Consider the following 72,089-nt stretch of genomic DNA (forward strand, 5'->3'; position numbering starts at 1 on the left):
ACCTTCCTCAGGTTGAATGCTCTCGTTGATCAAATCCTCCAGTTTGCGTAGGTTCACCAGTAAAAATGCCTTTGCCAGGTGTTCTCCTTTGTTTCCCTTAGTGTTCTGGCAGTCGGTGACTCTCTTCCTCACTTTCCCTTCTAATTCCAGCAGATTGTATTCCAGATATTCCAACTTTTCGCTAGCTCTGGTGGCCCTGTCTTTCCACTCATTGATTTGGTCATCTGATGGAAGACTCCTCCACCAGTCTAGCAAGAGTGGGGCATACTAACCATACCGAAACTGGGGACCTTGCTCTTCATTTTCTGTAAGATAAAAAAGGTTGGGCCCTTACCCCTGCCAGACTAGACTATTTAACATCAACAATTGGCATAAAAAGATTTAGTCCTCCAAATTAATGCACAGAACGTGGTAGTGCCCATTTGGATTTTGGGGAAACCCAGTGGACTTAAGACAAGGCTATCTTAAAGAGTTATTATGCGGATAACATAACTGACTCGGCTAGGTTTGACCATGATGCATACACAGTTAAATAGAGTAAGGTTTCTATGGGGTTGTAGACTGGTACCCTTGAGCGGACAACTCAAGGGGGAAAGGCACAGAACCGTCGACTACACCGTTGATCGACTGGTTTTACCACAAATACGCCTTTTCCAGATTTAGGGGGTGATAATATCGGAAGAGCGCAACCACTCATTATAAGCGTTACTATGGTATTTTGTTTGGCACGAGTGGAATATGATGTTGAGCATGATTATGCAACAATTAAAGCAGGTTGTCACGTATTTGCACGTTAGGAAAGCAGTAAATACAACTGTTTTTCATAACTTAAAGCGGTAGTAAAGTAAAGCAGTAAAGGAAAGCAATAAAGGAAAGAAACAAAAGACAAGTCAGTTTTGCAATTGAAAAGAAAATTGAATGCTTGAAAGAAAACACGTATTGCAAGTTGGGGAAAGCACATAACAAGCAGAGGCCCAGATATACCTCCTTGAACAAAGAAGCACGTAATCAGGATGACTTACACATACTGTTTAGGTCTGATTATTATAGATGAAGAAGGACGGTTACTAAGGCGATTTTAGTTTATTACATAACTCATATAAGAAGTCCGAATCAGGCCTGTCTGCTGGCTGTAATTATTAACAGAAGCGGATTCAATTTATGATTATTACCCTAAGGCTTGCCTAAGTGTTGGACAAAGATCCTATAGGTATAATATCTACTGGATTCAAAAAAGCAATGAAATAGTAGGGTTTAAAACATACTGGTTAAACTCGCTAAATAAGGGTAATTAGATTGCAAAAAGAGAGGCAAGTCTTAATGAATTGGTTACAAGTTCTGCAACTGACAGTACCCGTTATTGCCAATTTTGCCTCTATACGTGAAGTGACTCAGATTCGATTAAGAATTCCTATAGGCATATTTTCTACGCGTATTTGAATATGAAGATTTCAAAATACCTATAGACATGAATTCTATATGAGAATTGGATACGCAGAATTCAAAACGACCTATAGGCATGATGTCTATATGTGTTTCAGTATGCAAAATTCGAAATACCTATAGACATGGTATCTATGTGAGATTTGAATATGCAGAATTCAAAATGACATATAGGCATGATTTCTCGAAGCATTTGAATATGCAGAATTCAAAATACCTATAAACATGGTATCTATGTGAGATTAGGATATACAGAATTCAAAATGACCTATAGGCATGATTTGTATATGCATTTGAGTATGCAAAATTCAAGATACTTATAGACATGGTATCTACCCTTTGCATGCATAGTTACCCACCCTTTTCCTCTAACCATCCCCAAGAGTTTATTACAAATTATTACAGCCTGGAATAAATAAAATTACATCAGAAACTATAAAGGAAAAATACAACCAGAGGAAGCCTGATTTTTGACTTCCTCTCTGAGTTATGAGATAGACCAACTCAAAGAGACCATGATCCAAAGCCTTTCTCCCATTTGAGTGTGTCAAAGTTCCCTAAGAGCCTCAATGGGACTCCAAGCAATGTTCACACCCGAATTGCATTATCAGAATGGGGGTCAGTGCAGTGTGGAAGAGCCAGCCCTCAAGTGTCCAAGTTTAGAGGGAGCTCAATGGATCCCAAGGCAAGGCTTACAAGAGGGGGCAGAACTTAAAGGCTAAGAGAGAGTGCAAGTGCAGAAACAGAACTTGAAGAACTAGGGGAGTAAAGGGAAAAGGGAAAGGAGCGCTACAGGAATAATAACTTCACACAAAAGGGATTCAGGGGTTGGGAACTGATTGCAGAGGGCCCTTGTGCCTGGGCATTAATTGATTCAGGGCATACAGAGCAATAGGGAATGTTGTTATGCTAACAGAATATACAACATACGATGGTAGCATGAGGTTATGATCCGAGGGGATCAAGTTTGAGTCATACACAGCAATATTTTAATGTTGTCATGCCTCAAACAACCAGCATTGTCAAACACACTTAGAATACACAATAGAAGCAGAACAGGCAGAAATAGAATGCTAAATAAGTATTGAACTAAACACAAGCAGTAGGCAGACAGGAGGAAAAAATGTTAAACAAACACATTGTTGTGGTGGTGAATCTTAATTAGAACATACTAGTTCAAAGAAAACAAAATAGAGAGAGAAGCAAGCAGCACGATTTGCAAACAGGCCACAAGTTACAAGAGAGGATACTATTAAGTGTGAGTATGAGTTCAGAAAACTACGAGTGTTCGATGTTGTGTTAATGAAAGAGTCATGTATTTATAGTGTGAAAAACAGGCATAAATAAGGTAAGAAAAATAATTATGAAACTGGGTATCAATTAAAACAATCAGTATAAGATTTCCTTTAATTAAGAAATTCAGACTTAAACGGTAATGAGCAAAAGTTATTTAAGGAAAGAAATCAAATAAGCATCTTGTGCAAAGTAGGCAATTAGGGGTAAATACGTAGGAGTTTAATTAAAGGTATAGTTTTGAGATACACGGTTAAAACAAATATGGTAAGAATCAATTAGTACATAGTAAATCAAGAAATCAGAGATTTATAACTACTGGTCCATGAATAAACCAAGTCAGAAAGGTTAAGGAAAACTTTCGACTCAAACCAAGTAACATGGCAATCACCAAACAAGGAAAGAAAATCTATCAGACTTACACAAAAGTAAGTCTGAAATCATTCAAAAAATTGAAAGCCATTTAGAGGGGAAGTTCAGCACATATAAAGAGTACACAAGTATTAGGCATGCAAGACTGAATTTAGGACGAAGAAAAAGTGTCATGCAATTGCACAATCAGTAAGTAGTAGACTATAGGAACATGGTAATCACAGGGTAACTCACCAATGGAGAAGAGAGAGTATCAAATAGCATACAAAGGGTCCAGTAGAAGGACCTCAGAAAAGTTTAGCAGGGAATCAGAATCATATAAAGAAACCAAGGTTTAAACAAAGAATTTAAGACTCAGTTGAGCAACAGATCAATCTTCAGGAACTCGAAATAAGTCCAAAGAAAGTTAGAGTTTTTGAAATCAAACAAGTTCAGAGATGAAGAACAAGCAAATCACATAGCCAATGGTCTCAAAACTCGGATGAACCCCCAAATTCTAGGGGTTTTACCATTAATCGAGTGTAGAGATGAAAACAAGTAAATCAGGCAGAAATACTAATGAAATAAGTTCATAAATCTCAGAAAGGAACTGAGACCTTTAACATGCATCTTCCAGTAAAAGAAACTCATGAGAAACATAGCAAAAGAACAACATGTGAAACACAGTAGAAGAACTCATAAGAACATGGTAGAAGAAACACATAGGAAACACAGTAGAAGAACTCGTAAGAACACCTAAGAGAGAAACATAGTAGAAGAAACTAATAGTAGAAGAAACACACAAGAAACTTAACGAAAATCAGAGAAGCATCTCGACAAAACCCTAAATCGGAAAGATAAAGGTTTGAAAGCATAGTTTTTGAAAGAAATCTCGAGAAACCGTTTAAAAGCTCAGGGAAAACACGGATCTAGAATAAATCTAAAGAAATCAGAAGAACCTCAAAAGCTAGGGTTTTAGAGGAACCCAAATGGTGAGAAAGACTTGGAAAGTCATTGATCTGAGCAGGAGAAGCTGAGATCAGGTTCGAACAGCCATGGCTTGCCGGAGCAAGGCTAGAGACGGCCATAGAACTCGAATCAAACGAAGCCTGAACCAAGATTCTTCGTGGTAAGGCCTTGAATCTTCAATAACCCTGCGTGTAGAAGTTATAGGAGGTTAGTATAAGACTTCAGTTGCCTTGGAAGCCATAGATTCCGGTGGTTTTAGGGTGGAAATAGAGGGAGGCAGCTAGAGTTTCTGAGAGAGAATTTGGGAGAGGGGGAATTCAGGGGAGGCTACCGGTGATAAATGAATAGGGTTTGGGGGTATAGGGGAATTAAAAAGGAAAGGAAAAGTGTGAGCCGTTGATCTGTTAGATCAACGGCTGGGATAAAAAAAGAGGGGTCGGGTGGGTTATTTTAAAGGGTCGTGGGTCGGGTAATTTTAGGAATTGGGCTGGTTAATGAGATCTAAAATTGGGTTTAATTGGGGTGCCAAATCCGGCCAGAATTGAATGAAATGGGCTAACATTTAAATAGCCACTTTTTTCTTGTTTAATTTATAAAAAATAGTAAAATAATTTTTGGGAGTAAATTAAAGGTACTAAAATGATTAATAATATATACTTATGAAAAATAAAAATACTGGAGTCAATTTTATAAATATAAATACAATTAAATCTTAAAGGAGGCCAATATTGCAATTATATGCAATTTAGCTTTAAAATGCCAAATAAATTTGTAAAAACATGCAAAATTTATGTTAGCTATATTTTAGTATAAATATGGAAATCCCATAAATGAATGACCAAAATTATAATTTTGGGAATAATTATTGGATTTTTCTTGATAAGATAGGGCAATAAATTGATTTACAAATTAAGAGAAAAATATTAAAACCTTGGGACATACTTATATATGCATATATACATGCTATTTTGAAAGTATTTTGCATATTAAATATATACAGGGAAAAATTGGGTATCAAAATATTTTTGTAAATAAAGACATATTTTTGCTCAAATATTGTTTGAGTTTTATTTTCGTTTGAATATCCATGCAAGTCTTTAATCTTTGCATTTGGTTAAGAATTTTTCGCACGTTTTCATTTTGTGCTTTGCTATGCGTATTTTCGGATGCACTTTCTTTGAAGTACTTTGATTCCTAGCATTATCTCTTTTACATGAGGGTTTCTATAAGTGTTTGTGAAAGTTTACTTTTTTCGTCTTTTCATATACATCTTTTGGTGCATTATTTCCCCAAAGACATTTTGATTTCGGGAATAAATTCTTCCGAAACTAACCCTTTAACGTGAGGGTTTTCATAAGTATTTGCGCAAGTTTACTTTTTTTATCTTTTCCTATAAGTCTTCGGGTGCATTCTTTCTCGAAGGCATTTCGATTTCGGGCATAAATTCTTCTGAAACCAACCCTTTAATGTGAGAGTCTTCATAAAAGAGGGCTCTCTTATGTTTACGGTGCTCTTGAAGAGGATGTCTTATGTTCATTACTGCACTAGCATTTGAAGTACTTGTTTAACTTTCAAATGACAAAGTTACTTCATCGTTCAGACAAGAAACAAGTAATTTCGTTTAATTTCTTCTATATTCAAAAAGTACAAAACCATTTGTTATGATGAAAAAAGAAATTGCCATTGTTTGTGGCTATCTTGTATAACTTGTTTCTACGGGGCTGACTGTGCAGTCCCCGGTCCCGATGACACGTTTGTATTTTCGAATTTCGTTCCTGGTCGACGTAGCAGTTATTGAAACTATATCCTCATATCATCCCCCCCCCCCAATGTTCGAATGTGAAGAATGCGAATTGGAACTCTAGAAGTCTTGACCCTTTAAAGATTCCACCAATGGATTTCCAGATAATCCTTCACTTGGTAACACATTTTACTTTCCCTCGGGAATCTATGCTATCAAGGAATAGATTATCTAACAATCCTCTAGTGATTTATGCTCGTGAACAGTCGGATAATCTTTGCTCAATAGCAAACTTAACATCCCAGTAGAAATTTGCTATAGAGCCAGAGACTATTTAACCATCCCTGAGTAAATATTTGTTGATTTGCCTTGATATTTGAAGTCTTATTGTTGCTATCTTCATAGTATGTTTTCTATCGCTGCCTCGTTAAAAACCTTGCCAGAAAAACCCAATTGGGATAAAAATTGAACGAAGGGAAAAAGAGTACAACACATACTTTCATATTGGATATTGTTCATCAGCAATAATATCTTTTTAGGAGTGCCACGTTCTAATTGTTGTGCAATTTGTCTCCATTTTGGTTCTCCAACTCGTATGAACCTTTCCCAGTGATAGCTGAGATCCGGTAGGGACCTTCCCACGTTGGCCCCAACTTCCCCGCATTGAGTTCCTAGGTATTTTGGGTTACTTTTCTTAATACCAAATCTCCTACTTTGAAATAATGGAAATTGCCTCTTCGATTATAATATCGCTCCATTCTCTGTGTTTGAGCTTCCATTCTTACACGCGCCAAATCTCTGCATTTCTCAAACAACTCCAAGTTGATAAACATTGCTTCGTTGTTCGATTCTTCATCTGCCTGGAAATATCTCAAAGTGGGTTCTCCCACTTCCACCGAGATTAGAGCTGTTGCGCCGTACACAAGGGAAAAGGAGTCTTTCCTATGCTTGACTTGGCCATTGTTCGGTAGTCCCATAACACTCCAAGTAATTCTTTAGCTAATTACTTTTTGCCACTTCCAATCTTTTCTTAAGGTTTTGAATAATCACGTTGTTTGTTGACTCCGCTTGACCATTTGCGCTCAGATGATAAGGTGAAGAGGTGATCCTCTTTATCTTCAAATCTTCAAGAAACTTTGTAATTTTTCCGCCGATCGGAGAAACTTTGCATTCTCCGATCTTTTGATAAGGACCTACTTCCACCCATTTAGAAAAATAGTCAGTCAAAACTAAAAGAAATCTTACCTTTTCGGGAGCCGGTGGCAGCGGTCCGATGTTGTCCATCCCCCATTTTATAAACGGCCATAGGGACAGACCTGAATGTAAGGGTTCTACCGGGTGATATACTAGTGGTGTGTATTGTTGGCACTTATCGCATTTTCAGACGAAATCTTTGGTGTCTTGTTCCATGCGCGGCCAGTAATATCCTGCTCGAACAAATTTCAGCACCAAAGAATTTTCTCCCGAGTGGTTACCACATATCCTTTCATGGACATCTCTTATGACATAATTTGCCTCTCATGCTCCTAAGCATCGGGCTAACGGGCCTTGGAAGGATTTTCTATACAATTGGACTTTCTTGACGCTATAACGTGTAGCTTTTGTGCATAGCACTCGTGGCGCTTTGGGATATTCGGGCAACTTCCCATGATCGATATATTCAATTATTTCATTTCTCTGGTCCCAGACCAAACCAGCCGAATTCACCTATAGCAACCATTTGTGTCCAAGACTGAATTCATCAGTTGTATTTCGATCCCTTGATTTCTGTCGACAAGCCCAAGTTTCGCAAAGCATCTGCGTCCATGTTTTACTCCCTCAGGATATGAGTAATTGATCACTCCTGGAATCGTGCCAATAGAGCCTGATCCTTTACCATGTATTGTTGCATACATTCCTCTTTGGTGTCAAAGATCTCGAACACCTGATTTACCACCAACTGTGAATTGCATTTGATTTCAATGACCTCAGAGTCAAGTCCCCAGGCCAGTTCGAGCCCTGCAATCAAAGTTTCATACTTTGCTTCATTGTTAGTTAAAGGGATCATTCTAATGTCTTGCCTTAGGGTTTCCCCCGACGGTGTGATTAAGACTATTCCGAGCTCGGACCCTTTTACATTGGAAGCTCCATCCGTAAATAAGGTCCAACTCTCTGATGCCAATCCGACACCATTACTGCCTCCTTGGTTGCCAGGGGCAATAGTCCTGGACTGAAATCGGCCACAAAGTCAGCCAAGACTTGTGACTTAATTGCATTCCTTGGTTTGCATCCAATATCAAATTCACTCATTTCAACGGCCTATTTGGCTAATTTGCCCGAGAGCTCAGGCTTATGAAGAATGCTTCGCAAAGGGAAAGTAGTCACCACAACTATCGGGTGACATTGGAAATAGTGCCTTAGCTTCCGAGCAGTGACTACGAGAGCTAAGGCTAATTTTTCCAATATGGGTAGCGAGTTTCCTCTCCCGTTAGAATTTTGCTAATATAATAAATGGGAGATTGAGTACCTTCGTCCTCTCGGACTGAAACTGCACTTACCGCAACTTCTGAAACCGCGAGGTAGACTAGCAATGCTTCGCCTTCTTTTGGTTTCGAGAGCAATGGAGGGCTTGAAAAGTACTTCTTTAAGTCCATCAAGGCTATTCCAATGTCCATCGAATTCTTCTTCTTTTTGAGCAGTGCAAAGAAGCAATGACATTTTTCCGATGATCGGGAAATGAACCTTCTTAATGCTTTTAATCCCTCTGTGAGACTCTGGACTTTTTTTATGTTTAAAAATTGATCCGATATATATTCTATGGCCTTGATTTTATTGGGGTTTACCTCAATTCCCTTTTGTGGGACCAAAAATCCCAGGAACTTACCAGAGCTGACCCCGAATGCGCACTTCTCAGGGTTATGTTTCGAGCTATGCTCGCTCGGGATGTCAAATATTTCTTGCAAATTCTTAAGGTGGTCACCTGCATTCAAAGACTTAACGAGCATATCGTCTATATATTGTCGTGCCCCGTATTCTCATGAAAGCAGGGTTTTGACATGTGACAATGCTTTTAGATGGGTATAAAATAGAAAAGTCGCCACCTAACAATTTTAAGGTGTGTTAGGGAACCTATTATGCAAATAACTCTGTTTGACTAGTCAAAACCACCAAAGATTGGGTAAGGGCTTAAATTACTTCAAAAAGAAGGTGTTAGGAACTCTTCGAGGTCCACAACTGTGGGTCCCGACCGAACATTAGACTATGTGGATTACATAATTAAGCTAGGTGATCAAATAAATAGAAGAAATATTCAGAAGTTGTAGAGTCTTATTAAAACTTATGAGAATCGGTACAAGTCTTAATAACTACGAGGGTACAAACTATATTGATCTATGTTAAATGACTAAGTGTGAATAACATACACATAAACAAAGGGGGGTCCAACGTTTTTTAGCCTAAAGGATCACCCCATGCAACATAAATAATACTTCGCAACTCCCTTTAGGTAGGGGTTTCTTATATTATTCAACAGGCACAGACTATCATCTCCTGCTACCCGATTACTATGTTAAAATTGTTTACTTAAAGGTGTTCTAAATCAATTCTAAGTAGTACCCTATGCGTGTACTACTCGCCCTATGTCTATGGTCCATGAGGCTTTGGACCTACTATTAGGTAGTTCTAGACTCAACTCAGGTACTCAAAATGATAAAACTAGACGACAATCAAAAACAGATAGGACTTCATATAATTACAATAAAAGGCTCAAGTAACCTCCACACATAAGCAAAAAGCACGCAAATAGATTTCTGGTTAGGTAGTAGACGGCATTGGGCGTGTTGGAATCGTTAAGTCCTATAGGCATGATTTCTATGTGATTCAAGTACAAGAAGTGTTGTAATTTCTGTATTGACAGATCAGAACGTCACGAATCTTATAGACATGATATCTAATCGTTTGCGTAATGAGATGATGAAAACAATCCCATAATTCTGAATTACTAATGCTGATTTTAAGGTATGCATCATAGGCAGATGAGAGTACTCCGTAGATATAATCTCTAATAGTCATATAATTAGGTAGTGAGGACCTTTGAAAACACATGATTAGTAGCGTCAATAAACACCCTAAAGACAGGATTTCTAATAATTGACAATTACACTTGATTTTATAACACTTTATCCCTATGGGCATGTTATCTAAGTGAGGTGATACAAAAGCAGCATGAAGCAGTTGATTAATTAGTTAAGACCCCATGGTCATGGTATCTAGATAAGCAAAGGTATTGCATTGTTGTATCCTATAGGCATGTTATCTAAGAGTATTCAATAGTAGACATGGAAACAAGTGTAGCATATTTGAGAAGTGAAGTGAAGTATGTGCATGATTCCTATAGGCATGCTTTTTATTAGTGTACAACACATGAGTAAATAGCATATAAGGCATGTTGAACGAAATAGCAAATAGACCACATAGACCCTATATGCATGTTTTCTACCCTTTTATGCAGGCATTAGAATGTACCCGTTTCCCCCAATTTCACTAATTTCCCCCATTATTCAGTTTTGCAAGTTATTACAGACCACATTGAACAAAGCCTCAAACCAATTACAAATATAGAATAACCCAGTAACACATCTAGGCCTTCCAATATGCTCAGAACTTTACACGGACAGCAGACCCAAACTTCAAATGAGAACATTGCATTTTAGACCTCCAGTACCAAAACAGGCCCAACATACTAAGCCCAAATTAATAACTTACTTACCCAAAGGGATGCCCAATTTAGCCTTACATGTGACAAAATACTCATGGAATTTATTAACAATTTTCACAGTTAACTCCTAAGGCTAACAACAATTCTAGCCAAAACACATAGTCAAGAATACATGAAATACAGACAAGTTCACAAGGTAGATTCATGCTTGTATTTTCAGAAAACAAAGCTAAAGTAAAAGAATTGACGATCATAGGATAGTGAAGTATTCCAGAAAGAGTTTCAAAAGTAAACTGATTCAGAATTAGCCTTATGAGCTTTAGACACAAAATTTAAACATGAAAATCTAATAGAGTCATAGACAAGAACAAGTAGAGCATAAGTTTCACATGAAAATTTAACATAACAGCTTAGTGAAGACAACATAATAGAATAGATTCATGATCGAGAAATCAGTTAAATGAGAAACTTTAACATGTTGAGTATCAATTACAATACCAGAAGACTTATAGTAAACAAAAACATGTCAACTTCACATTAATCGAACAGATAGGCATCAAACCTTATGCTAGTTGATCACATATAGGAGAAAATGTTAGTTATGATATTTACTCTAAAGGTCTCAATTGATACTGAGAATATAAGATTGATCACGTTAGAAACACAATAGAGTTACAAATAGCATAGGAACAGGTCATAGCTGACAATGGAACTCCAAAAGATAACAGGTTGGGCATGAATGTCCAACGGGGATTAGAACACATTCTAGGTATGGGTTGGTTATTCATAATAGTGCAAGACAAAGTAAGAAACCAAATTTAGAATAAGCAACAGTAATAAGCATTCGAGCATATACATTAGCAGGTAGGCTTAAGAAGGCAGAATCAAGGTAATAAATAGGCCAGCTAAACTACTAGAAGGCATAGAGCCTTAAGCAGAGCTTCAAAACATATAATGGCATGTTGATTCATACAAATTCTTAGAGATATAGATATGCAAAATGGGAATACAAACAGAAAGAAAATGAAAGTGTAGGAGTCATAGATACATTACTAGTTACAGAAGAACAAGTAAATAAGAGGAGTAATTTTAGCAACACTTTAGTGTTAATAGCAAACAAATAGTAGAACCCAGGAATCTTAGTATGTCAGAATTCCCAAGGGTTTCGAATGAACCGCGGGCAGTGCTCACATTGAGAAAAGTTCGAGAATTGAATTCCGACGGCCTTGGATTTCAGCCGGCCAAAAGATTAAGACTCAAAATAGTATAAGACCAGAAAGAATAAGTGAACAGTAGTAGTTTTTTAGCAATTAGAGTCTGTCTAAAGGGGAAAGAAAATCAATCATACAGAATAAGAAAAATAAAATCAATCATATAGAATAAGGAAAAGGAAATCAATCATACAGAATAAGGAAAAAATTACATGCAAACTAATTTCAAATCAAAACTAGGGCAACGAGTAAGGCAAACCCTAATTAAGCCGGATTCGATGGAAATATGCCCAAATTGGAGAGATGCTCTGCATTCTTTGAGGTATCTAGCAAGAATCCCTTAATATCTTCAAGATCGAGCCCATTTGGACCCAATTTACACAAGATACACCTTCCATATAAGGAGCGATACTCAGTATTACCATATTAGAGTGGTGAGCATTCAGAAAAGGCAAGAAAACCTCTCGTTCGAAGGAAATATATAGAGAAAGGGTGAGACGCTTCTAATCGCTAGGGTTTAGGTTTGAGATATGAATGGAAGTGTTTGAAGGCGGCGGAGATAGGAAATAGGGTCTAGCGTTTGAGTTATGGGATATAAGGGGAAGTGGGGGTTTATTATAGGATGTTGATCATCTGAGATCAATGGCCATAATCAAAGGTAAAATGGGGTGGGTTAGGAGAACGGGTCTCGACTTGGTTAGAGAATTAGAGGGGATCTGGTTTGGGCTGGGACATTTATTGGGCTAAGATGGGGTGTCTGGGCTGCCAAATTGGTTCAAAAAAATGGTCTGATTTAGGCCAGCTTTAAAAATAATGAAATTAAAAGAAATAAATAAATAAAAATATCTAAATAGGTGTAAAAATTAAAACAAATAAGAATTTTAAAATAATAGTTGAAGGTTGTAAACATATAAAAAGTTATTTTCACCCTAATAAAATAATAAACGCAATTTATTGTAGAGTTTAGGCTATTACTGCAAACAATGCGTAAAATAGTTAAAAAAATAAAAATAAAATTATATGAAATAAAATAAAATATTTTTTAGTATATATGTGGTCGTATATAATAAATTTGGGTGATTAAATCATCACAAAATGATTTAAAGGGGTAGTTAATACATATTCAAGTAATTTAAATGCAAGAAAATCAATTTTAAAGCTTTAAAAATCATGAAAGATTATAAAAAATACTTGTATAACTCTTAATGATGCAAAAATAATATTTTGAAAGTATATATACTATTTGATAAATATGAGGGCAAAATTGGGTATTAATAGCTGTCATTTTTACCCAGGAATGATGGAAGAGTTGCGGGTAAAGAAAATGATGACCAATTTTTTCCGAAGTGAGTGAGGAATGACGTGTTTTGAAAAAATCGGGGCCGAACTCTTGTTCTTGACTTTCGTACATATCCATGGTGTTACGTGAATTAGGTCGTGTGTAGTTCTAGATCCAACGGCGAATGAAACCAATGAAGTTATTATAAGAGTGGTCATACATTTCAAAAAGGATCTTTTGGGTAGGATATTGTCATAAGTAACGGATAATTTTAGGTGGAGACATGAATGCAAAATGAACATTACAGATGTACGAGGCAAATATTCGAAGGGTTATAGAACAAAAGGTAATCAATTGCTGATCATCGGTTATATTTGAGGTGATCAAAGGATGTGAACGTTGTGAACGGAACCCGGAGTGAGAGCTGCTCCTGTTTGTAGAAAGGCTTCCTCCTAAGTTACCTATAAAACTTAAAATGCGGTGCATGCGAATATATATGGGTTATTGCGAAAATTTAAACATGATACAAATTCCCTTTGGACAATGAGAGTTGTCTTTGGACGATGAGGATGATGTCTTGGGCCATGAAATGTATGATAACGGATTCGCCGTCCATGGAATAGTATCCTCGGGCCATAAGGATGGTGCCTCTGGACTATGACGCCTTTGAATAATGATATGCAACTTCGAGGGATCCTCCGGCCATGGCATGATATCTTTGGGATATGAGGATGATGCCCTCAGAATATGACGCCTTCGAACATTATGGCAATGTTTTAGCCCATGAAATGCAAGTACATGGTAATGGATTGCTTGATAAGGGAAACAGGTGATTCTTAGTCATATGCGAGAACGAGACAAGACAAGGCTTGGTCTTGTGTGAGAAGAGGGAAGTGCTTAGCCCGATGCGTGGAAGGGAGACAATGCTTAGTCTCATGCAGGGAAAGGATATGCTTAGCCTTACGCACTGTAGAGGTTGTGCTTAGCCTCGTACAAGGAATGGATACAGTGTTTAGTCTCATGCAAAGAAAGGCAGTGCTTACCCTTATGCAATGATGGAGGCATTGCTTAGCCTCATTCAAGGAATGGAGACAGTGTTTAGTCTTGTGCAAAGAAAGGCAATTCTTAGCCTTATGCGGTGTGGAGGCAATGCTTATCCTCATGTAAGTAATGGAGCAGTGTTTAGTCTCATCCAAAGAAAGGCACTGCTTAGCCTTATACAATGTGGAGACAGTGCTTAGTCTCATGCAACGAATGGAGAAAATGTTTAGCCTCATGCAAAGAAGGGCAATGCTTAGCATTATGTGGTGTGTGTTACATCCCGCATTTTCGTATGTTAAAGTTTCGTCGTAAGCTAATCAACGTAAGTTCGAGATTATTTTGAGATTATAAGCATTATGCTATTTCAAATAAGTGATAAAAAAATTCGTGAAGGTGAGAGGGAAGCAAGTCAAAGAAACTGAATTTTCGTCCAAGCTTGACATGTTGGGATAAAATATGGCCCGAGCTAAAATACTCGGTATTTATGGACTAGTGTCGTACAAGGTACCACATGACCATGAAAAGGTGTATAAGGTATGTGAAAAGTGAATAGTATTTTAAGTAAGTGGAAATAATTATTAATTATGTGAGTAATTGGTTAATTATTGGGTAATGGGACATTACCTAGTTAATTAATAATTAGTGGTGAATTAATTGAAGTCTTTGGATAAAGACTAAAGTAAAAACGTGGCGGCCCCTTTGAAATACATTAAGTGACTCATAACTTGGCATGAAAGGTGGCCATTTAAGTGTCATACACATGACACTTCCGTAAGCATATTTAAAGTTTGGCCTTGAGATAACCAAAGGGATCATATAGCTTTCTTTCAAAATTTCAAGTTAATCTCAAATCCAACAAGAACAATTCCCATAATTATTTTGGCTTCAACGGACATTACTCTCGAAAAAAAATAATTCCAACAAGATTTCTTAGCACCGTAGCAATTCGAGATTTTGCGATTCTAAAGGAATACGGTGCAACCTTTTCCAAGGATATCATACGGATTTTTCCCTACTCCAGGTATGTTAAGGCTATCCCTTCTTTCCTTTTGGCATGAACCATACGATACAAACGAAACAAGAAAATGCACAACTTCCATAAATGACTCTATTCATAGAAATGCTAGAGATGCTTATGTTCTTGATTCCCTATGTGTCCTATTATTCCATCATCTATTCATGGGTCTCAGAAAATACATAAGTTTATAAAGTTTACTTCATGATATTAATCAAAGGCATAATGGTCTTACGACATTCTGGAAGATTTTATTGACGTACTTCTCATGCATTGCATTCATATATACATGTACATTGACCCATGACCAGATGGCGTTATTGTCATGACCCTAAACCCGAACCCTATCGTGATGGCGCCTCTCATGAAGACAAGGTCAGCCGACACAACTACCAATTAAATTAACAGATAATAATTCATAATTAAGTCATTAATAATGATAAATCCCATAATAGAGTGAAATACATCAACTACGGAAAACCAAACACAACCCGACATCGGGGTGCCATCAGTCATGAGCATCTAACATAGTCTAAGTGTATGAAAGAGTTTATACAATCTATTACATAACTAGAGTAGGGGAGATAAAATAGGAGGAAGAAACACTAGGCTGCGAACGTCGAGCAACTACCTAGTAAATATCCTAATCTACCTGAGCTGGAAGAAATCAACACTCGCTAGTGGGACCCGAAGCACCTAAATTTGTACACAGGGTGTAGGGAGTAAAGTGATTACTCCAACTTAGTGAGTAATAATAATAATTGAAGACTGAGCGATAAGAAATCACGTAAAGCACAACAACATGCTATAAAGAAGCAGTTCAAAGATAGTAAAAGGCAAGGAAATAGTGAAATCTAATGAAAACACCTTAGTTCAGAATAAGCTTCTTTTTAAACACCTTTTTAACAGATAAACAAGTAAATGAGAAGCAGCTAGAAAAGATAAACACATAAAATCCGCCCCTCGGGCACAATATCATTAGAATCAACCCCTCGGGCAATAACACAGAACAACACCAACCCCTCAGGCTATATCTGATATCACAATGGGTACCCGCGCTAACTGGGGGTGTACAGACTCCGGGAGGGACCAGTTACTGCTCAAGCGCAATATCAAGCCATCTCGTAGCATAATCAATAGACTCTTGGCCTCATATTAAGCCATCTTGTGGCGTACAATCTCAGACCCTCGACCTCATAATCATAAATCAGGGTATCACTACTGTGGTGTGCAGCCCGACCCAAAAATATCCTCACAACAAAGGCCCCCGTCCTTACTCTGTCAGAATCTCATAAGCCACGCGGGCAATAGTAAAACATGATGCTCAGCCCAAACTATCATTTAACATATCATTTAATGTGGTAAAACAGAGTAAACGTCGCTGAGTTATGAAAACAGTAGAATGTAGCATGACCGAGTACATATATACAATTGAAATAGTGAGGAAATAGCAGTAAAAATCCCTTAAGGGCCCAAATAGTTGGAACGAGGCCCAAATATGGCATTCAGCCCAAAACATGATGATAGCAAACAGTTTTCAATCAAATACGCGGTAAAACAGTTATTCGGGATGGACTAAGTCACAATCCGCAACGGTGCACGACCACACGCTCGTCATCTAGCGTGTGTGTCACCTCAATATAGCACCACGAGGTGAAATCCGGGGTTTCATACCCTTAGGACAACATTTACAATCATTACTCACCTCAATCTGGTCCAAACTCTAGCCCGCGATGTCTTTGCCCCTCGAATTGGCCTCCATTCACATCGAATCTATCCAAAATCAAATCATAACGTCAAAATATGCTAAGGGAACGAGCCCACCCGAAAATAATCAATTTACCACATAACTCCTGAAATTAACCAAAACCCGACCCCCAGGCCTACGTCTCGGAATTCAATAAAATTTACATCAATAGAATCCTTATCTCCCCACGAGTTCGAACATATCAAAAGTCCCAAAATCCGACCACAAATGGCTCCCTCAAATCCTCAAGTCAAGATCTCCAATATCATGCCCTAGTTTCCCAATTTTTTTAACCCTTAATTTCCATAATTACAGCTATAATCAGTGATGTAATACCATAGAAACGAGTTTTAGGTTCAACAATCTTACCTCCAGACGTCATCCCTTGAATCCCTCTTCAAAGTCTCCCAAAATGCTCCAAAACCAACTTGAAATGGTGAGGAACAACTCAAAAATCACTAAGGAATTCTTTTATACCTTCTGGCTCAAGCTTTTTACACCTGCGGTCCAGCACTCGCTCCTGCGATACCGCTTTTGCGGTCCCAAGCGCCGCGTCTACGGTCATCAATTAAACCTTCAATTTTCGCACTGCGATTCACAACCCGCACTTGCGCCATCACAGGTGCAGTTCCTCAACCGCTTCTGCGGTTTCCGCCTTCCTTAGCTCCTTCCGCTTCTGCGACTGTTCTTCCGCATCTGCGGGGGTCGCACCTGCGGCCTCCCAACCACATATGCGGTTATGACAGCAGACTTAGCTTCAGCTGCTACCTCCATCTTCCAAACTTTCCGCCAACCATCCAAAATCAGCCCGAGGCCCCCGAGACCTCAACAACAAGCACAACCAAGTCACATATCACCATCCAAACTTATACCAAACTTCGAAACACCTCAAACAATATCGAATCAACCAAAACACATCGGATTCAAGCCTAAGATTCTCAAAATTTTCTGAATTACGCTTTTGATTAAAAATCTACCAAACCACGTCTAAATGACCTGCAATTTTGCACACACCTCCCAAATGACACAACAAACCTACTGCAACTTCCAGAATTCCATTCCGACCACTATATCATAATCTCACCTATCAACCGGAAAACGCCAAACTTCCAATTTTGCCAGTTCAAGCCTAAACCTACTTCGGACCTCCAAAACACATTTCGATCACGCTCCTAATACCCAAATCACCTAACGGAGCTAACCAAATCACAAAAATTTCAATTTGAGATCATATACTAACAAATAAAAACTTGGTCAAACCTTTTAAATTTTAAGCTTCAAATTGAGAACTGTTCTTCCAAATCCATTTAGATTACCCTGAAAACTAAAACCAATGATTTACATAAGTTGTAATACATCACACAGGGCTAGTCATGCTCGAGAACTGGCGAGTGAAGTGTAAAAGCTCAAAACGACCGGTCGGGTCGTTACATCTTTCCCCACTTAAACATACGTTCGTCCTCGAACGTGTCTAAAGTTGTTCCAAAAGCCAACCAATCACTGAATAACCTTACCATGCTCATACCTGGGGGTGATCCTACATCACCCTATCTCATATAGGTCCGATAACACAATGTAACTGAAATCTCACAATCCAACCTAGCCCATAAACCTTAGAACAACATTTCCATTTTTGAAACCATCTACAAGAGCAGAACCTCACATCTATACTCTGAATAATCCCGAACAAGCTGTAACAAACCATAACTGTAGACCCAAATTCCATTACATAATATACCACATAACTCCAACACTTGTAGCAATAACTTCTGATCACAACCATTGCTCAGAACATCCGAATTTCGATAATAAGCCTCTTATCAAATAAAGCCTCATTCCAACACTTCTATATATTGCCAATGATAAAAGAAACACACAGATTCGCAATCATTTCGCAGAACAACCATTTATGAAGCTCCCTCTCCTTTGGCAAGAACCATAGTAAATTTTTAAGCCGAACCTCGATATTATCCTTCAAACATGCTGAAACCGAATTCGTCTGTAGTCATTCTAGATCCCCAACGATCTCATCTAATCCAACACAACTACACTGGTGACATGACATATCAATATCATCTAAAACCATAACTCCTGCAATCCGCGCACCGATAAGAAACTACCTGAACATACTCAAATCATGAGGATGACTCAAATGAGAGAGTTGTACTGCAAGCTCGACAGTACCACCACAACACAATGTTGAGAGCTCATCACACATCATAGAAATAGAACAAACGAATCTAACTCGAAGGATCATACCTCCACATAATTCGTTGTAATGCGCGACCCTTTCCAAACACTGGTCCACATGAAACACCTCAAGTCAATATGCTCAAAATCGACAACCATACGGAATCTGATGTCTAGAACCAAAGCAATCATCATAACCACGGCGAAGCAATTGACATAACACCATACAAACCCGAAAGGAGACAACCGATATGCCATCCGCCGAGCAATACCCAATGCTTTTTCCGCTTGAATTCCACTGAGGGACCCCAATAAGACCGCACCACATATGCCTATAATCAACAAATCCCAATGCCTCACAACACGGAAAGGTAACTCATAGATCTCCCCATATCACTAATAAGCTCAATAACAATCGAATCAACATATCCCTCAACAATACGACTCGGAGTCAACCAAGCCAACTCGATGTAGAACACACATCCATTTTGGTCTACCAATGCACCCCTTACCAAGAGTTCCTGAAGATGCTCCTTCAACTCCTTTAACTCCGTCGGTGCCATACGATACGGTGCCCGTGCAATCAACTAGGCAATAGCAGACTCCCCCACTTGGCTTGAAGCGATATATCAAAACACACACAATAACTCATAATGCATATGCCCTATTACTACCATAATACCATAGTGAGATTAAACTCAACCCTTTATAAGCTCGTGAAACACAGACCATCTAGTACTTTAAATTTTCTACAAATCTCGCATTCACCCTCATAACAGTCAAGCCCACTCTCTTAGGCGACCCAAATTCAAATTGCAACACATATATTTCCCTGGTAACAGAGATCTTCCAATAAACGGCATAAAGAATCACGCGAACTTCAGAACAATCCGTAAGAGGTGACCCACCTGCTTCGTCTCAAACTAACATCTCTTTATACCCTTCCACCGGCATAAACATTTTGCAGTCACTTAATCTTCCTGTGTCTGAACTCATATCGCAACATGAAATTTACTTCACTCCCCAACTAGAAAACATGAAAAGATTCTTCACACACCCATAACTCGGGGTTATACCTCAAATCAAGATGGAAATCAAGCACCTAGTAGTGTTTCTATCCTCCAGCAAACCCTTCTCGCCGCTTCCAAATCATATGAATACATCTCGCAGTCATAACATACTCATCACATAGCCATCCAGCCACCACTTCTACTAATAGGGACACTACCGACCATATAATATCAAAAACACGTGCTCACACAATAAGCACCTCGATGCTCAAGCTGCAGGCAAAACCCGGCCTCAAGTCCTCCAGACTGGCCCAACATCAATGCACAGAAAATCACATCTCGCCCCTCAATCAGGGAATCGCAAGCCATCGATACACATCTGATACTGAGCGCTCATGCGTGCATATGAATGCGTGAAAGGAATTCAAAGAGTTACATTTCAAGCTGAATCAAGGACGCACGATATGAATTCAAGAATGTGAAGTTTTTCCTAAAGGTTTTGCAGCCTCCTGAGGATAAGTACAGACGTCTCCGTACTGATCCGCTAGACTTTACTAAACCTGCTCATGACTCGTGACACCTATGTAACCTAGGCTCTAATACCAACTTTTCATGACCCTAAACCCATACTCGGTCGTTATGGAGCCTCTCGTGAAGACAAGGCCAGTCGACACAACTCCCAATTAAATTAACAAATAATAATTCATAATTAAGTCATTAATAATGTTACATCAACTATGGAAAACCAAATATAGCCTGACATCGGGGTGTTACCAGTCATGAGCATCTAACATAGTCTAAGAGTGTGAAAGAGTTTATACAATCTATTATATAACTATAGCAAGGGAGATAAAATAGGAGGGAGAAACACTGGGCTGCGAACGCCGAGCAGCTACCTAGTGGACTCCGAATAGCCTGTTGAGCAATCAACTCTCACAAGCGGAACTTGAAGCTCCTAAATCTGCACACAGGATGCAGGGAGTAAAGTGAGTACTCCAACTCAGTTAGAAATAAAAATAAATGAAGACTAAGAGATAAGAAATCACGTAAAGCACAATAATATGCTATAAAGAAGCAGTGCAAAACCAGTAAAAGACAAGGAAATAGTGAAATCTTATGAAAACACCTTAGTTCAGAATAAGCTTCATTTAAACACCTTTTTAACAGATAAACAAGTAAATGAGAAGCATCTAGAAAAGATAAACACATAAAATTCGCCCCTCGGGCACAATGTCAACAGAATCAGCCCCTCGAGCAATAACATAGAACATCACCAGCCCCTCGGGCTATATCTCATATCACAATGGGTACCCGCGCTCACTGGGGGTGTACAGACTCTAGGAGGGGCCCGTTACGGCTCAAGCGCAATATCAAGCCATCGTGGCATAATTAATAGACTCTCTGCCTCATATCAAGCCACCTTGTGGCGTACAATCTCAGGCCCTCAGCCTCATAATCATAAATCAATGTATCACTGCTGTGGTGTGCAGCCCAACCCAAAAGTATCCTCATAATACAGACCCCAACCTTACTCAGTCAGAATTTCATAATCCACGTGGCAACAATAAAAAATGATGCTCAGCCCAAAATATTATTTAACGCGTTAAAATAGAGTAAACATGGCAGAGTTATGAAAAACGTAGAATATAGCATGACCGAGTACAGATATAAAATCGAAACAGTGAGAAAATAGCAGTAAAACTCCCCTAAGGGCCCAAATAGTTGGCACAAGGCCCAAATGTGGCATTCAGCCCAAAACATAATGATAGAAAACAATTTTCAATCAAATACGCGGTAAAACAATTATTCGGGATGGACTAAATCACAATCCCCAACGGTGCACGACCACACGCTCGTCATCTAGCATGTGTGTCACCTCAATATAACACTACGAGGTGAAATCCGAGGTTTCATACCCTTAGGACAACATTTACAATCATTACTCACCTTAATCCGGTCCAACCTCTAGCCTGTGATGCCTTTGCCCCTCGAATCAGCCTCCACTCACGTCGAATCTATCCAAAATCAGAATCACGACGTCAAAATATGCTGAGGGAACGAAGCCCATGCAAAAATAATCAATTTACCACATAAATCCCGAAATTAACCAAAACCCGACCCCCGAGCCTACGTCTCGGAATTCGATAACAATAGATTCCTTATCTCCTCACGAGTTTATACATATCTAAAGTCCCAAAATCCGACCACAAATGGCCCCCTCAAATCCTCAAGTCAAGGTCTCCAATACCAAGCCCTAGTTTCTCAATTTTTTTAACCAGTAATTTCCATAATTACAGCTCTAATCTGTGATATAATACCACAAAAATGAGTTTTAGGTTCAACAATCTTACCTCCAGACGTTATCCCTTGAATCCCTCTTCAAAGTCTCCCAAAAAGCTCCAAATCCGACTTGAAATGATAAAGAACAACTCAAAAATTGCAAAGGAATTCTTTTATACCTTCTGGCCCAAACTTTTTGCACCTGCGTTCCGGCACTCACTCTTGCGATACCGCTTCTACGGTCCCAAGCACCGCTTCTGCGGTCATCACTTAAACCTTCAATTTTTGCATCTGCGATGCACAACCCGCACCTGCACCATCGAAGGTGTGGTTCCTTAACCGCTTTTATAGTTTCTGCCTTCCTTGGCTCCTTACGCTTCTGCGACTGGTGTTCCGCATCTGTTGGGGTCGCACCTGCGGCCTCCCAACCACAGATGCGGTTATAACAGCAGACTTAGCTTCAACTGCTACCTCTAACTTCCAAACTTTCCACCAACCATCAAAAATCACCCCGAGGCCCCCGAGATCTCAACCACAAGCACAACCAAGTCACATACCACCATCCAAACTAATACCAATCTACGAAACACCTCGAACAACATCGAATCAACCAAAACACATCGGATTCAAGCTTAAGATTCTCAAAATCTTCCAAATTACGCTTTCGATCATAAGGTCTACCAAACCACGTCCGAATAACCTGAAAATTTGCAAACACCTCCCAAATGACACATCGAACCTACTGAAACTTCCAGAATTCCATTCTGATCCCTATATCTAAATCTCACCTATCAACCGGAAAACGCCAAAAATCCAATTTCGCCAATTCAAGCCTAAATCTACTCCGGACCTCCAAAACACATTTCGATCACGCTCCTAAGTCCCAAATCACCTAACAAAGCTAACCAAATCATAAGAATTCCAATCCTATATCATATACTAACAAGTCAAAACTTGGTCAAACCTTTCAAATTTTAAGCTTCAAACTAAGAATTGTTCTTCCAAATCTATTTTAATTACCCTGAAAACTAAAACCAACGATTTACATAAGTTATAATACATCACATGGGGCTAGTCATGCCCGAGAACTAGCAAGCGAAGTGCAAAATCTCAAAATGACTACTCGAGTCATTACAGTTATATACGCGTATATATATTATTATATGTATGTGGGATATGGGAAAAGGTTGCGGTGTTATATATGCACTACCACTTGATCAGTTGGTATACGTTGATGATTTTGCCCACAGTGGCCGAGATGATATGATGGGATGCCCTTAGAGGCCTGATGATGTTATGAAACATGTACCTATGCACGACATGACATTCATACGCATATGCGTGACACTATAATTATTTCATGAATTACAGAGTTATCCAGACTTACAGATTGAGTCATTTACTCTATATTTCTTTCATGTCTGTTATGTACTTATTTATGTGTCTTACAACTCGGTACATTATTTATACTGACGTCCCTTTTGCTTGAGGATACTGCATTTCATGCCCGTAGGTCCCGATAGACAAGTTGAGAGTCCTCCAAGTAGGCTATCAGCTCAGTGGAAGATGTTGGTGTGCTCCATTTGCTTTGGAGTTTCTTATTTGGTTAGTAAGATTTAGACATGTATTGATTGGTATGTCGGGGCCTTATCCCGGCCGTATGACGTTTATGTACTCTTAGAGGCTTATAGGCATATGTCATGTACGTAAAACATTGTATGGCCTTGTCGGCCTATATTTAGTGTGCAAGTGATCATTTTAGTTTTATAGGACCATATGTCTTATGTATACGTTGGTATTACATGTTTGGTTCTAGCTGTCCTACGACAGCCCTTCCACCTCATTTACCTATGATAGCATAATACGAAAAGATACATTATGTTGGTACTCGGCTGAGTAAGGTACCAGGTGCTAGTCGCGACCCATCGGTTTGGGTCCTCACAAAAATGGTATCAGAGCAGTTTTGTCCTAGGGAATCTACAAGCTGTGTCTAGTAGAGTCTTTTTTATGGGTGTGTCGTGCACCATACTTATAAACAGGAGGCTACATGGCATTTAGGACAGTCACTCTTTCTTCTTACTCTAGATTGTGTGGTAGATCTTAGTTATAAGAACTCAATTTCCTAAACTCTATCTTATTCGTAATACAACGATGCCTACATTCAGAAAGACGGTCTGTAAGAGATATAGATGTGAAAGAGTTGAGTTAGAGGAACTCGATTTTTGCATCATGCTTATGATGACTAAATGTAAGGTCTTCAGTAGATTATGTGTGTATGAGCTTCTTGATAAGGAGCCTTAAGGCAAGAATATCTACCCACTTATATGGTGAAAAAAAATGAGAGATTCAGGAGATGATACAAGTTTCAACAAGTAAAAGAAGCAAGGTGAAGGAGGGAACGAGGTACCCAATTAGTAAAGATGATCATTATCTACAATTCAAGAAAAGAGATATAAGCATTGTGAGTTACCTTCAACAGTTATAGAGATATGTATAATTGGCCACACCTATCTCAGTTATACCCTATTGAGGGCTAACATAGGTAGTATAAGGGGAGGACGAATATCAGGATCCGGCTTGGGTTAGAGTGACCCAAAAAGGGTGGATGGAGTGTTTGCGTTAGTTGACATTTCCGAAGGATATTGCAAATGTGCTAATAGATCTCCTTGTGAGACACCCAGATGGTGCATTCTAAAATAGTACAGCTACATATGAGTACTACAAAGATAGGCACTAGAAGCCTAGAAGGGATAAATATTACCTTAGTGTGACTCTCGTCCCTAGAAAAGCAAGGACATTGAGCAACCTAAAGAGCCGATGAATGAAGAAAGGAGAGCTAAAAGAGAAAGAATGTCTTGTTAAAGTTTTCAAAAGAAAGGGATAGGCAGGAATATTAGAAAAGTAATGAGAAGATAGTGCATTATGATTAAAATGTGATATATGGATAATAACGGTAGAGAAAAAATGACAGTATTACAAAGTCTACAGTCAAGTGAAGGAAAAGATGAGAAGTGACAGGCCTTGAGACAACAAAAGATTATAGGCCAGAAAGTCATATCCTCATTTCGAGAAACAAGTTCGTGAACAAAAAGAAAAGTTAGACCCCCAAAGTAATACAAATTAGTATGGGCTGGTAAACAAGGTAAACTAGACATGAATTAGGGATTGGGTAATTTGATAATAGTCAGCATTATAAGAATTTCAGAGATTGCCTTCCGGCAATAATAGAATGGACGACAGAAGGATAACCTTTAAAGGTCATTCAGAAAGACGCTTCCCCAAATCAAGCAATGATTAAGCCTAAGGAACTATATTTCCAGTTATACTAAGTGTCATCCTCGCGAATAAGGGTAATCGATAATGTGAAAAGACGCCAAAGATGAAGAGGTAAAACAACTATATGTAGATAGTTGTAGCACTAAATCTTAGTACTCCCCTAAAGGGGAGAATATGGAGTAATGTGGCAATAAGTAAAAATTAAGTGGTTCTAGTAACTATGGAATGGTGAAGGAAAAATGCGATAAAAATGATAAAGGAATGAGATTGCACTTATTCAAATTCTACAGATATGCTACGATTCCAGAATACTGTGCAAACACGACGGCAGGGAGAGGCAGTAAGGGTTCTCGCCCAGATGTTATTAATAAATAAATGCGAATGAACACTTGATATATAAGGATCTGGTGCAAGAGGCACATTAAGATAAAGGAAATAACCCAAGAAATGTTACACGGAATATTGATATGAGAATGGACCAACGAGTAGTTAGTAGTTAATTCAGGAAGAGCCTAGTTATGGCTAGACAAGAGGATACAGACAAATCAATAGACTGTGCAAGATAAACATAGTGAACCCCAACATGGGAATTGAGTCTTGCAGATATGACATCGTGATCCTTGAGAACTATTCAGATAGGGGTTGGGATAGTTAAAGGTACAGTATGGATGCCACTAGGAAGACAGTCAAAATATCAGTTCAGAAGCAGCTCTACAAGCATAAGGGCGTGGAGGTAAATAACCACGGATAATTATAGACAAGGAAGGGCAACAAAAGGTCCGTCGAGTATATGATGTAATAAGCTCGTAGCTTTACAAGAGTCAGAGGGTGCCCCCTAAGTACTACAATGAAAGACTAGCTGAGGAACATAGGAATAAGGATAAGAAAGGGCGAGTGAGAAGGTGATAAGAATGGATAAGTCGTCGGGATTAAGCCCATGAAAATAAGAGATTTGATGGTTTCTCTAAGTTATTGAAAGCTCAGTATTCACTACCAGGAAATGGGCCTATGACAACAGTTATTTTAGCAACGGTTATAGAACCTATATGGTAACGGTTACAACCGTTACAGTACCATTTAGGTGACATCAACACACTTTAACTATAGAACCGTTGCAATTGTAAAACAACTGTTGCCACAGATGCATCTGGAGCAATGGTTATGTGAACCGTCCCAATAAAACTATCTACGGGAACGCTTTCATTGTAAAAATTTCTATTGGAACGGTTACTTTTGTCCTTCTTAATTTTCCCTCTTGAATTTTATTACACCCGCCAAATATTAATAATCTAAATATTAAATAAAAAAACTATTTTGGCACTTTCCCCATTAACTTCAATACCCCCAATGTTAGCCGATACCCCCAAAGTAAAACACTCGGTCATCTTCTTCTTTACTGATACCCTCCCCCATCTCTCTCTCTCTCTCCAAAAATCTTCTTCTTCTTCTTCACTGATACACTACTAAAAACTTCGATACCCCCATATCTCTCTCTCCGATGCCTTGAAAAATCCTCAATCCTCTCCATAATCATTTACAAACTAAGGAGAAGCAATTCGGAGACCTAAAAATATGAAGTTAATAAGATTTCTTTTGCTCTCTTTGCACTTTCTGGCTCTTAATCAAAAAATCTTGCCTTATTCTTTAGTTCAAGCGAAATAAATTTGGTATTATATATCATGTTTTAGATCTATATAAACTCGTTCTATAATCCTTTATGGTCGTGCAATCAACTTATTTAACGTAACTAACTCTGGATCATTGATCGAATAATTCCTTTCGTTCCTTCTCAGCTTTCTTTAAATGTAAGCTATTGCTTTTCCTGATCTTTCTGCCCCCCTTATTGCGTGCATACTTAGCTTATCTTAGTTCCCGCGCATGCCGGAATTTTTGTGCAACTCATATGATCTCGAATATTATTTTTTACTTTACTTTCGGTTCGTTGGCCACTGTAGGTGCCACTTTTTTTATAGCGTGCATACAATGTTGTAGTGAGACTATTATTACATAACCATTCCCTCTTTAGGTCACTAAGCTTAGGTTGAAGCCTTCTGCCTTACCTCTTCATCTAGTCTTTCATTGTAGTACCTAGGGAGGACCCTCTGACATTTTTAAAGCTGCGAGCGAAATATTGATAAAACCATCTGTACATAAATTCCCAATCAAAAATTAAAATTAGTTTAAACAGTTTCATAGTTTAAATTTTTGCTTTCTTTTCCTTTCTTTTTAACTTTTTTGACAGGGGCTCTCTAGTACGAGGACCTTACTTGCAGACGCATCTGATGCTACACCAATTTCTTCCCCATTGACACCGCTTCTAACATCAAATACTGGAAATAAAGAAGCTGAGAAAGCAACTTCTAAACCTTCAACATTTCAAGCAATTTTGAAGGGGATAAAACAGGTATGAAGTGCACCAGAATTCTGTCTATTTTCTCCTCTGTTATCATGCAGAAAATTTGCAGTTTTGAGTTAAGTTTTGGGTCAGAATATGCATTTCCTAAGATGAATTTGTATATGTTCTTCAGCTTCATTTAGCGAACCTAACTTGGTTGTTTTAGTCAACAACTTTCAGTGTTATTGGAATAAGTTTTGAAATTGTTGGACTTTTATTAGCAAATAGAACAACTGTACGAACAATTACTGTAGTTGTCCAACAACTATATGTAGCTGCTGAACAACTGAATAGTTGCTGGGACAACCAATGCATTGTGTTTTCATAAATTCTATCATCACAAAATTCCAAGCTATCTGTCTTTTCCTTTAGCATTTTGGAATTCTTGGAACCTTCTTAATTAAAAAGGTGAAATAGGTTTTTGTGGGCCATTATAGAATCTGTATTATGTGGGTGTTAGAGAATTCTGATATAGAGAATATCAATATTTTGTACTTTGATAACTATTTTTTTTTAAAAAAGGTGCTTTTTTATCTGATTCCTAACCTCAATACTCTCTTTTTGATTATCCCTTTTGGTTCATGTGCCTTTTCTTGATGTTGTACTAGGTATCCAACAGACAAAACTAGTTTAAACTCATAAATTGACTAGAAGGATGATTAATTAACAGATCTTGGCATCTTAGGGAACTTGAAAAGCCAAGATGATGTAAACAGTGATTTTATATAATGAAGTCAGTTACTCTATTATTCATAGGAATTCCTGGGTAAGTTCTGGATCTTCCAGTCTGGAATTTCCCCACTGATTTTAGAAGTTCCAGAAGAGTCGCGAAGTTTCATTGCGGCAGGTCAAAGCATATGTGCAAAGTCTGGAGTTTCTTGTTTAATTATGACATAAGCACAAGTTTGAAGATTCTTGGTTTATAGATCGTAGTTGGTTCAAGCTTCGTAATTGTGAGCTGTATAAAACTGAAGAAAAAGAAAATTTGCTTTTGGTGACTTCATTTCAGTAGCTCTGCAGCCACTGCCTTGGTTGGTAGCAATGCAGAATTTGCGCATTGCCCCAGACTTTCTCTTGGCTGATAATTTGCAGACAAAATCCCTAAATTTTTGTCATGATGGGTCAAAGTAGTGAGATGCAGTATATGCAAGCTTCTGCTTCTCCTTTTATTCTAAATATGTGTTTCTATGGTGTTTAGTCTTATGCGCAATGTAAGCTTGGTGGTTATAGTTGTGCTTTACCTGATTCTAAAATTAGACCAAGCAATCATACCAGGTGAACTTAGGTACAGCGTACGCTGGATACTTCTCCGCGCTTAGGTGGCAGTTCAGTGTTGGCACCAAAGCACTAACACCTGCACATTAGTGTCCATGGGTTCTGAAGAGAGCAACAGTAGTATAGCTGACAAAGTGATTCTTATTTTGATGAAACATTTAGTGCTTAGTGGATGAAACATAGATATATGTTTCATTGTGATGTCATCAAGTGATTTTCTATAGAGATTCTTTGTTTTAAAGAGAAAACTTTAAACTTGTATCACTCAAAGGAAGGTTTAGTACATCTTTATGGCTCCAGATGTTGCTCTTTATTCTTTTCTTTCTTTCAGAATCTAAAGATTGTTCAAAAATATAAGATTGTTCAGCCACAGGGTTTACCATGACTCTTGTACCTACTGTTTGTATCTTAGTAGTATGAAGTTACTCAATTGATTCTATTGTTTGTGTTCAAATACTTCTTGGCTCTCATGTGTATCTAATTTTGAACAGAGGAAAGTGGATCATGAATCAGGAAGGGCGCTCAAGTAAAAATAAAAAATTAACAAAATTCATAGCAGCTGGATCGCTTGCATCTTTGCAAAACCTAAAGGTTTCGTCATTGAAAACAAACAGAGTTATTAAAGCTCCAAGGTCACTGCCTCTGCATTCTACTTCTACATCAGCACAAGCAGTACATGAGCAAGTGCAACAAATGCCACTGAACTCTACACCTTCTGTATCACAAGCAGTACGTGAACAATTGCAGCATTCTACTTCTGCAGGTGGATCGCTGCCTCTGCATTCTACTTCTGCACCAGCACAAATAGTACATGAGCAAGAAAAACAAATGCCACTGAACTCTACCTCTCTTGCATCACAACTAGTACGTAAACAATGGCAACAACTACCACTGGATTCTACCCCTCGTACTTCACAAACGGTACAAGAACAAGTTGAGGATTCTTCCAATCATGAAACAAACGAGCAATCCGAGGAACAAGGCAAGAACATATAGATTTCAATCGTCAAATTCAATAACGTAATGACTTTTGGTGATTATTCTTACTTCATATTTATGTAGGTCCTTCTGCCGAAAAACGAAAAAGAGGAAAAACTCTGATGCAAAGTGTTCATGGTAGGAAAGACCGCAAGCAAATTGTGCTAAATGAGAACAATCAACTCATAGGTCCTACTGATGATGATGTAAATGAGTTGGGTAACTTCCTTGGTACATTGGCAAGGAATGCGACCATTTGTCCTCTTAATGTGTTTGATTGGAGGAAACTTGAGATAAAAGAAGATATGTGGAAATATGTCAAGGTTTGAAATTCGCAATATTCAATAGGTGTATGTCGATATTTCATATTGTTTACACCAACCTAACTGCTCTAAATTTGTAGGGAAAATACGACATTCATGAAGGGCAAAAAATGGATTTTTCAATCAATTTCAAATGCTTAGAGAAAGTACAAAAACCAGTTATATAAAAACCATTTTGAACCCTATGAGAATGACGAGCTTCGAATGGAGAATAGGCCGGTTGATGTTCCGGATTCTCAATTTAGGGAACTTCTTAGATATTGTAACTCTAATACCTACAAGGTAAAACTGAATATTGTTCCATGATTTGCTTAAAATGTCTGATTTTTGTTTATTTAGAAATCATGTTCTTAGGCGAGAAATATAGTTTCTCTTCAGCTTTTCTTGTTGATGCCATTTATCTGTTACATTTGCATAGTAGATTTTATAGCCGGAATCTATTATCTTGCTGATCTTTTCTTTTGTGACTGTAAACGTTGCACTTAATAATTAGGACTTCCTGAATTTGTATTGAAAGAGCTAAACGTGAGGGGAAAAAGATCTATGGAAGAAAGATAAAATTTTGGAGTGACTTATGGAATGGTGAGGAACGTTTGAGAGAAATTTCCTGTTTTATTTAACTGCTGTAACAATAAGGATGGAGTGGTGGCTAATTTCTTATCAGATTCTGGTTGGCAGATGTATTTCAGAATGAATTTAAATGGTTGGCAGATGTATTTCAGTTGAATTCTATCCACATTGATCATAGTAAGAAGGATTCATTATTGTGGAATGCTAGTAATGACAGAAAGTTTTCAGTCAAAAGCTTTTACAATTTATTAAGAAAAAATGCAAGTTACTGGGAACCTAATTGGCCTTGGAAAGTGATTTGGAGGAACAAAGCTCCTGTAAAGGTTGCATGTTTTGGTTGGACTGCAGCTTGGGAAGCTTGCCTTACCCAAAATAATCTTCAGAAGAGAGGCTTTGTTCTGTGTAGTAGATGTATTCACTGTCAATGTTTCTTTTTTGCTGCAGAAAATGAAAGAAACCAACACTGAGAATCGCAAAAAGTTGAGATATCCACACACTGCTGGCAAAAAACGTTTTGCTAGAATATGCGAGGTTTGATATTTTTTTCTTATTATTCTTTTAAATATGAACTTGCTAGGCATAATCTGAACTATTTATACCACTTTTTATGTAACCAGGAAAAAAAAGAAAGAAACTTCTGAACCTCTATCAAGTAAGGACATATTTGTGACTACAAAAAAAAGAAAGCTCGATCGAGTATACAAGGCCTCGTATGCAGATACTCTTAATAAAATTGTACGAGTTATTAATTTAAAGTTTGTTGATTTCATTTTTCTATTATTAGTTATTGACTCAATTTTATATACTTTCTAATCTAAAATTGACTTAATTTGGTCTTGTAGGCTGAAATGGATAGAATACAATCAACACAAGAAGCTGAAGATGGAAGTCAATCAGTTGACATGTTTGCGTCCGTCATGGGACCTGAGCATCCAGGACGCCTAAGATTGTACGGACGTGGGGTTACCAAGACTTCCTTAAAAAGAAAAGTGGGAGATATTGGAACCTCTTCAAGTTCTACCGATGAGATGCTGCAACAAAAAATGGTGGAAATGGAAGAAAGGATGCAACAAAGAATGCAGGAAAAGTTCAATGCACAAAAAGATGCCATGGAACTACAAGTTGCAGTTAACATCATTTCACAATTTAAGCGTCTGAATCCAGACTTATAGGTTGATCCCAGCATGCTAGCTTTCAATGCTCGTTCACCTGGAGATGCTTCCTCTGCACAACAAGTTGTTGTGCAACTAATCAATCGTCTATCTACTGGGAGTAATAATCGAGGTCAGTACGTACTCTTCTTCTCTTCCTCCTCCTCCTTCTTCTTCTTCTCCTTCTGTTGCTTTTCTGCCACTGCTCTCTCTGATAAGGCTTTTAACCGAGCTAGTTGATGAAATTTCTTGTTCTTTTTTTGGTGAAAGTATTGCATTATTCTATACAATTTTGTTGTGGGGCTAAGTGATCATTTTTTTTTCCTGATTTAATATTATCCAGTGTGGCTAAATTTGAGAGCTTTTAGTTTTTCTGTGTAGCCTGTTGTGGTATTGGCTAAATTCTTTTATTATAATTTTCAGCCTATGTGGTTAAATTTGAGATCTTTTTTTAGTTTTTCTTGGTGCATGGGTAGAGTGTTTGGTTGTGCAATGGCCTGGAAGTGGAAAGAACACTGTGTTTTAATATTCTCCAACTTGGTTAAATTTGATATGTTTTTCTTCTAATTTTCCGGGTAGCCTGTGTATGGTGTCATTTTGTCGTGGGAGGGGAGAGGGAGTGCAATGGCAGGGAAGAGCAAAGAATGCTATGTTATAATTTTGAAGAGTTATGCATGTGTTGTTGGTTTAAATTGATGTATTGCAATTGAAGTGCTAGAAAGTCATTAGTACTGATGAAATGTCATTGTGATCTAAAGGAAAGTCTGGATCATTAGTTTTAAATCTGTTTTATCCTTCGGTTCACATGTTCTTGCAAAAATGTTTTCATGCTCTATTGGAGTAGCTGAATGGAAAAATAAGGTTTTATCAGACCTCATGTTAAAGAACTAATTCGTGTACAGGCATATTGGGATGGACTTCCCAAAAGTCAGCATTGGCTTTGGCAGTAGAATTTTTCATTTACCCCCTATCCCCCAATTTTTGTCGTTTGCTCTTTCCCTTATGTTTGGCATTGGCTTATAAAAGTCAAAACTAAAATGGTTAAAAGTTACAATTGGAAGAATGAAAGGGAAGATGCAACCAACTTATTCTCTACTTACAAAGTTACAATTAGAGAAAATTCTATTATATCCATTCTTATTTAATGACTTTATTTATTCTTTTTTGTAGGTGGAGCAAGAAGAAAGGGAAGATGGAGAAGGTGGAGTAACTGAAGAAAGGGAAGATGGAGATAGTGAAGATCTAGACCTTACTTAAGAAGAACTTTGAGTTGTTGTCGATATTCTTGGAGTCTTTTGTTATAACATTTGAAACTTTAACTTTTGAAGTGTTGAACTGTAAAACTTATGTAATTGGGTTAAAACATTTTGCTATTATCGTTATTCTTAGCTTATTGGATATGAAAGATTATGAAGTGTTTTATCTTTTTATTTATATAAGTTCCAAGTTATAATTACAAATATTTTCAGGTAGTAATGTCAATTAAACGCTTATAATAACCTAATAGAACCGTTGCAATAAGCAAAAATATCGTTGCCATAGACATTCTAAATCGTTCCGATAGATCTTGCAAACCGTTCCATAAAGTGTGACAAACCGATGCAATTGGCAATTGAAACTAATCCAATAGAAACAAAACCGTTACGGTAGCGTAATGAAACCGTTACAATAGTTTAAATAAACGTTGCAATAGTTTACATAACTGTTGCAATAAACTATATTGTAACAGTTTCCAACCATTGTAGTAAATAATATAGTAATAGTTTACAACTGCTGCATAAACTATATTGTAACGGTTTTCAACCGTTGTAGTTGAAATGAACACTCGATGCTTCAGACAGAGGGAAAACCGTTGCGATAGCTTGATTTATAGCAACGATGTGGTCAACCGTTGCCAAAACCGTTGCTGTAGATCTATTGGCACGTGAGCGGATGTCACGGTTGATGAACTATTCCAATACATCTATGGCAACGGTTGGCCTATCAATTGCAACGGTTTACCTACTATTGCCATAGGCCTATTTTTCAGTAGTGATTGCGTGAATGAACTCAAAAGAGTCTAAGACTAGTAGCATTTAGAGGAGATGGAATTCTACCCTGGTAGTAGAATGAAGGTGTAATTAAGATAGATGAAGGATGACGTTTGGGCCTTTGATGGAGTAATGATTTCATAAATTGTATAGGATTAAAATACCCACGTAGGGTAAATCACATAGGGATGCTATAATATACGATTATTGAAGTACAATATTGCCCCTAAGTGAATCAGGAAAAGCACTTTAAATATTCCTCGATGCAACATAAGCCCTAGTGACAATGTATTACGTAAGAAGTTTCAAGTTATTAATGGAAGACTATAGATCAACATTGAGATGGATCGATAATGGACGGATACAAGTTACAAAGTATGACATGAGATTATGCCATCATTCTTAAGATGAACGGTAATGAAGAAGCATTAAAGAACTGAGATTTATACCTATAAGATAAGCAACAAAAGTAACCTGGAGTTTGGTAGCATACCTCAGTAACGATAAATTGAAGTGAGAGTTATGGTATAGTATGACTTACCTTGATGCAGTAACGTCATATGGATGGATAATTGGGGCTATGAAACAAGATATAGTAATATTCACAAGTTCAACAAAGTACTAAGCGAAGAACTTCGGTATACCTATAGGTTCCCAGAGGAGCACCTTGTAATAGTTATGTATATGTTCACAAAGTGAAGACCTAGAGATTGGCTAAAAACTGGAGGAAAAAGGGGAGAAGACTCGCATAGGCACATTTACAAAGTCAGAGTCACACAGGCAGCATGGCAGAAGGTAGCAACAATTACGAGATTGGAAAGATTTCGACCACAAGTCGTGGTATGAGGAAGGTGACTAAAGGAAGGAATGCCCTAGCCTTTGGACTTATTCACAGAACAGTTGCCTAGATGGCAAGAGGAGCACTAAAGTGTCCGTAAGAGTTATGGGTTATGAGAATAATAAGTGTATCAGTCAACATTCGACGATGAATGTTCTAAAGGGGGGGAATGATATTACATCCCGCATTTTCGTATGTTAAAGTTTCGTCGTAAGCTAATCGACGTAAGTTCGGGAATGAAATTATTTTGAGATTATAAGCATTATGCTATTTCAAATAAGTGATAAGTAAATCCGTGAAAGTGAGAGGGAAAGCAAGTCAAAGAAACTGAATTTTTGTCCAAGCTTGACATGTTGGGATAAAATACGGCCCGAGCTAAAATACTCGGTATTTATGGACTAGTGTCGTACAAGGTACCACATGACCATGATAGTAAGGTGTATAAGGTATGTGAATAGTATTTTAAGTAAATGGAAATAATTCTTAATTATGTGGGTAATTGGTTAATTATTGGATAATGGGACATTACCTAGTTAATTAATAATTAGTGGTGGATTAATTGAAGTCTTTGGATAAAGACTAAAGCAAAAACGTGGCGGCCCCTTTGAAATACATTAAGTGACTCATAACTTCGCATGAAAGGTGGCCATTTAAGTGTCATACACATGACACTTTCGTAAGCATATTTAAAAGTTTGGCCTTGAGATAATCAAAGGGATCATATAGCTTTCTTCCAAAATTACAAGTTAATCTCAAATCCAACAAGAACAATTCCCATAATTATTTTAGCTTCAACGGACATTACTCTCGAAACAAAAAATTTCCAACGATATTTCTTAGCACCGTAGCAACCCAAGATTTTGTGATTCTAAAGGAGTACGGTGCAACCTTTTCCAAGAATATCATACGGATTTTTACCTACTCCAGGTATGTTAAGGCTATCCCTTATTTCCTTTTGGCATGATCCATATGATACAAATAAAACGAAAAAATGCACAACTTCCATAAAAGACTCTATTCATAGAAATGCTAGAGATGCTTATGTTATTGTGTTACACCCCATGTTTCCGTACTTGAGAGTACGTCATAAGTCAATTGATGTAAGCTCAGAAATGAAATCAGCTTTGAAAAATTTATAAAGTAAGTTAATCATGTTATCTTGGAAATTAATAATATTTAATATCATGAATAACAAGTACCAAGATGGTTGGAAGGCTTAGAAGCTAAACGAATTGAAGGAGATAAGTTTTGTCGAAAGTCGACAAGTTTGGTGTTACACCCTGTGCATCCTAAGGTGACGTATAATGAATATGAGACTTGTTAATCATGATTTAATGAGTTTAAAGTCATAATATAACTATATATGATATTTGTACATAAAATATAAAGTTTTAGAAAAATTGGATTTAACTTACGGAAAAATCGTGTTAAGATTTTCCTTGTAACGAGCCGTTTCGAGAAATTAAATTCGTATGCTTTATGGTGTCATTTTGGGACATAAATCACACCAAAATGAAGGTCTTGGAACCTAGTTTCCAATGGTCCAAACCATTTATACATACGAGATCGGGTTAGAGAAATATGGATTTTTAAACTAGGGTCACCAAGTCACGTTGCCGCACTTCGGAGAAACTGGCAGGTTTATAGGCCAAGTTGCGATGCAGTTTTTTTCCAATATACTGAGAGTTACATGGAAATCTTTATATGGAATTAAATTTCTATGTGTATAGTTTCCAAATCTGCAAACCGTTTGTCAATACGATATCGGAGTAGAGAGATACAAGTGTCCGAAGTGGCACTACTCAAGCTGCCAAACATGCAGCTTACCCACCTGCTTAGAGAATTGAGGCGGTGGGCTTATAAGTTGTCTTTATCCATTATATTTCATCAATATCCAGAGATTACTTACAAAAAAATACTCTCAAACTCTCCAAGAACTTGTCCAAGGATCCAAGAACTAAACTCAAGAGAAATCAATACAAATCCTCATCAAAGGTGTTAAAGAGTACAAGAGAATACTTCTATGATGTTGTAGTGTGATTGAGGGCTATTGTGAGCTAAGTTGAGATGGAGTTTCGAGTTTTAGCTGCTATCCAAGGTATGTATAACATCTTCTTGATTATGCCTAAGGTTAATCTTGTGTTGGTTGTGTTGTTTGAGTGAAAAACCATAAGATGCACTTGATGGAACATGGGATACAGTTGTCTTTTTGGTTGAACTATTTTGTGGTTAAAAATATGGTTTGTGGTGGCTGAAAATTTTGAGAAATAATTTGACAATATTGTGGCTTCTGTTGTTAAGCTTTCCTAAGTGTTAATTAAGTTGATTGAAGAAGAAAAGATGAAAAACAAATGATTGACGCTAAAAATTAAGGTGCTAGGCGTATGGGGTTGTTTTGGAAGGCAGTTTGTGGAGATTTTAAACTAGAAATAATATAGTACATATAAGTATAATGCTCTGAAGGTTGTAAACTAATATATGGAATAAGATTTTCATTTAATTTATATCTTGTAATGAGTAAAAGAAACGAGCTTGTCGCTCAATATTATTGTTAAGATAATTAGAGAAACTCATATTGGATTATATTGTTGTTGTTGCTAGTGTTGGTTATAGTTGTTGTTGTTGGGTTGTTGATGACCCTTATTGGTCTTTGGGATATATTATAAGTAGGGGAGTTATTTTCCGATTTTCCTTAAGTCATGCGACTAACAAAATACAATGGTACGGCATTATATGTTAACGGCAATATCATTTCACTTGTTGTAGATTAAAGAAGTTGCGTTGAACTTGGTTATGTAATAAGAAAGAGATCATACAGGTATGTTAAGGCTATCCCTTTTTTCCTTTTGGCATGATCCATACAATACAAACGAAACGAATAATTGCACAACTTCCATAAATGACTCTATTCATAGAAGTATTAGAGATGCCTATGTTCTTGAATTCTCATATGTCTTATTATTCTATTGCATGTTCATGGGTCTCAGAAAATACGTAAGTTGATAAAGTTGTTTCATGATATTAATCAGAGGTATAATGGTCTTATGACGTTCCGAGAGATTTTAATAACGTACTTCTCATGCATCACATTCATTTATACATATACATTGAACCATGACCAGATGGCGTTATATACGTGTATATATGTATATGGGATATGGGAAAAGATTACGGCGTTATATACGCGACACCACCTGATCAGCTGGCATACGTTGATGATTTTCCCACAGTGGCCGAGATGATATGATGGGATGACCTCAGAGGCTTGATGATGTTATGAACACATGTACCTATGCATGACATGACATTCATACACATATGCATAAAATATAAGTATTTCATGATTTACAAAGTTATCCAGACTTAGAGGTTGAGTCATTTACTCTATATTTCTTCCATGCATATTATGTACTTATTTATGTGCCTTACATATTTTGCCTGGAGACGTTGTGTTTCATGCTGCAGGTCCCAATAAACAGGTCGAGAGCCCTCCAAGTAGGCTATCAGCTCAGCAGAAAATGTTGGTGCGCTCCATTTGCTTCAGACTTTATTGTTTGGTTAGTATGATTTAGATGTGTATTGTTTGGTATGGCGGGACTCTGTCCTGACCTTTATAAAAATTATATATTCTTAGAGGCTTGTAGATAGATGTCATGTACGTAAAAGATTGTATGGCCTTGTCGGCCTATGTTCAGTACACAAGTGATTATTTTGGTCTTATAGGCCCGTACTTCATATGTATAAGTTTTTATTCCCTCATTATTTACTCCGGTTCATTTACCTATGATAGAATGATATAAAAGATACGTTACGTTAGTACTCGGTTGAGTAAGGTACCGGGTGCCTGTCGCGGCCCATCGGTTTGGGTCGTGACATTTCAATTCCCCATGTGTACGATTATTCTATCATTTGTTCATGGGTCTCAAAAAATACGTAAGTTGATAAAGTTTACTTCATGATATTAATCAAAGGCATAATGGTCTTACAACATTCCGAAAGATTTTTTTGACGTACTTCTCATGCATTGCATTCATATATACATGTACATTGACCCATGACTAGAAGGCTTTATATACGCGTATATATGTATATTATATGTATATGGGATATGGAAAAAGGTTATGGCATTATATATGCACCACCACCTGATCAGTTGGTATATGTTGATGATTTTGCCCACAGTGGCAGAGATGAAATGATAGGGTGCCCTCAGAGGCCTGATGATGTTATGGAACATATACCTATGAATGACATGACATCCATACGCATATGCATGACACTATAATTATTTCATAATTTACATATTTATCCAGACTTACAGGTTGAGTCATTTACTATATATTTCTTCCATGTATATTATGTACTTATTTATGTGCCTTACATACTCAGTACATTATTCGTACTGACGTCCATTTTGCCTGGGGATACTGTGTTTCATGTCCTCAGGTCCCGATAGACAGGTTGAGAGTCCTCCAAGTAGGCTATCATCTCAACGGAAGATGTTGGTGCGCTCCATTTGCTCCGGAGTTGCTTACTTGGTTAGTATGATTTAGATACTTATTTATTGGTATGTCGGGGCCCTATCCCGGCCTTATGATGTTTATTTACTCTTAGAGTTTTGTAGGCATATGGTATGTACGTAAAAGATTGTATGGCCTTGTCGGCCTATGTTTCGTGTACAAGTGATCATTTTTGTCTTATAGACCCATATATCTTATGTATAAGTTGGTATTACAAGTTTGGTTCTAGCTATCCTACGACAGCCCTTCCGCCTCATTTACCGATGATAGTATGATACGAAAAGATACATTTTGTTGGTACTCGATTGAGTAAGGTACCGGGTGCTCGTCGCGGCCCATCAGTTTAGGTAGTGACAGTGTGGAGGCAATGATTGGCCTCATGCAAGGAATGGAGACAATATTCAGTCTCTTGCAAAGAAAGGAAGTGCATTAGCCTTATCCAATGTGGAGACAGTGCTTAGCCTCATGCAAGGTGAGGGAAGTGTTTAGCCCTATGCAATGATAAGGGCAGTGCTTAGCCTTATGCAAGAAAAATAATGACTAAATACGAGAGGATAAAAGCATTTCTTAGCTTGACGTATTTGCATTTGGCGACTATCATCATTATGTAGATAGTGATTTTGCTATGTGTATGTATTTGCGTCCATTCTTATTATATTCATTGTGCATGCGTCCAAAGAAAAACCGTGAGTTTTGCGCGGGGTGGGGGGGAGGGGGGGAGGTTGGTTCGCGCTGTTGGTTCCTTGCTTTGCCTTTGCTCTTGTCTGGAGATCCTACTTGAGTCACCCTAGGTAATGTCTTGCTACTATAAAATCAAATTTTTGAAAACATGCATTTGTTGATTTGACGATTGTGACACGCTTTTGAGACATTGCAACTTCCTTCACTTGAAATTTTGAGAATCCTCCTCAAAATTCAGCCCCAGTTTAAATGCATACTTTTGGAGAAGCCTTCCTTGGTGGTTCCAAACATGATGAGATCGAGATCTTGCCCTAGTTTCTGACCATAGGGGGAACGAAGATTTTATTATGATGTGACCGAACCTACAGGGATGCCTACGTATCCCCTCTTAAATGGGAATCAGGTCAATCATAGTTCAGCTACATCAAATAGAAAGTGCAAACATAATATTTAACATAGTATCTCTTGACTGCATCCGAACTGATAGGTTTTGGCCAAATCTCTCCATCCATTTCTGCAAGTATAAGTACTCATCCTGTTAATACCCGGTGAACCATGTAAGGGCATTGCCAGTTGGGTAAGAATTTCCCATTTGCATCATCCTGATGTGGGAAGATTCGCTTCAGCACCAACTACCCCGATGTGAATTGCCTTAACCTAACCTTTTTGTTGAAAGCACTTTCCATTCTATTCTGGTAGATTTGGTCGTGACACACTGCGTTCATTCTTTTTCTGTCAGTGAGAGCTACTTGTTCGTACGGGCTCCGAACCCATTCCGCATCGCTGAGCTCGGCTTCCTGTATGATCCTTAAGGAAGGGATCTCCACTTCGGTAGGAATAATAGCTTTAGTACCCTAAACCAGTAGATAGGGAGTTGCCCAAGTTAATGTACGAACTGTGGTGCAATACCCCGAGCAAAGAAAATGGTAGCTTCTCATGCCATTGTTTGTAATTGTCTACCATTTTCCTCAATATCTTCTTGATGTTCTAGTTGGCAGCTTCTACGGCTCTATTCATTTGCAACCTATATGTCGTAGAGTTTCGATGCTTGATCTTGAATATTTCCCACATGGATTTTATCAAGTCGGTATTGAGATTGGCGGCATTGTCAATAATGATTGACTCAGGTATTCCAAATCGACAAATGATGCGGTCCCGAACAAAATCTGCTACAACCTTCTTAGTTACAGCCTTATAGGATGCGACTTCAACCCATTTTGTGAAGTAGTCTATAGCAACCTAAATGAACCTATGTTCGTTTAAAGCAACGAGTTCGATTGATTTGATGACATCCATACCCCAAGAAGAGAAGGGTCAGGGCGAACTCGTTGCATTAAGTTCGTCGGGCGGTATCATATCAGCATGTATCTGGTATTGGTGACACTTTTTAACATATTTGATGTAGTCGGTCTCTATGGTCATCCGAAAATACCCTGATCTTAATATCTTCTTGGCCAAAATGAAACTGTTCATATGAGGTCTGCATGTTCCGACATGTATTTCCTCGAGCAATCTAGATGCCTCCTTGGCATCGACACACCGCAGTAATCCTAGGTCAGGGGTCCTTCTATACAGAATTCCTCTACTTTGAAAGAAATGGTTGGCCAATCTTCGAAGCATGCGCTTCTGAGTGTGTGTAGTGTTCTATGGATATTCTCCCTTTTCCAAGTATTCCTTGATGTCGTGGAACCACGGATTTTCGTCAATCTCTTCTTCAATATGAGCTCAATAAGGTTGTTGCTTATGAATTCCTATTGGGATAGGATCGATGAAATTCTTATCTAGGTGTTGTATCATGGAAGATAAAGTGGCTGATGCATCTGCAAATTCATTCTGAATCCTTGGAACATGTATGAACTCTATCTTTGTGAACCTCCTGATCAGCTCGTGTACACAATACAAGTATGGTAGTATTTTGGGGTTCTTCATAGTGCCCCTAGAACCTGGTGCACCAGTAGATCGGAATCTCCAATTGCCAGCAACTCCTGAAAGTTCATATCAATGGCCAACCTGAGTCCCAGGATGCAAGTCTCATATTCTGCCATATTGTTGGTGCACAAAAACTTGAGTTTTGCGGATATCGGATAGTGTTGATCAGTTTCTGATATAAAGACAGCTCTGATACCCACTCCTTTGAAGTTTGCTGATCTGTCGAAGAACATCCTCCAACCATCATACGCATTGGTGATATTTTCTCCATAAATGATACCTCCTCATCGGGAAAATACATTTTCAATGGTTCGTATTCTCTATCTATGGGATTTTCTACCAAATGACTGATTTCTGATACAAAGCCAGCTCTGATACCCACTCCTTTGAAGTTTTCTGCTCCATCGAAGAACATCCTCCGACCATCGTACGCCTTGGTGATATCTTCTCCTACAAAAGACACATCCTCATCGGGAAAATATGTTTTCAATAGTTCGTATTCTCTGTCTATGAGATTTTCTACCAAATGATCTGTCAATGCTTTCCATTTGACTGCCTTCTCAGTTACATAGACTATATCGAACTCACTTAGCAATATCTGCCACTTTGCTAACTTACCTATAGGCATGGGTTTCTGAAAGATGTATTTTAGTTGATCCATCTTTGATATGAAATATGTAGTGTACGCATGGAAATAATGTCTCTACTTCTGGGCTATCCATGTCAAAGCACAACAAGTGTGTTCCTACAAAGAGTACCAGGCTTAATAAGGCGTGCACTTCTTGCTCAGATAATAGATTGCATGCTCTTTCCTTCCAGTTTAATAATGTTGTCCTAGAACACAACGAAAAGCCTTATCCAATACAGACAGATAAAGCAACAGAGGTCTTCCTTGTTCTGGTGGTACCAACATGGGCGGTTTAGATAAATATTCCTTGATTTTGTTGAAGGCTTTCTGGCATTCTTTAGTCCAGCTCGTTGCAGCATCTTTCCTCAGCATTCGGAAGATTGGCTCACAAATCACGGTTGACTGTGCTATAAAGTGGCTAATGTAATTGAGGTGCCTTAGAAAGCTCATCACATCTTTCTTATTTTTTAGCAGTGGCAAGTCCTGGATAACTTTGATTTTTGATGGGTCTAACTCAATACCTCGGTGACTGATGATGAATCCTAACAACTTTCCAGCAGTGATCCCGAAGGAATATTTTGTAGGGTTCAACTTCAAATTGTATTTTGGAAGCCGGTTGAAAAATTTCTTCAAGTCTGTTATGTGATCCGAACTCCTTTTAGATTTGATGATAACATCATCTACGCACACCTCTATATCCTTGTGTATCGTGTCATGGATGATAGTCATCATGGCCCTCATGTAGGTTGCCCCAGCATTCTTCAAACCAAATGACATCATTTTGTAATAATATATTCCACATGGTGTTATAAAGGCGGTCTTTTCAGCATCCTCTTCGCCCATCCAAATCTGATGGTATCCTACGAAGCAATCCACAAAGGATTGGAGTTCACGCTTGTCGCAATTGTCAATAAGTATGTCTATGTTGGGTAGCGGGAAATCATTCTTAGGACTCGCTCTGTTCAGATCTCAGTAATTGACACATACTCTAACTTTCCCATCTTTCTTTGGAACTGGTACAATGTTGGCCAACCAGGTCGGGTATTCGACCATTCGGAGAACCTTGAATTTGATTTACTTGGTGATCTCCTCTATTATCTTCAAACTCATATCTGGCTTGATCTTTCTGAGCTTCTGCTTTACCGGTGGACACAAGGGATTAGTGGGTAGCTTGTGAGCTACTATGGATGTGCTTAAACCTGTCATATCATCGTTGGACCATGCGAAGATATCCTCATACTTCTTTAGGAACTTGATATACTCTTCTTTCTCTGACAGTGATAGATGAATGCTTATACGAGTTTCCTTGACCGCCTCGGAATCCCCCAAGTTGACGGCCTCAGTTTCCTCCAAATTAGACTTGGTTTGTTTTCAAAATCCTCTACTTCTTTGACAATTTCCTCAGCTATTACATCATCTTCCAGATCTCCTAAATCATTGTCCTTATGTTGCATTGTCTCATTACATGCCACAGCCGTAGGTTCATCAAGATATGTAATAATTATACTTAAAAGAATGTAGAAAGATAGTAATAAATATAAAAAGCAGTAATGCATTAATAAAACTTTTAAAATGTCAACAAGTACGACTCAATGGCTCAAGTAATTATTTCAAAACAAAATACTGAAAAATATCTTAAATTCTCAAACTATTTGAAAATAATTCATGCTAATTAGCTAGGCTACCCAGGAACTCGGTGAGCCCGGGATGGTGCAGCCGTCCAATTCCTAAGATCAACTCCTTCTTCCATTGTTTGAATGGTGAGGTTTTCCTTCTCCTCAACAATTGCACTATAGTCCATGTCTTCTACATCCAGAAACAGCTTCCTCATACCAACCAAAATCTCATTTTCCTCAGATCCCCAAATCATGTCAGCCTTATGGAATGTTTGGTACAGAGGTGGTACGGGTTGTTCCAGTGGATAATAAGGAGCATGACATGGTGGTGTCCAGTCCTGATATTCTTGCCATGTTTATTCATATCCGAGTCCAAATGTCGTGCCATGATATAGTGGTTGTACGGGTTTGGTGATCCCCTGAAGCTTTTTGCCGAGACCCTTGCCTGGTTCATATCCCGTCCACATCAATATTCTTTCTATCTTGTTCCTCCACCACCGATCCTTTTCAATTGCGTAAAATCGTTCAATGCGATGATATGTCTCTCAACCAAACTTCCTCTTGTTTTCGATGACTGACACAGTCTGATTGGTGTAGATGTGATTGCTTCCATCTCCATGAATGATCACTTCCTGATGATTCCACTCGAACTTCACAGCCTGGTGCATAGTTGAAGCCACTATCCCTGCTGCATGTATCCATGGCCATCCCAACAATAGATTGTAAGTAGCAGATATATCTAGCACTTGGAACTCAACATCAAACCAAGTCGAACCCATCTGTAGATCGAGGTTGATTTCTCCGATGGTGGCTCTATGAGATCTATCAAACGCCTTCACATTCATGCTTCCCATTCGTATCTCGTGCAGGCCTTTACCTAATCTCTTTAGAGTGGTCAATAAACATATGTTCATACTCGAACCTCCATCTATTAAAACCCTGGCGATGAACTTGTCCTCGAATTGCTCTATGATGTGCAATGCCCTGTTGTGACTTAGTCCTTCTGGTAGTAACCCATCTTCGTGGAAAGTGATTTTGTGGCTCTCCAATATATGTCCGGCCATGTTAGCCATCTCTCCACTAGTAATGTCGGCGGGTACATGAGCTTTACTTATACCTTCATCAAAGCATTCTTATGCGCGACTAAGTTTTGCAATAGTGATAGGATGGATATCTGAGCAGGAGTCTTGTTTAGGTGGTCAACAACAGAATACTCCATTGCTTGTATCTTCCTCCAAAGATCGTCAGTGTCAGTCGCAATGACAGGCGACTTAGATGCAGCTTCTTTGCTTGTTCCTCCCAGATTCTTAGGTGTGTAAACTCTATCGGTTTTAGTCATACCTTGCGCGGCACATTTTTCTCCATTTTGGTTTTTCCCTTTCTTCTTGCTTCAGAAACATAATCCCACGGGACGGGATCAGACTTGTAAGATGGTGTGGGAGCTACCATCACAGTAAAGGGTGTAGTTACCTAAACTTCAAATTGCATCTGGGTTTGTACCACAATGGGTGTGAGGGTGATCGGAGATGTTTTAGGAGCATCTCCCTCTCGAATGAGTCCAATGTATCCTTCTTGATCCCATTCCTCATCAGTTTATATAACATTCACTCCCTCACCTCTGTGGTCCTGGAGAGGGTTGTTACGAACATTTGGTGCAGCTTCCTTTGCTTGTATAACCTTAGTGTCAATCAACGTCGGAATCTTATCTTTCAACGTGCGACATTACTCAATGGTATGACCCTTCATGCCTAAATGATAAGCACACGTTTTGTTGGGGTTGATTAATTGGGAGGGATTTTCCAGAACAACAACAGGAATGGGGGTGACATAACCAGCGGCCTTCAGTCTCTGATACAGTTGGTCCATGGGTTCAGCGATTGGGCTATATTGTCTAGGAGGTTTGCGGTCGAAATTTGGACGTGGCTTTGGGTAGTTTTGGCGAGCGGGTAGAGGTGAATGGTAATGTGCAGGTTGAGTGTTGTAGGTATGTTGGTGGCGGCAGGGTGTTGGTATCTTAGGGATGAGGGCTGATATGTGGGTGGAGGTGTTTGGTATGTGAGGTGAGACTTAAGGCCCTAGGCTACCATCACGGCACCCACTTCTTTCTTCTTTGAAATACCTCCTTATTGCAAATCTTTATTCGTGGCCTGCAATGCCTCGAAATTGGTTACCATCCCACTTTTGATAACTTCTTCTATTACTTCTCCTAGCTTGATGATGTCGGAGAACTTGTGATTTTCGATGACCATCAACCTTTTGTTATACTACGGATCTTGAACTCTAACAAAGAGTTCATTTTTTCTTCTTCAGGTGTTGGTCTTACCTTTACGGCCACTGATTTCCAACGAGTAGCATACTCGCGGAAGGTTTCTATTGGTTTCTTCTTGAGGTTTTGAATGTAGAAAATATATGGCATGTTTTCCGTGTTGAACCTGAATCTATCTATGAAGTTTGATGCCATACTCACCCAACTAACCCACTTCTTTGGGTTTTTACTGATATACCAAGACAAAGCATCTCTTGTAACACTTCGCATGAACAGTTTCATGCGCATTTGTTCATTCTTGATCACTCCTACAAGCTTGTCGCAGTATGTTCTCAGATGCACCTTCGGATCACCAGTACCATCAAATACTTCGAACTTGGGAGGTTTATAACCTTCTAGCAGTTCCATATCCGGCTGAATACATAGGTTCTCATAGTTTAGCCCTTTAACGCCTTTACCACCTTCAACACTCTGGACTCTCCCTGTGAGCTTGTTGCGTTCCTCTGCCATCTTTGTAATGAGTAGGTCCTTCTTAGTTGGTTCGGGTATGTATAGGCTTTGCTGTTAGGCATGGGGTAAGGTTTCCACATATATCATATTTCTTTGATTGGTTCCTGGAACTTGGGTATATGGGTGGTCATTGGTCGAGTTTTAGGGATTGGGAGTAGGTTGCGGTGCATTTTGGGGAGTGTGATAAATAGTGGTTTGTGGGTATTGAGTTGGATGATGGTGGTGTTGCTGAGGAGTTGGCACTAGCGGTGGGTTAAGGTTCTGGGGAGGTGCGAGTTTATGATACTGGTGTAGTGCGTGAGGATTTGGTGGTGGATTCTAGTTTGTGTGTTTTGTGGTGGTATTTGGTTCTGGTTAGTCGGGTTTTGCTGGTTGATGTCAAGAACATTGAGAGTAAGGGAGAGGTTCGCCAAATTTCGGACCTTCTCAAGCTCTCCCTATAGTTCTAGGATTTTCTGCTCCAAAAGTAAGACCAACTCATTTTGTTCCGGAGTACTTCGACCATTTGAAGTTTCAACATTTTCCGCCACAGTAGCATTGTCTTTCCTGATATTACATAAATCGTCCCTCTTTCCTTTTCCCTTGCCTTTGCCTTTTGAGTAGCTCAATAGAAGAGGAGGTGGAGAACCTCTGGATCTAGTGTGGTATGCTAATGATGCCAGTATGCACAAACCAACCTTTGGGAATGGGAATAATCAAAAAGAAAAGAAAAAGAAAAAGGTAACCAAGTTAGTAAGGTAAAATAAAAGAGTGTTTGCAATATTTAAACATGTTTTACAAAGTCATGCAATAATTCGTGTCCTAATTTGGGGACCTCATTGTGCCTGAGGTAGGTCTAAGCAACACATAGACTTGGAGAAAATTGATGCCAACATATGTATCATTTCATTAATGTGAAAATGAGCAAACCAAACTTTTATTAAATCGTCAATAATATGATAAAGTTACTAATGGCATTTAGCCTTATTATATCGAAATCTATATCTAAGTTAGAAAGCAGTAAAGAACATCATCTCCTAATCTATTGGATCCCTGAAGGACCTTTTTGATGCTTGGCTCTTTTGACCCCATCGATAAGGTTTCCCAGATCGAGCATATCCAACAGTCAGTAAGCTTTTGCCAGATTTCTTCCTTCTCCATCATCCATGCCTTGACAATCTGATAGTCTCTTTCTCATCTTCCTCTCTAGCTCCATCAATCCTTGTTCCAAGTATTCTAATCTTTCTGTTGACTTCGTGGCAATCTCCTTCAATTCTCTTATCGCCTCCATGTTCACTTTTTGCTGCTCTAAATGTTTAGCATCAGACTCAAACACCTTTTTGTGTAGCCTCTTGTACTTAACATGTGCCTCACCCACTTCATCTATGATCATGTCCTTCAGATTGACTCCTGGCTTGACGTCCCCCGCTACATCGTCTTCTAGCCATGATATATAGTAGTACATATGACCGGCGTGATACCTATCTGGCTTAATGGTTTCTCCTTCCACAATGATGTTTTGATTCCACATGTGTCACGCCTCGAATTTGAACAGAATGACATCTCCTTTGAAATGTGCCTTGTATTGGACCATGTTGGAAACCCGAGGTACAACTTGTTTTCTTCTAGCTTGTCTCATTACCCTTATAGAAGCGTAAAGGTAGATGCCTCGCAACTCGATTAATACTAAGTGAGTAGTTCCCATTGACCTGATGATGAACTCACTACTAGGAAACCATTCAAACATCCAATACACCTGCTCGTCTGTCAGATTGCTGAAGAAACGCACCCAACTTACAACACTTCCAATTTGTGCAAACTTGTTCAAAATAAACGTCATTTTCTATGGGTGATGGTTGGATATGTAGTCATTCAGTGGCATTCACAGAAGCTTTTGACGGTACTCACCTCTCTGAAAGTGTGCCAGTAACCAGACTTGTAGCGATAGATTACAGCCTTCAAAGTATCCAAATCCCTGCTTGCACCGATATGGAGCGCGGTACATCTCAGCTAAGATTATAGGGATGATGGTATAAGTTTGTCCCTTGATGCCATCCATCAAGGTCCTAGCGACCATGGCTAAGCGAGTATGAATCCTTCCTCCTTTCATTGGAAATATCAACAACCCCAAGAAGCAGACGACGAACATGTAAACCCCGTGATGCACCCAACCCAAGAAAGTAATGGCGAGTTCATCATGGTTAAGACAATACGACTTGTTATGCCCATAACACTCGTAAATAAATTCAAAAGGGATGTAAGATTTCTTTAGACAGAGTAGTTCATCATTCTTCTTAAAACCCAACATTTTTAGAAAACTACAGGGAGTGCGATTCTCTGGTACCAGCAATCCTGGACTATCCCATAGCTACTTGACGAAGCCTCCTATTTCTTCTAGGAGAGGAATCATTTCTGTATTGCCAAATCGGAAAACAACTCTTTTCGCATCCCAAAACATGGTAGCAGCCTCAATCAATTCCCTATTTGGTCGAATGTTTAGCAAGGATGGCAAGTCACCAAGTACTCTCCTCATATGATTTTTGTCACAAGGTTCAAGGTCTTTCCACCAGTAAACTAGCAAAGGTGGGATGTTTTGGACCATACCAAACCTGGGGATTTCATGCTTCATTTTCTGCAAACTAATAAAGGTTAGCCCTTTCCCCCTCTAAATTTGACTACTTATGCAATAATGATCAACATGTTGGCGCATTTTCTCCAAGTAATGTACATAATATGATAGTGTCCATTGGGATTGTGGAAATCCTGTCATACTTTGGATAAGGTTCATCTTAGCAGGTTGTTATGTTAATAACGCTTCAACCCGTACTATGTTTAGCGTGATGCATGTACATTTCAAATTGGGGTAGGGTTTCTAGAATGGTCTAGATTGGTAGTCCCAAGTGGACAACTTGAGAAGGAAAGGCACGGGACCATCGATTGCACTGATGATCGACTAGTCTACTGCAAATAGGCCTTTCCGATTTAAAAGGGTAATTTTCAGGAAAGCGTGGACATTCATCAAGCGCCGCTATGTTGATAATTGGCACGAGTGGATTATAATACGGAGCATGATTTATGCAAAAAAATAACATATTGTCAAGTATTTGCATTATAAAAGGTACATAAAAGCAGTAAATAAAATAGCAAAAGTGAACATGAAAAGAAAAGAAAAGAAAAGAAATACAAAAGAAAGAAGTCAATTTTAGTTCATGAAAATATGCAAGAACGTAATGAAGCAGGTAGGGAAATAGGGATGAGAGAGTCATAATATAGTAGTCTTAGACAACATGAACGAGATGGAGAGTGGTCATGCATGTCATAGCAAAGAAAGGAGAATAAGGGAAGGGATGTGCATTGTCATAGCAATTTAAAAGAAATAAAGGTGAATAAGGAAAGGGATGTTCATGTAATAGCAGTTTTAAAATCAAGAGAAAGTAATCCACATAAGTCAAGTTCATTATGGTAAAAGCCTAAGTAAATCCCCAGTAGAGTCGGCATACCGTCGCACCCCTTTTTCTCGCGAAAGCGGAGTTTTGACGTGTGACAACTCTTTTAGATGGGTACAAAAGAGAAGAGTCTCCACCTAATGATTTTAAGGTACGTTAGGGAACCTATTATGCAAATAACTCTGTTTGAATAGTCAACACCACCAAAGATCGGGTAAGGGTATAAATTACCTCAAAGAAAAAGTGTTAGGCACTCTTCGTGGTCCACAACTGTGGGTCCCGGCCAAACTTTAGACTATGTTGATTACATAATTAAGCTAGGCAATAAAATAAATAGAAGGAAAATTCAGAAATTGCAGAGTCTTATTAAAACTTATGAGAATCGGTACAAGTCTTAATAACTACGAGGGAACAAAACTATATTGATCTATGTTAAATGACTAAGTGTTAATAACATGCACATAAACAAAAGGGGGGGTCTTAAGTTTTTTAGCCTTAAGGATCACCCCGTTCAACATAAATAATACTTTGCAACTCCCTTTAGGTAGGGTTGCTTATATTATTCAGCGGGCATACACTATCATTTCCTGCTACCTGATTACTATGTTAAAGTTTTTTATTTAAAGGCGTTTTAATTCAATTCTAAGTCGTACCCTATGCGTGCACTACCCGTCTCGTGCCTATGGTCCAGGAGTCTTTGGACCTACTATTAGGTAGTTCTATACTCAACTTAGGTGCTCAAAATGATAAAACTAGGTGACAATAAAAACATATAGTACTGCATATATTGCAATAAAAGGCTCAAATAACCTCCACACATAAAAAGAAAAGCATGCAAACAGATTTCTGGTTAGGTAGTAGACGACATTAAGACGTGTTGGAATCATTAAATCCTATAGGCGTGATTTCTATGTGATTCTGGTATTGTGCAAGCAGTGCTGTAATTTATGGACTAGCAGATCAGAATGTCACGAATCCTATAGACATGATATCTAATCGTTTGCGTAATGAGATGATGAAAACAATCCCATAATTCTGAATTACTAATGTTGATTTTAAGGTATGCATCTTAGGCAAGTGATAGTACCCTATAGACATGATCTCTAATAGTCGTATAATTAGGCAGTGAGGTCATTTGAAAACACAGGATTAGTAGCGTCAATAAACAACCTAAAGGCGGGATTTCTAATAATGGACAATTAGACTTGATTTTATAATACTTTATCCCTATAAGCATGTTATCTAAGTGAGGCAGCACAAAAGCAGCATGAAGCAGTTGATTAATTAGTTAAGACCCTATGGTCTTGGTATCTAGATAAGCAAAGGTATTGCATTGTTGTATCCTATAGGCATGTTATCTAATAGCGTTCAATAGTGGACATAGAAACAAGTGTAGCTTATTTGACAAGTGAAGTGAAGTGAAGTGTGTGAGTGATTCCTATAGACATTCTTTCTATTAGTGTACAACACATGAAACTAAATAGCATATAAGTCATGTTGAGCGAAATAGCAAATAGACCACGTATACCCTTTAGGCATTTTTCTACCCTTTTAAGCATGCATTAGAATGTACTTGTTTCCTTCCAATTTCACTAATTTCCCCCATTATTCAGTTTTACAAGTTATTACAAACCACATTGAACAAAGCCCAGACCTATTACTAATATAGAATAACCTAGTAACACATCGGGGCCTTCCAATATGCTCAGAACTTTACATGGACAGTAGGCCCGAACTTCAAATGCGAACATTACATTTTAGACCTCCAGTACCAAACCAGGCCCAGCATACCAAGCCCAAATGAATAACTTACTTACCCAAAGGGATGCCCAATTCAGCCTTACATGTGACAAAATACTCATGGAATTGATTAACAATTTTCACACTAACTCCTAAGGCTAACAACAATTATAGCCAAAACACATAGACAAGAATACATGAAATACAGACAAGTTCACAAGGCAAATTCATGCTTGTATTTTTTTAAAAACAAAGCTAAAGTAAAAGAATTAACAACCATAGGATAGTGAAGTATTCCAAAAAGAGTTTCAAAAGTAAACTGATTCAGAATTAGCCTTATGAGCTTTACACACAAGATTTAAACATGAAAATCTAATAGAGTCATAGACAAGAACAAGTAGAGCATAACCTTCACATGAAAATTTAACATGACAGCTCAGTGGAGACAACATAATAGAACAGATTCATGATCGAGCAATCACTTAAATGAGAAACTTTAATATGCTGAGTATCAATTACAATACCAGAAGACTTATAGTAAACAAAAACATGTAAACTTCACATTAATCTAACAGACAAGCATCAAACCTTATGCTAGTTGGTCACATATAGGAGAAAATGCGGGTTATGATATCTACTCTAAAGGTCTCAATTGATACTGAGGAACACAAGATTGAGCAAGTCAAAAATACAAAGTGTTACAAATAGCATAGGAACGGGTCAGAGCTGACAATGGAACTCCAAACAATAACAGGTTGGGCATAACTGTCTCAGCATGGATTAGAACACATTCTAGGTATGGGTTGGTTATTCATAATAGTGCAGAACAAGGAAAGAAACCAAACTCAGAATAAGCAACAGTAATGATCATTCGAGCACATATATTAGCAAGAAGGCTTAAGAAGGCAGAATCAAGGTAACAAATAGGCCAGTTGAACTACTAGAAGGCATAGAGCCTTAAGAAGAGCTTCAAAACATATAATGGCATGTTGATTCATACAAATTCTTAGAGACATAGATATGCAGAACGACCATAAAAATAGAAACAAAATGAAATTGCAGGAGTCATAGATAGATTACCGGTTACATAATAACAAGTAAACAAGAGGAGTAATTTCAGCAACACTTCAGTATTAATAGCAAATGTAGAACCCAGGAATCTCAGTGTGTCAAAGTTCCCTAGGGTTTCGAATGAACCCCGGGTAATGCTCACACCGAGAAAAGTTCGAGAATTGAATTTCGGCGGCCTTGGATTTCAGCCAGACAAAAGATTGAGCCTCATAATAGTATAAAACCAGAAAGAATAAGAGAACAATAGAAGTTTTTTAGCGATTAGAGTCTCTCTAAAGGGGAAATTAGGGAAGGGTTTATATAGTAATAGGAACTGAAAGAATGAACATGGAAAGAAGACTAATCACACAGAATAAGGAAGGAAAATCAATCATACAGAATAAGGAAAGGAAAATCAATCATATAGAATAAGAAAAAGGAAATCAATCATACAGAATAAGGAAAATCACATGCAAACTAATTTCAAATCGGAATTAGGGCAACAAGTAAGGCAAACCCTAATTAAGCCGGATTCAATAGAAATATGCCCAAATCGGAGAGATACTCCGTGTTCTTTGAGGTATCTAGCTGGAATCCCACAATATCTTCAAAATCGAACCCATTTGGACCTGATTTACACGAGATACACCTTCCATATATGGAACGATACTCATTATTACCATATCAGAGTAGTAATCGTCCAGAAAAGGCAAGAAAACCTTTGGTTCGAAGCAAATATGCAGATAAAGGATGAGATAATTCCGGTAGCTAGAGTTTAGGTTTGAAAGGTAAAGGGGAGTATTTGAAGGCAACGGAGATGGGAAATGGGGTCTAGGGTTAGGGTTATTGGATATAAGGGGAAGTGGGGGTTTATTATGGGTCGTTGATCATCTGAGATCAACGGCCATGGTCAAAGGGAATTTGGTCTCGGCCGAGTTAGAGAATTAGAGGGGATCTGGTTTGGGTTGGGGCATTTATTGGGCTAAGATGGGATGTTTGGGCTGCCAATTTGGTCCGAAAAATGGTTTGGGTTAGGCCAGCTTTAAAAATAAAGAACTTAAAAGAAATAAAATTAATAAAAATATCTAAATAAGTGTAAAAAATATTATTTAAACAAATAAGCATTTTAAAATAATAGCTGAAGATTGTAAACATTTAAAAAGTTATTTTGACCCTAATAAAATAATAAAAGCAATTAATTATAAAGTATAGGCTATTACAGAACACCATGCATAAAATAGTTTTAAAAATGCAAATGAAATTATATTAACTGAAATAAAATATTTCAGAGCATATATGTGGTCATAAATAATAAATTTGGGCGATTAAATCATCATAAAATGATTTAAAGGGGTAATTAATACATATTCAAGTAATTTAAATGCAAGAAAATCAATTTTAAAGCTTTGAAAAGTTATGAAAGATTATAAAAAATACTTGTATAACTCTTAATGATGCAAAACAATATTTTTGAAAGAATATATACTATTTGAAAAATACGAGGGCAAAAGTGGGTATCAACAGCTACTTCCATAGTCTTTCCAATTTGTTTCTCGAACATCTTATTCACGAGCCATTGATAAGTGGCTCCGGCATTTTTAACCCAAAAGGCATCACATTATAATAATATATATCAAAATGCGTTATAAACAAAGTCTTTTCCTAATCTTCTAGGTTCATCTTGATTTGATTGTACCCATAATAAGCATCGAGGAAACTCATTAACTCGTGACCAGCCATGGCATCAATCATTTGATCGATATTTGGCAATAGGAATGAGTCTTTTGGGCATTCCTTGTTAAGATCCTTATAGTCTATGCACATGCGGAACTTATTATTTTTTCTTAGGAACTACTACTACATCAGCTAGCCAGTCCGAGTATCTTACATCTCGAATTGAACCGATATTGAATAAGCGGGTTACCTCTTCTTTGACGAATTTATTTCTCACTTCAGCAATAGAGCGCTTCTTTTGTCTTACGGGAGGTATGTTGGGATCCAAGCTTAACTTATGCACGGCTATTTCCGTCAAGATACCTATTATATCCTCGTGCAACCATGCAAAACAATCGGCATTAATTTTAAGAAATTCAATAAAAGCATACCTGAGCTCTGGGTGCAGTCCTGTTCCCAGATGGAATTTCCTTTCAAGGAATTCATCGAACAGCACAACTTGCTCTAGTTCTTCCGACATGGACTTCGTTGCGTCTGTCTCTTCTGGAACTTGGAAATACCTTGGCACCTGATACTGTTCCGATTCCTCTACCCCAGGTGTAACTTCCTTTGAATCGAAGGCAGGTGCCAGTTCCTGTATTTGATATGCCACGCGCTCCTTTCTTTTGATACTGGAGACCAAGATTGCATTCATCTCCCTTGCTGATGGTTGATCACCCCTTATCTGCTTGATCCTCTCAGGTGTCAAAAATTTCAACAATTGGTGATATATTGAAGGCACAGCTTTCATCTTGTGTAACCATGGCCTCCCCAAGATAATATTGTACCCCATGTCTCCTTCTACAACTGTGAAGAGAGTTATCTTCATTAATCTTTCAACATTCGTGAACATCAAAATCTCTCCCCGGGTTGTCACACTTGCGAGGTTGAATCCATCAAGGAGCTTGTTGTTGGAATAATACATACGGTGAGTTTGGTTTGATCTAGTACTCTCCATTGTATGATATTAGATGAATATCCTGGATCCACTAGAACACGTTTATTCTTAAAATCTAATATATTTAAATAAATTACCAGTGCATTGTTGTGTAAAAGCAGCAACCTATCTGCATCTTCCTCCGTGAAAGTAATATCATCTTCCCAGAGCCTTTTAGTATGAGTTATTGAAACTTTCATCTTCTTCGCCGCCGAAAAGGTGACCCCATTAATCTCATTCACCCAGAAGATCATATTGATCATTCGGCATGGAGGTTCTTCTCCTGCTTTGGAGGTTCCACATTGTCTTTATTTCGACGATAGTGTCACAAACCAAATCGTTGGACCGTGACGGGCACCCGATACCATACCTAACCGAGTACCAATGTAACGTATTTTTTATTATCATACCATCATGGATAAATGGGCCAGAAGAGATATCATGATATAACCAGAATAAAACACAAGGTGATACTCGACATAGGACGACCCAACATATAATACAAACTTATACATGTGACATACGGGCCTATAAGACCGACATGATCATTTGTACACTCAAAATAGGATGACAAGGCCATACAATCCTTCATATACATGACATTTGTCTACAAGCCTCTAAGAGTACATAAACGTCATAAAGGTCAGGACACGACCCCTCCATTCCAATGAATATATGTCCAAATGAGTGCACCAACACCTTCCACTTAGCTACTAGCCTACTAGGAGGACTGTCAACCTATCTATCAGGACCTGTGGGCATGAATCTCAGCTTTCCTAGACAAAATGTACGTCATTACGAATAAAATACAGAGTATGTAAGGCGGGAAAGCATGAATAAGAATGTAAGCAAGGATAGAGAATATACAACCTGTAACATCTTAGTACCTCTGAGGGCTACTTCCATGAAATGCATGATACATACATACATACATACATATATATATATATATATATATATATATATATATATATATATATATATATATATATATATATATATATATGAGAGAGAGAGAGAGAGAGTTTTAAAACATACACCTCGTACCCAGCCATCATAAGGCTCGGTAGAATCATACCCGGCCACGTGGAGCTCGATAAAACCCAATTGATCAGTGGTTGCACAATAGGTGTCGTACCCGGCCAACTATAGCATGGCTCGGTAGAGTAAAATATATACATATATATAATGCATGTTGGACTCATAGAATCATGTTCTAAACCTTTCGGAGAGACATAAGGTCATCGCATCCTCAATTAACATTATTAACATCCATACCATCAATATGAAGCTCAATAGGATTCAAGGATCATACATACTTGATTAGAATTACTTTAAAAGAAAATAACAACTTGGACAACCTTAGTTGCTAGGAGTAGATCAGTTATTAAATAGTGTATCATTTATGTTTATTTCACTTTAGATCATGCCAAAAAAAAAGTAAGTGCCTTAACTCCTTTGAGTCCTTAATACCTTCCAAGCAATTCTTCAAAGAACTCAACCCAATCTACTATAGCATAAGGAGATTTAAAATAAGTGTTCAGTAAAGGCTAAGTCCGCAACTTAAGCTAGTAGCTTGTTTATGTAAATTCAGGCAGCATCTCTCCTGTAACAAGGGTCTCTTCCAATACCATATACCAACCACAACAAGTACAACGTTCCATTTTTATATTGTCCTTTATCTTCTTATTCGCAATACCAATAGCAAGTTCGACATGTAGACAGTATATTCATGAAAATAACAGAATAAACAAGCCATTTTCCAAGGTTTCCAAACATTTAAAGTTCATGGAAACAACCTTTCTAGAAGAGTCCATTAAGAATAATAACATCTCAAACTATTTCAAGTCTTCTCTTATAGTATCTTGCTCAAATAATGCAACCAATAAACAAACAACTTCAAGAACAAGTAGTAGAGTATTATACATACCTAAACCAGCAGCAACCACTTGAAGTGTCAGCCAAACACAGCCCACAACTATCCTGAATGACAACACAACCTCAAAGAGGTATTGTTCTTCACTAGAACTAACTTTTGATGTTAAAATATGGTATAATCACTTTGGAATCACTTCAAACCCTTATGGTATCTGTTTAGGAGAGTTAGGAGAAGTTTGGAGACTAAGTTGAATAAACAATGAGCAAAAAATAGGCGTCCAAGTCATTTATAAAGTAAAGTAGGTCAACCACTGCCTAAGTGGGTCCCATTGGGAGCTGCTTGCGCGGTCTCGCAAAAATGTGAATATCTCTCTACTCTGATATCGTATTGATGAACGGGTTGATTCATTAGAAAGTAGACTCGTAGATATTCAATTTAATATGTATATCATCCCTTTATTCCAAGTAAATTGGGAGAAAAGCGCAGCTACATTTGATATAATTTTCACTACATTATGAATGTAACTTGTGATGACCTTTGCCAACTTTTGTTCCACAACTTGTTTAACTACACACGACTATCATACTACTAAATCAATTCATAACATAACCTCCTTATCATGTAAATAATCCTAGTCTCACCCCAAAAGTACATGTTATAATATTCCCAACTTGTCAACTTTCGACGAAACTTATTTTCTTCCATTCGTTCAGCGTCTAGGCTTTATGACCCTCTTGGTACTTATTATTCATGATCTTAAATATTTTTAACCTCCAAGGTAACATGATTAACTTACTTTATGTACTTTCAAAGACGATCTCATTTTTGAGCTTACATCAATTGACTTACAACGTACTTTCACGTACAAAAACATGGGGTGTAACATCATTCCCCCTTTGGAACATTCGTCCTCTAATGTTGACTGATGCGCTTATCAGTCTTATAACCTATAACTCTTACAAATACTTTATTCTTTGCCATCTAGGAACCTATTCTTTGAATAAATTCAAAGGCCCTTTAGGCCTCTTTCTCATACCACGACCTGTGGTCGAAATTCTTCCAATCTCGTAAATGTTGCTACCTTATGTCATGCAGTTTGTACAACTCTATCCTTGTATGAGTCCCTAGAGACTCTTCTCTCCTTTTTCCTCCATCTTTTAGCCAATCTCTAGGCCTCACCTTGTGAACATATATAGAACTATGACAAGTTGTCCCTCTAGGCATCCATAGGTGTACTGAAGTCCTTTGCTTAGTACTTTGTCGAACCTACGACTATTGATATATCTTGTTTCATAGCCTCGGTTATCTATCCTTATGGATTTATTACATCTAGGTAGGTCATACTATACCATAACACTTACTTCAGTTTATTATTACCGAGATTTGCAATCCAACTCTGGGTTACGCTCTCGCTACTTATCCTATATGTATAAATCTAAGTCCTTTAATGCTTCCTCACTTTTTATCTTAAGAATGATACCTAATCTCATCTCATACTTTGGAACTTTTATCCATCTATTGGTGATTCACCTTAATTTTGATCTATAATCTACCACTGATAACTTGAAACTTCTTACGTAATACATTGTTAGTAGGGCTTACATCGGGTAGGGGAACATTTGAAGTGATTTTCCTGATCCACCTAGGGACAATACTATACATTCATAATTGTATTTCATAGCATCCCAATGTGATTCATCTTATGGGGGTTATTCTAATCCCGTGCAATTTATGAAATCCCTTTTCTCAAAATAATTACTCAATCAAAGGCCTAAACGTCATCCTCTTATCTATCACCATTACACCCTTATTCTACTACTAGGGCAGCATTTTATCTCTTCTAATTGCTCCTAATTTTAGAAACCTCCGAGTTCGTTCAGGCTATACTGAGCTTTTTATAACATACGGAAACCATCAGCTCTCTTGTTTGATAGGCTTAATCCTGAGGTTTTACCTATTCTTGTTACCTTCTAACTCACCTTTTCTTATCTTTACTCCCATCTAGCTAAAACCATGTCACTCTACCATACTTTATCTTGCGACCTACACATATCTATTTATACTACTCACAACCTTTATTTAACTTGCTAGCACCATAGATTTCCTTTCGTGCCTTCTCAGTTGTCTTTAAATGTAAGCAATTACTTTCCCTGGTCATTCTACCACATGTTGCATGAATACTTGGCATGTTGTATTGCCCATGAATACTGGAATTTCTTGTACCTCATATGATCTCAAACATCACCTTTGATTTTTTTTCCCATTCATTAGCCACGATAGTTTCCACTTTTTTATGGAGTGTATACAATATTGTAGTGAGACTATTGTTACAAGACCATTTCTTCTTCAATTTACTATGCTTAAGTTAAAACCTTCTTCCTTATTTCCACAGCTAGTCTTTCTTTAAAGTACTTAATGGAGACCCTTTGACTCATGTAAAGCTGCAAGCTTATATCATATACCCGACAGACTTTTTGATGTTCTTGCTCGCCTATAATTATTTTTAGTTACTTATATCCATGCTCTTGTGCTCGTAGGGTTGCTTCTGAACTGAATTTTTTTTTACTATCTTCCCAGTAGAACTCACTTTTATTTCCGTAATGGTACCTTTAATTACCCCAACTCCTATACGAATATTTCTCAAGGATTACGACGTCATATATGCGATACTGAATTCACTATGTTGGGAATCACTACGTTTATCTTGCATGATCTATTGATTTATCTCTGACCTCTTGTCTATCCATAATTAGGCTCTTCCTGGATCAATTATAAACTACTCTTTGGTCCATTCTCATATCTATATTCTGCATAATCTCTTTTGGGTTATGTCCTTTGTCTTAACTTACCCCTCGCACCCTTATGTATCAAGTGTTCATTTGCACTTATTTATCAATAATATATGGTGTTGGAACCCTTACTGCCTCTCCCCAGTGCCGTGCTTGCATAATGTTCTGGAGTTGTAACATATCTGTAGGATCTGAATAAATTTAGTCTCATTTCTTTTGCCTTTTTACCGCATTCTTCCTTTACTATTCAATAGTTAGCCCATCATCTTTGGCGTCTTTTCACATCTTCACCGGCATCTTACTCTCTTTGCAAAAATCTTTCTGTACTAAGGATAACTGAATTTCTTACACACGAGGGTGACACCTAGTGTAACTGACACACTTATCTCCTTAAGCTTAACTCTGTTCACAATGCTTACTTTAGGGAAGCGTCTTCCTGCATGAACTTTAAAGGTTATTCTTTTGTTGTCCATTCTATTATTGTCGGATCGCTATCTCTAAAATTCTCACGATGCCGACTATTATCAAATCTTCTGATACCTAATTCATGTTCAGTTTATCTTGCTCACTAGCACATACTGATTTTTATTACTTCGGGTGTCTAACTTAGCCTTCTGGTAATCACATTCGAGTCACCAACTCATTTCTCAAAATTAGGGTATGACTTTATGGCTTATACAGTTTTATTTTCTCAAGGCATGTCATCTCTTGTCTTTTCCTTTATTTGACTATAGAATCTGTCATTCTGTCATATTTTGATTTACCGTTATCACCCATTTATCATATCTTACTCTCAATGCTTCATTTACTCTCTTATTATTCTCCGGCTAATATTTCTATCTATCAATTTATTCTAAAACTTCAACAAAACATTCTTTAACTTTTAGCTCCCCTTGTTTCATCTCATTGGCTATTCGGGATGCCTAACATTCTCTCTTTTTTTCCTAGGGGCGGGAGTCATACTAAGGTAAATATTTATTCCTTCTAGGATTCCACTACCTATCTTCTGAAATTTTTGTAACATTCTAGTATTCATATCTGACTGTATTGTTCTAGAGTGCACCATCTGGGTGTCTCATAAGGAGATCTATTACCACGTTTACACTATCCTTCGAAAATGTTAGATAATGATAAAAATCCATCCACCATTTTGGGTTACTCTAATCCTAGCTGGATCTTGATATCCTATCCTTCTTTAAAAATATATATGTTAGCTCACATATGGCAATTTTAAGATGGGTATGGTCAATTGTATATATCTCAATTACTGTTAAAAGTAACTTAAAATGCTTATATTTCTCTGCCTGAATTGTAAATACTGATAATTTTCACTAACTGGGTACCTCGTACCCTTCATCACCTTGCTTCTTTTACATGTTGAAACTTGTATCTACATTTTGATTCTCTTATTACTTTTTACCATATGGGTGGATATATATACATGCTTTAGGGCTCCTTATCAAGAAGCTTACACATCTTAGTACACACATGATCTACTAAAGACTTACATTTACTCATCATAAACATGATGCAAAATTGAATTCCTCTGATTCAACTCTTCCACGACCACATTCAATCTCTTACCAACTGTCTTTTTTGATATGGGTATCGTTCTATTACGAATAAAATAGAATTTAGGAGTTTGAATTCTTACAACTGAGCTCTACCACACGATCTAGAGTAAAAAGAAAGAGTGTCACTCATAAATGCCATGTAGCCTCCTGGTTATAAGTGTGGTGCCCAACACACCCATATACAAGACTCTACTAGACACAGCTTGTAGATTCCCTAGGAAAAAACTACTCCAATACCACTTTTGTCACGACCCAAACCGATGGACCACGACGGGTACCCGATGCCTTACCCAACCGAGTACCAACATAACGTATTTTTTATTATCATACAATCAAGGATAACTGGACCAGAAGGGTCGTCATGATATAACTAGAATAAAATATAAGAGAATACTCGACATAGGACGACCCATCATATAATACAAGCTTATATATGTGACATATGGGCCTATAAGACTAAAATGATCACGAGTACACTGAACATAGGCCAACAAGGCCATACAATCCTTCATATATATGAAATTTGTCTACAAGCCTCTAAGAGTACATAAATGTCAAAAAGGTCGGGACACGACCCCGCCATACCGATGAATACATGTCTAGAGCATACCAACCAAATAGGCAACTTCGGAGCAAGTGGAGTGCACCAACACCTTCCGCTGAGCTGATAGCCTATTAGAAGGACTGTCAACCTGTCTATCGGGACCTGCGAGCATGAATCGCAACATCCCCGGGCAAAAAGAACGTTAGTACGAATAAAATACCGAGTATATAAGGCAGGAAATATAAATAAGAATAGTAATATAAAGAGAGATAGAGGAGATAGAACATGCAACATCTGATTGCCTCTGAGTCCGACTGGCATAAAATGCATGATACATATATATACATATACTCTTTAAAACATACGCCTCTATGGGCATCATCATTATCATATCGTACCCTACCACGTGGAGCTCGATAAAACCCAACTGACTAGCGGTTGCACAATAGGTGTCGTACCGAGCCGACTATAGCGTGGATCGGTAGAGTAAAACAGATACATATATATAATGTTTTTCGGACTCATAGAAACACGTTCTAAACCGTTCGGAGTGACGTAAGGTCATCGCACCCTCAATTAACATTATTGACATCCATACCATCAATATGAACCTCAATAGGATTCAAGGATCATACATACTTGATTAGAATTACTTTATAAGGAAATAACAACATGGACAACCTTAGTTGCTAGGAGTAGTTCCGTTATGAAATAGTGTATCATTTATGTTTATTTCACTTTAGATCATGCCAAAAAAGGTAAGTGCCTTAACATACCTTAACTCCTTTGAGTCCTTAATACCTTCCAAGCAATTCTTCAAACAACTCAACTTAATCTATTATAGCATAAGGAGATTTAAAATAAGTGTTCAGTAAAGGCTAAGTCCGCAACTTAAGTTAGTAGCTTGTTTATGTAAATTCAGGCAGCATCTCCCCTGTAACAAGGGTCTCTTCCAATACCATATACCAACCATAACAACAAGTACAACATTCCATTTTTATATTGTCCTTTATCTTCTTATTCGCAATACCAATAGCAAGTTCAACATGTAGATAGTATATTCATGAAAATAACAGCATAAACAAGCCAATTTCCAAGGTTTCCAACCATTTAAAGTTCATGGAAACAACCTTCCTAGAAGAGTCCATTAAGAACAATAACACCTCAAACTATTTCAAGTCTTCTCTTGTAGTATCTTGCTCAAATAATGCAACCAACAAACAAAAAAATTCAAGAACAAGTAGTAGAGTATGATACATACCTAAACCAGCAGCAATCACTTGAAGTTTCAGCCAAACACAGCCCACAACTATGCTCAATGACAACACAACCTCAATGAGGTGTTGTTCTTCACTAGAACTAACTTTTGATGTTAAAATATGGTGTAATCACTTCAAACCATTATGGGATCTATTTAGGAGGGTTAGAAGAAGTTTGAAGACGAAGTTGAGTCGAAAATGAGCAAAAACAATAGGCGTCCAAATCATTTATTAAGTGATGTAGGTTGACCACCGCCTAAGTGGGTCCCACTAGGAGCTGCTTGCGCGGTCTCGCAAAAATACGAATATCTCTCTTTGTGATATCGTATCGATGAATGGTTTGAAGAATTAGAAAATAGACTCATAGATATTAATTTTAATATGTAGATAATCCCTTAGTTCCATGTATATTGGAAGAAAAGTGCAGCTACATTTGACCTAATTTTCAGCACATTATAAATGTAACTTGTGATGACCTTTGCCAACTTTTATTCCACAACTCGTTTGACTTTAAAACGTAACACACGACTATCATACGACTAAAATAACTCATAACATAACCTCCTTATAATGTTCAGAACCATAGTCTCACCCTAAAAGTATATGTTATAATATTCCCAATTTGTCGACTTTCGACGAAACTTATTTTCTTTCATTCGTTTAGCATCTAGTCTTTCCAACCATCTTGGTAATTGTTATTCATGATCACAAATATTTTTAACCTCCAAGGTAACATGATTGACTTCTGGGTATGCTGTTGTTGTTGTTGTTGTAAGGTAACATGATTAACTTACTTTATGTACTTTCAAAGACAACCTCATTTTGAGCTTATATCAATTGACTTACGACGTACTTTCACGTGTGAAAACATGGGGTATAACACATAGTTGTTCTTGGCTTGGTCACTTAAGCATTCTTTGAGGTGACCATTCTTCAATAGTGTTGCCACTTCTTCCCGAAGGTGTCGGCAGTCCCCTATCCGGTGGCCGTTTGTCCCATGGTATTCACACTATAAGTTGAGATCCCTCTGTTCGGGATTAGATTTCATTGGTCTCGAGAACCGTTCTTCTTTAATGTTTCTCATGGATGACACCAATTCCAATGTACTGACGTTGAAGTTGTATTCAAATAACTTGGGGTATGAAGAATCCCGAGACCCCGACGTCTCCTTATCTTGTAACGACCTATTGTTCTGCCCAAGATCGGACCTTCTGTTGACGACAAACTTGTCTGATGTCTGGGGGGACCTACCACGGCCTTCGATTCGTTCATATGGAAAAAGTCGGCCCCTCAAAGTCTGTCTATCATAGTCATCTCTTAATTTTTCTCTATCCTTCTCTCGTCCTTTGGCCGACGATGGAAAGCCAACTTGATCATCTTCGATTCTTATCTTTGACTCGTACCGATTGTGGACATCCACCCAAGTTGTTTCTTGAAACTCAAGCAGGCTTTCCTTCAATTTTTGGGAAGCATTTGAACTTCTCGGATTCAATCCTTTGGTGAATGCTTCAGATGCCCATTCATCTAGGACAGTCGGGAGCAACATCCATTCCTTATTTAAACGAGTGACATATTCGTCTAACAACTCGAACTCTCACTGCACAATCCTAAATATATCGGTCTTTTAGACTTGCACTTTTCTGGCCCCAGCATGGGCCTTGATAAAAAAATCTGCGAGCATTTCAAAGGAGTCAATGGAATGCTCAGGTAATTAATAATGAATACCACGTTAGAGCTCCTCTCGTAATAGTTTCTCCAAATTTCTCTAACAACACATATTCAATTTCATGAGGAGCTAGATCATTCCCTTTTACAGTTGTTATGCAAGTGGTAATATGTTCTTGAGGGTCTAAAATTCCGTCATACTGTGGAACTTCAAGCATTTTAAACTGCTTTGCGATTAAGTCTGGTGCAGTGCTCGACTTGTACGGCAATTGAGTATACTTCTTCGAATCTGGGCCTTTCAATACTGGTGGACTTCTCTCATAAACTGTAATAGCTCATTCTTGAATGGATCGTTCTCGTTATTGAGGCCGAATTCGCTCCCCCTGCCCCCCCCGCCCGTCGGAGCCAACTTTAACCGTAGGAGTGTTGTTTCCAACCCTCTGCGTTGTTTGATTTGGGGAGCCACCGGGAGGAATTATATCTCGTTTGTTCGCATTGTTGGAAGCACCTGACAGTGCTTGTTTTAATTCCGTCATAACCTTATCCTTCCATGTGAGATGTCCTAGGATGATCGCATGTTGCTCTTGTAAAACCCTTACCGCGTCAACAACATGTTCCTCATCAGCATCATTGGGAGTAGTTTCCCGAACATATCGAGGATATTGCCTATTATGAACCGGTGTGCCGTCATTCTCCTCATTACAAGTGTCACTGATTGAGTCCTCGAAGTGAGGCTAATCTCCTTGAATCTCGAGGTCGTGCGTGTTGTTAATGGTGTTATCTGCCATTTCTTATGGTTTTTATTTTTTTAGACAAAACAATCAAAACACGTTAGTAAAAAGGCAAGGATTAATTTAATTGCATGGATGTCTAGGCCCCATGGTGGGCGCCAAACTGTTTACCCGTAAAATAGTACAGTTGAACTTTTACGGAGTTTCTAGACAAGTGAACTAATTTGATCCAGAAATAATAAAGCAATTGAAGAATAGTACGATATTAGCCTCAGAATGTAGATAAAATAGCAGAAATAACGATTCTGGGGGCAAGACTTCTGGTTAAAGCAATGATGAGATCAAAAAGCAAGAAACTAAATGATATTAAGCTTTGTATAGAATTTAGTATAACTTTGCCACAAAATTCATCTCTTTTACAATGATAACTGAGCTCTCTATTTATAGCTATGTCTTAGGAAGGAGGTCCTAGGATCGTGCCCTTTTTTAATGTCAATTATGAGGGCCATCGATGAAGGTGTAGCGCTTGAAATAAATACCAAATTCCTTGAAACGGGTTGTCGTTCTTAATACTGCAGAGTATTCTCTATTAAATGCTACCGAGCGCAAAATATTTAATACACCTTTATGAACATTCTCTCCCGGTGACAATCGGAATAGCTGCGTACGGTGACCATCTTTGTCTTGGGTTCCACATGTCCTTCCTTTAGATAACCACATGTCATATCATATTTTCCCTATACAATCATAAAACTACTATCGTCTTGGTATTAGAACAAAAATCCAACTCCTAAACACCAAAAAAACTCTCTTCAGGATATACTTTTCCCACCTTATTTTATGTGTTTGAATCTTATGATTTTAAACTTTATAATCTTAAACGTATCATATCATTTTTGTAAGTAGGTATAAAGGGGGATATTAAAATAAAAAATGTATATTATATCAAAAGAATAAAGATGCTTAGTGAAATATCGTTCTTCTTTTTTATCCTTTAAAAAGAACTTCACACTAGACAAAATTACAATTTGATTATTTTTCTAATATTTAATATTTTAGAATCACCTAAATTTTAGTTATTAAATTTTTTTATTTGAACGTAACTATGTAGGAAGTTTAGTTATAACTCCATTTGTGGGATTATACTGGATCGTTGTTGTTGTTGTTATATGTAGGAAGTCCTACTTTTAGGACTTTAGAATTGATTAGGATTTTACCATTAAAGCTTTTTCCTTATTTAAATTATGTATCATAATTATAATACTTTTTATATTAATTTTTAATACATATTTAATATTTTAAAAATTTTATGCGGATGGACGATAAGATTTATATAACTTTATCTCATAGGCTAGGCCTAGAAGATTAAACGTGGAATTGTAAAAATTGCATGGGGCACCCTATTTGGTCGCCCCCTTTAACCTATCCCATTTTTTAAAAAATTTAACTTTTACCCACTTTTTAAACAACTTCAGTCCCCTTTCTCCTCCTCCTTCTCCTCCTTCGTTTTCTTCTTCTTCTTCTTCTTCTTCTTCTTCTTCTTCTTCTTCTTCTTCTTCTTCTTCTTCTTCTTTCTTCTGCTACCTGAACACTCCCATGAGAGACTTTGTACTGTAATGTGCATGTATGCCTCCACAAATTGCCACTTTTACCAATACAATATTGATCCTTTTGAGATCAATATTGTGGCATACTGTATAAAGCATCAGTCCGCTTGTCTTAGATTATTAGATGAAGTTCCAAAATAAGACATCGTTTCATATTAAGACAAAGACCAGATGAATAAATAAGAACATAAATTGCTTTTTACTGGACTAGGTACTTATAATTTAAAGGGAAAAGATCATGCCTAAGTGAAATGAAGTTTAGGATCCTAATGCCTCCACTTTTAGCCATGCCAAAAGAATGCAAATGTCGCTGACTCAGAGGTACTGAGAAAAATGGTAAAGGACATGCTCATTAGTAGTTATCTGAATGAGATCATACTCATTACAGGACAAAAAAACTTCAGCTTTTAGTGCTAAAGTTTTTACAAATGAACTAAATAACTTTAGCATCTTCTGCTAAAGTTTTTGAAAAAGCTTATCTAGGACAAAAAAAAACTTCAGCTTATTTAGTGCTGAAGTTTTTATAAATGAACTAAATAACTTCAGCATCTTCTGCTGAAGTTTGTGAAAAAGTTTAATGACAAAACTAATGAATCCAGGACAAAAAAAAATTCAACTTATTTAGTGCAATTACAAACAAAAACTTCAACAAATAGAGAACGAAACTTCAACTACTATGCTTAAGTTCAACAATTACAAACAAAAACTCCAGCACACTTGGTTCCCGTCTACTAGAATGCTGACGTTTTGCATGATTGCCTTTGCTACTTCAGCCCTACAACGACCCGGCCAGTCGTCTCATGAGTTACCGCTCCGTTTTTCCCATTTCTGCTTCTTATTGCTTTGTTCAGTTGTATTTTATGTAATCGGGTTGATCGGTTCGGGTTCAGAGAGGTTTTGGCAAGGTTTGAGACACTTAGTCTCTTTTGATGAAGCTTAAGTTGGAAAAGTCAATCGGATATTGACTTATGTGTTAGAGGGCTCAAGTGTGAGTTCCGATGGTTCGGATAGCTTCGAGAGGTGGTTTTAGACTTAGGAGCATGATTAGAATGTATTTTGAAGGTCCGGAGTAGATTTAGGCTTGAATTGGCGGAAATGGTATTTTGGTGTTTTCTGGTTGATATGTGAGATTTTGATATAAGGGTCGGAATGGAATTCTGGGAGTTGCAGTAGTTCCATAGGGTCATTTGGGATGTGTGTACAAAATTTCAGGTCATTCGGACGTGGTTTGGTGTACTTTTTGATTAAAAGCGTAATTCAGAAGATTTTTGGAAACTTAGGCTTGAATCCGATGCGTTTTGGTTGATTCGATGTTGTTTGAGGTGTTTTGAAGATTTGTATAAGTTTGAATAAGGTTATGGAATATGTTTGTGTGTTTGGTTAAGGTCTCGGGGGCCTCGGGGTGTTTTTGGATGGTTGACGGAGAGTTGGAATTTTTGGATAGCTGCAAAAAAATTCTGCTTTTGTTGTTTTCGCACTTGCGGATTGGGGACCGCAGGTGTGACACCGCAGATGCGAAGAAATGGCCACAGATGCAGTCAAGGATGTGAGGGATAGGAGCCGTAGATGCGGTATGTTGAGCGCACCTGCAATGGCGCAGGTGTGGTTATTTGATCACAAATGCGATTTTTGGTCAGTTAAGTGGAAACCGCAGGTGCGGTGGTCACGATCGTAGAAGCAGGACCGTAGAAGCGGTTAAAGGGCCGCAGGTGCGGATTCCCAGGGCCAGAAGGTATATAATGTTTCCTTCGCAAATTTTTCTAAGTTCTTCATCTTTTGAAGTCGGGGAAGCGAGCTAGGGCAGTGAAATCAAGAGATAATCGAAGGGAATCAGTTGGGTAAGTTCCCTAAGCTTCATTACTTGAGTTTATGATAATTTTTCCATTGGTTAATCATGGTATTAGTGGAGATTAAGGGTTAAAATTGGGGGAAACTAGGGCTTGGTATTGGAGACCAAGACTTGAGGATTTGAGGGATTATTTGTGGTCGGATTTTGGTACTCTTGGTATGTATGAACTCGTGGGAGGATAAGGATTCCGTTGATGTGATTTTTGTCGAGTTTCGAGATGTGGGCCCGGAGGTCAGGTTTGGCCAATTTCCGGATTTTTGGTATAATTTGATTGTGTTCGCTTTGGTTTTGATCCTTTAGCATATTCTATGTTATGATTCTAATTTTGGGTAGATTCGGCACGAGTTGAGGCCGAGGCGAGAGGCAAAGGCATCGCGGAGTAATAATTCACTCGGTTTGAAGTAAGTAACCATTGTAAATCTGAAACTGAGGGTACAAAACCCCGGTATTTCGAACTGATTTGATAAATGAGGTGACGCACATGCTTGGTGACGAGCGTGTGGGCGTGCACCGGTAGAGATTGTGACTTGGTCCGTCCCGTAGCGACTATTATGTCGCGTACTTGATTTTAAATCTTATGATATTCTGTATTTTAGACATTTATACTGTATTATGGGCTGTATGCCATATTCGGGGCCTTGTGCCGACCTGTTGAGACCCTTAGGGGCATTTTTACTGTTCTTCCTCACTCTATTTGTTTGATAGCATATCCTAAGTCATATTTTACTTGTTTATTGTTTTAAACTGGTTTTATTACTCTACTTCTTAAATGTGAGGATTGTTTGGACTGAGTTTCCCTGAATTCTCTGTTATGCCCGAGTGGCTGTGAGGTTAATGACTAACAGAGGTTGAGGACCTAATGGTAGGATTATATATATATTATGGATCGGGGTACACGCTGCATCGATACTTATATGGATCGGGTCGCACACTGCAGCGATATATATATTGGATCGGGCTGCGCGCTGCAGCGATATGACGCTTGGGTTGTAGGAGCCCCTACGGAGTTTATACACCTCCAGTGAGTGTAGTCGACTATAAACTATGGATCGGGCTTCACATTGCAGCGGTTACTATGATTATTACTATTATGAGATATTATTGAGTCTGAGTGCTGAGAGTAAGTACTGATTGACGAGAGCTGAGTCACGAGTGACTGAGAGGCTGCCCGAGAGGCTATATTATGAGTGATACCTTGCCCGAGAGGTCCATTTATGATATTTTCACTAATTGTACTCTTCTTTTAAAATAAGCCTCTGTTGAAAAAAAAATTAAGTAAATGATTTTAAGTATTCTAATTGAAATTGAAGTTTTATGACGAAACTGGTTATTAAACTGTGGAGTTTGATCTGTTATCCTGTTGTTTACTCCTTTATATGATTTTAACTGCTCGTCACTGCCAGACCTTATTTACTTTAGTTACTTACTGAGTTGGTGTACTCACATTACTCCTTGCACCTTGTGTGCAGATCCAGGTGCCCGAGCGGCAAAGTGAGGATCCTCGGCATTGTCAGAGTTTGCTGGAGACTGCAAGGTAGTTGCATGGCGTCTGTAGCCCTACTTTCCTCCTTCCTATCTTGTTCTTTTCTGCATTTTAGACTTGTGATGTCTTAGACAGTCGGTTTGTATATTTAGAGGCTCTAGACTCATGACACCAGATGTTTGGGCTGTGTTGGTTAATGTTTATTCATTTTCGCATATTTTTAGTTGTTTTATACATTTTTTAGGAAAAATTGAGATTTAAATTCATGTTAGAAAATGGTTTTATAAAAGAAATTCGTTGTGATTAATGATTTTGGTTGGCTTGCCTAGTAATGTGATAGACGCCATCACGACCGGGTATTTGGGGTCGTGACAAGTTGGTATCAGAGCCTAGGTTACATAGGTCTCGCAAGTCATTAGCCGTTTTAGTAGAGTCTCATGGAGCGGTACGGAGACGTCTGTACTTATCCTCGGGAGGCTACAAAACCTTTAGGAAAAACTTCATATTCTTGAAATTCTTATCGTGCGAATCTGTTTATCTGAGTACTAAACTTCTGTTATTCCATTCTCTCATATATGGTGAGGACACGTGC

At 38.0% G+C, this 72,089-nt stretch overlaps 1 protein-coding gene across 2 annotated transcripts; it reads left to right on the plus strand.

The window, feature by feature from the left end:
- The first annotated feature begins 26,923 nt into the window (after positions 1 to 26,923).
- LOC107806794 (uncharacterized) lies at positions 26,924 to 33,639 on the plus strand. Of its 2 annotated transcripts, XM_075255121.1 has the most exons (7): positions 26,924 to 27,119; positions 27,785 to 27,946; positions 29,704 to 30,194; positions 30,275 to 30,513; positions 31,528 to 31,614; positions 31,926 to 32,367; positions 33,405 to 33,639. In XM_075255121.1, the coding sequence occupies exons 3-6, from the start codon at positions 29,717 to 29,719 to the stop codon at positions 32,253 to 32,255; spliced, it is 1,134 nt and encodes a 377-aa protein (XP_075111222.1). In that variant the 5' UTR covers positions 26,924 to 27,119; positions 27,785 to 27,946; positions 29,704 to 29,716; the 3' UTR covers positions 32,256 to 32,367; positions 33,405 to 33,639. The 2 variants fall into 2 exon arrangements, with proteins under 2 accessions (XP_075111222.1, XP_016486514.1); XM_016631028.2 differs by having other exon boundaries at positions 26,924 to 27,946.
- The last annotated feature ends 38,450 nt before the right edge of the window (positions 33,640 to 72,089 follow it).

This window comes from Nicotiana tabacum, chromosome 1 (genome assembly GCF_000715075.1).
Source record: "Nicotiana tabacum cultivar K326 chromosome 1, ASM71507v2, whole genome shotgun sequence".
NCBI classification, from domain to species: Eukaryota; Viridiplantae; Streptophyta; class Magnoliopsida; order Solanales; family Solanaceae; genus Nicotiana; species Nicotiana tabacum.

Coding starts and splice junctions, on each gene's coding strand:
- LOC107806794 (XM_016631028.2), top strand. CDS start 29,717: ATGAATCAGGAAGGGCGCTCAAGTAAAAATAAAAAATTAACAAAATTC. Junction 30,195..30,274: donor CGAGCAATCCGAGGAACAAG/GCAAGAACATAT, acceptor ATATTTATGTAG/GTCCTTCTGCCGAAAAACGA. Junction 30,514..31,527: donor ATATGTGGAAATATGTCAAG/GTTTGAAATTCG, acceptor TTTTTGCTGCAG/AAAATGAAAGAAACCAACAC.